This window comes from Clupea harengus, chromosome 6 (genome assembly GCF_900700415.2).
Source record: "Clupea harengus chromosome 6, Ch_v2.0.2, whole genome shotgun sequence".
Lineage (NCBI taxonomy): Eukaryota > Metazoa > Chordata > Actinopteri > Clupeiformes > Clupeidae > Clupea > Clupea harengus.
In genome coordinates, this window is record NC_045157.1 from 20161871 (window position 1) to 20227742 (window position 65872).

Sequence of the window (65872 nt, forward strand, 5' to 3'; positions counted from 1 at the left end):
TGTGTTATGTGTTGTGTGTTTTGTTATGTGTTGTGTGTTGTGTTATGTGTTGTGTGTTGTGTGTTTTGTTTTTGTGTTGAAAACTTGAAAAGAAAAAGAAATATTTGATAAAAAAATAAAAAAAGATATCTTAAACATATATCCAGTCTAGCTATTAAACTCCACTTATAGGCCCACCTTTTAAGGATTTAAAGGATATTAAATTTAGATTTGACTAAAGTTAATCAAAGTTAAAGATATCTTGAAATACAATTTTAAGTACGAATGTCATTGTATATATTCAATTACCATTCTGACTAGTAAGAATACAATTTTGATGAGGATAAATGCTGTGATGTATATCTAAAATGCTATTATTGATTCGGAGTGTAGTTCTATTAAACGTTAAAACGGCTTGCCATGGATATCCTATGTAACCATACCTCCATGTATGTATAGTGAGTACATTTTGTTCTTGCGCATCGTGTTCACCGTTGGCAGACACGCCCACCAGTCGGAGACATGCCGTGGGGGGACACGTGACTGACTTTGTTTTTATAAGAAACGCCCCCATTCATTATAAGTAGTGTCTTAACCAATGGTTTAACGCGAATTTGGTCATTAGAAGTACCAGGAGCCACTGTCTTTGTTTATGCTGCTATATTGGTGACTTCAAACTCATAACCACATCGATTTTCATGGCAGTTCTGTGATCAAGCTATGCGAGAACAGGCGCACAAAGTCTCTCCACAGTATAACGAAAACTCTGTAACTGCATTTTTAAGCAGTTGTGCATTCGTAGCGTTCCTGAAACTGAATCTGTACTGAATCATTGTAACCATGGTTCGGATGTTTGGACTGCTTCTGACGGCCACCGGGCCCATCAAAACAAATGCAGTGGGCAAAAATACTAGTGCAATTGCAGCGTTGAAGTATTGTGGGTCGACGGTGACGGTATGCTCTTTTACCTCTATGTCATAGTTAATCTGCATAAACAAAGAATATAAATGTAAATAGCAATGATGCAATTGTTGCAATGTTGTATTATTTATTTACTTATTGGTCTATTTAATTCATTCATTAACCATGCTTTGAATTAGCCTACTGTAAAAAACGAGTTGGTCCTCTGCAGTGTTGTTATTCAACTTTGACTTGCCCCCTTCCCCCACTTTTTCATGGACGGTTTAAGTAGCCGTGCTTTCTGTGATAACTTAATTTGACCCGACGGAAACTTGTGCAAGATTAAATATGCAATAATGTTTTGTTAACAGAATGTGGGTTTAAAGAGAAGTCTGTTGCTTGGAGGAAAACAAGTCACTGCTTTCGCCAGGTTGCTCTCCGTGAAGCCTCCAAGAGGTAGGCCAATGCCTGGTGTTAAAAGCCCACCTATCTAAACATGTGGTTTCAGACCTGAATTAAGAAATTGAAATAGCAGTTTCAGACACCAGACCTCGTTTTGCAGGTTTTGAGAAGTATTTCCCCAAGCAGAGTGAAGATTCTGGAGAGTCCCCTGGTGTCATGAAATCATGTGATGAACCCAAAAGTAAGTAGCCTGAAAGACTATTCACATGCATCTGTTTGCAAAAGTTGCATTGCCTTAAGCTGTAACAAATGCATTGACATGTCACGTCTGATTTTTAGATGTGAACTCCAATGATCCTCTTCCAAGTGAAACTAGAAGGAAAGTACATTGGGGAGGTAGTGGCAGAAAGGAAGGAGGAGGTGGACATGGAGGAGGAGACAAAGGCGGAGATGACAGCTGGTGGACCCGCATACAGAGGGTTGGTGTTGACAATCGACTGCCACGAATGCCCTGCTGCAACGCCTTTTGATTCATGTTGCAGCTTTGGCTTTGGCTTTGGCTTTGGCTTTCCCACATTTTCCATAGACCTATTGTGGTATCTAGCTGCAGTCAGAGCTTAAACCAACGACAATGTCACACCCATCTCTGTGAATGGGTTCTTGCCAGCTCAGTGTTGGTATCAACAGTTGCTGGCACTGGTTGGAATGAAATGCAGTCTCTTTGCTGTGCTGCTGCAGACATGTTAGCACTGCCCACTTGCTGTCAATGCTCACTGGTCCCCTCTCTGTTCCCTGGACAGGGCGACTTCCCGTGGGACAAGAAACATTTCCAGTACATGGCTTTTGCAGCCGCCGGAATGCTGTCAGCGTTTGTTTACTTGCACTTAAGGGAGACCGGAAGAGAGATCTCCTGGAGAGATTTTGTGAACCACTACCTCACACGAAGACTGGTGAGGACATGCAGTTTGTTTTGATTGCTTGAATCTCTAAAGATGCATTAGAGAAGAATACGTAAATAAATTAGCCAAAAATACCATTTTGGTTTAATGCAGTGTATTTTCCCATACACCAACAGTACATTGCTCTCATTATGCAATGTTGTTGCTTGAATCATCATAAGTTGTTGTGTCATACTTACTTTACAGGTTGACCGTCTTGAAGTGATTAACAAGCAGTACGTCAAAGTGATCCCAGCACCAGGAGTGCACACTTCTGATGTGGCAAGTGAATTCACTTATAAAACTAACTTCCTGCTTATCACATACCGATAACCATGGATCAGTTTGATTGTTAGCACAGGTAGGAATTGTTTTAGTAAATGTCCTCTTTTTGTGTGTGCGGACAGAGTTACCTGTGGTTCAACATAGGAAGTGTGGAGACATTCGAGCGTAACCTTGAGCTGGCACAGCAGGAGCTGGGCATGGAATCTCCTCACAAAGTGCCAGTGGTGTACAGCACGGAGAGCGATGGGTACGTTCATGTGCACACAGAGAAGGCCGCAATGCTTCTCCCGCTCTGACACTCAAAAGCATCTCCATAGCTCATTGTTTATTGTTTCAGCTGACTCTGACAGATGGCTTAGTTAGGAATAACAAATATGTAAGAAAGCTTGTTATTAAGGTGTATGTTTTGGTTTACTCCCCTCTTTCCTGTTTAGATCCTTCCTGATGAACATCCTCCCTACAGCACTTCTGATTGGATTCCTGCTCTTCACTCTGAGGCAAGGGCCAATGATGGGTGGCCGTGGGGGTGGTGGGGGCGGGGCCCGAAACAACCCCTACAGCATGAGTGAATCCAAAGCCAAGATGATGAAGGGCAACATTGACGTCAGGTTTAAGGACGTGGCTGGCTGTGAAGAGGCCAAGATTGAGATCATGGAGTTTGTGAACTTCCTGAAAAGCCCTAAACAATACCAAGACCTAGGAGCCAAAATCCCCAAGGTACCGACCTGTAGTTGCAAAGTTGACATTTCAATATTTAATCCTCGTGTGAATACTTAGGAATATGGCATCTCAGAGAAAGACTAGATTAATTGCTTGCGTTCATTAGTGTTTCTTTTTCTTGTGAGTTGGTGAAAAGTTACTAGCAGATCTAAGAGCTTGTGTCGCCTGATTTCACCGCACATAAACATGCATAGTGTTAATGTTGCTGTTTTCTCTGTCCTCCAGGGTGCTGTCTTATCAGGACCCCCAGGGACTGGGAAGACTCTACTGGCCAAAGCCATGGCTGGAGAGGCCAACGTCCCTTTCATCTCAGTCAGTGGCTCAGAGTTTCAGGAGGTGTATGTTGGAGTTGGGCCAGCTAGGGTGAGAACAGCCTTTCAGATAAGCCAGATAAGCGATTTATTTCAGTGGCTTACAACATGCGATCTGTTTCATTAACTTACCCTCTACATGCAAACACAAAGCTCGTTGTCTTGGGACACAGCGAGTGTTGGGAGGGTTGCTTTTAAAGTATAAAGTAGAATTAGAATTACATCAGCATTGTCTTACATTTTCTTAGCTGGATGAAATGGTTATGTCATACATTGAGGTTGTAAGGCCCACCAACAACAATAACAGTAAGGATAGCTTGCAGTGAGGATAGCTTGATAGATAGATAGATAGGACCATGTGCCGATGAAACGTTATTAACAGTATTTGTGTCAAAGAACCTATAACAGCAATGTTTTGTCGACTCATAAATCACTAACAAAATGAACAATTCCCAAGTAACTTATAAACTTTTAAAACATTTATCAATATTCTCAACACCAATCAGAAAGGGAGTTACATGCCTGCCATATAACTCTGTGTCAAGAACCTGGACCCATGAAAGGCCCAAAACTTGCTAGCTGGATATATTGGCCTACAGCATGATGAACTGATTTTACATTCCCAACACAAACTTGAGGTTTCCATTTAGGCTATTATAACCTGAGAATGAAAGAGAAAAGATACACCTGAACCTGAACAGCTTTTGCACAATGTAGGCTGACCTTTAACTTAACTAATCAGACTTTATTTAAAACATGGTTTGGCAGGAAATAAGGCAGTGAATGAAGAGGTTAATGACATCATTCTAATGTGATGGGTGTGCCTGCTTTCTACTGATAAACAAGGAAGGCGTTATGATATGTTTTCTGAGACAGGCCTATTCCTGTATTTTGAAATGTGGTGGAAAATAATATGCCGTTTTTGCAAGTTTCTTATTTTCAGTCCAATTGTTTTAAGTACTTTAGGACCTGTGGAGCGGTGTGAGTTTGCGAACTCTGGAAATATTTGAATTTGAGAGCAATTAGCCTACATATGACGATTTTTAAAAGTAACCCCTTCAAGAGATCAGTATAACTGTATTCCGTCCTATAAATACTGTGTATATGAGATTGATCTTAAGCCAAGAGTGTCATTTCGTTTTGCGTCCCTTCTCAGATGAGAGACATGTTCGACATGGCCAGAAAGAATGCTCCGTGCATCCTCTTCATCGACGAGATCGATGCCGTGGGCAGAAAGAGGGGCAAGGGGGAGTTTGGTGGGCAGAGCGAGCAGGAGAACACGCTGAACCAGCTGCTGGTGGAGATGGACGGTATGTGTGGATGGGGGGTTGCGGTTAAATGGAGTTTGGGCAGAGGGGGATTGTGGATTGTAAAGGCCCTTGGGTTTTTAACTGATGGAAGTTTTGCCTTGACCTGTTAGTGGGTGTACGTGTTTTAGTTGGGCATCTTTGCAGTATGAATTAGTTGATGCAGTAATCATCATAATTTTTAGTGGGTGTTATATATTAAATGTGTCATTGACATCTGTGCCAGTGTGAAGAGATTAGTTTTGCTGACTAGGTGTTGGGGATGGAGTGCAGTCAGACGCATTCTTCCCTGAAGCTGTTTTTCGAGCTTGTTGTGAAGAGTGCTTGTGGAATATCTTGATAATTAATCAGCCTGTGACCTGGCTGGATGTTCTCTGCTATTGAGTTGTTCCGGTGGAATTATTCATAAACAAATTAGACTAGGATCTTGCCAAATGCTCTGAATCATGTGAATGTTTCTCAAAAGCCTTTTTATGAGGTAATGACTGTAGCTGGTAGGGTTGTGTGGTTACACAACAGTCTCCATAGAATGCCCTTTTGATCCAGTCGCTCTGTTGTGGATTATAGTCATTATTACCTTTCATTTGCTTCAGCTTTGCTTATGTAATAGTTGCATGTAATTGTTGAATGGTCTCATTTGTTGAATAACAGGGAGTGAGATTTGTTTTGATTGGATGATCTTCATTCATCAGTCATTTTTGTTTGTTTATGACGTTAGCAATTTTGTAATTCACCTGATGTACTATTCTCATTTACATTTACATTTACATTTAGTCATTTAGCAGACGCTTTTGTCCAAAGCGACGTACAAGGGAGAGAATATTCAAGCTACGAGCAATAGAACCTGGTGTAACAATAAATAAATTCCACCAACGTGGAACTACAAATGAGAATAGTCTGGACTGCCGTGCTTGCACAGACGGCAGTGCCAAACGACGCTCACTAGAAGAGCGCAGCATCCTGGGTGTAACATTTGCCCTTACAAGAGCATTTAGGTAGGTGGGAGCAGAACCATCAAGCACTTTGTAGGCAAGCATAAGTGACTTGAACTTAATGCGAGCAGCTACAGGCAGCCAGTGGAGGTCAATGAGTAGCGGGGTGACGTGTGTATTGTATTGTTTTAAATCTCTTTCACATGAAATTATTATTCAGTGTGTAAAGGTCATTTCCAATTGAAGTTGAATCTGTACATTCTGTTAAAGTAAGATTGCTCCCGTGGGAATTTTATTTTTAATTAAATTTTTTTTACTGGATCTCCTAGGCTTCAAAAGCAGCACCAACGTGGTCGTCTTGGCAGGAACCAATCGAGTGGACGTCTTGGACCCTGCTCTGATGAGGCCTGGCCGATTCGACAGGCAGATCTACATCGGTGAGTATCCCCAACCCTGGTCTTTAGCCCGGAGATAACAACTCCTGAGTCTCCCAGCATTAGGATTACACAGAACCTCAGTGAACCTAGTCTCTGCAGTTGCCGCAAATCCACTACTTAGCCAGCTTACAATAAAGCGATGAAACAAGATTATCTGATCTGCTGCTGCATGGGGTTTGACATTTTGGGAGATTAGAGTCGGCCGTGTAGCACTGGTGACAAGGTGTGCAGGTGTTCCCCACTCATCCCCAGAACGAGTCAGAATCTGAGCCTAAGTCAGAATAGCCCAGGGGGAGCCATCTAATGCAAGAGGCAAAAGTTCATCACTTTGAGCCAAGATCCTTTCCTCCTCTGCCAACTTTAATATGTTATATATTTTAAATCTTAAATACTTTAAGACCACTGATGATTTGTGAAAAACTTCATGGGCCTTAATTTCCCTGACGGGCAGCAAGCAAAGCAGCAAGCAACGAGCCGAGTCCGCTGTGCATGAACTAAGGCTCATTTAATAATTTAGTAAAATAATTTTTCGAATGTAATACCATGAGCAAGATCCTAAGTGCAAACATGGGAGGGTCAGCGTAATGCTCCCACACACCACACAATATCTTTAGTTCATGCACGACAGACTTTGCTCAATGCATGAAATTAGGCCCCCATGTCTTTTTTCTCTTGCCAGATTTACACAAAAGGTTTGAGCCTTTTCCTATTGCTGAAAGCTATGTTTAGCTAGTATCCCCAACAGGCCAGATGCCGGGCTGACATGGAAAATGTAAAGAGCTGATTTAGCCAGTACCCTATCTATTTTTAGACCAATTATGTAACCTCCCTCCCTCCTAACATCATTCTTTTTTTCTCTCACCTCCGTCTCAAAGGTCCACCTGACATCAAAGGCAGGGCGTCTATCTTTAAGGTGCATCTGCGTCCACTGAGGCTGGACCTCAGTATAGATCCAGATGTCCTTGCCAGGAAGCTTGCTGCTTTAACCCCTGGCTTCACCGGTCAGTACTGGGGCCAGTCTTGTTAGCAGCTTAAACTACATGCATCAGGCACATGCACGTTGTGGCTCTTACTCAGGTTTTTTTTAGATGATGCATTTAACGATAGGGTTCAGTTGATACAGTTTTATTCAAGGGTGCTTACGGAATCATGACCCTGCTCATTTTTTTCTTAATTTCAAGGTGCTGACATAGCCAATGTGTGCAATGAAGCAGCACTCATTGCTGCCAGACATCTCAACAAGTCAATCAAGGCTAAGCACTTTCAACAGGCCATTGATAGAGTTGTTGGAGGTGAGTCATGTCTGGAAATGCTGTAATAAAGACGGTCATTACACGGCCCCGTTGAATGTTCTGTTCTGATTGATAAGTTGAGGTAGACCACTGTGTACCATACATTTGTTAGCTGTAGTGTTCATAGACAGAAGCTAAAATTGCAGTAAGCTAACCCATTATACCAAGGTATTTCTTCTTTTGGTGGGAAGTAGTCGTCTAAAAACTGGGGTAACATCACAAAATAACCTCCAAGGTGGTCAGATCATTGAGGAAAATAATCAGGTTGCTGTATTATGCGCTGATCATGCTGAACTTAGTTTAGCGATGTCAAAAGTGTGGTTTCCTCGCTCAAGCTTCTTGTCAGTGGCTGTGATGTTTGGCTGTAGAATGTAATGGAATATTAGCTGGAAACAGGCGGTATCAGATCCCTATCTTAAGTGTTTTTACCCATGCTCACCCTCAGGGCTGGAGAAGAAGACCCAGGTCCTTCAGCTCACTGAGAAGACAACAGTGGCCTACCATGAAGCGGGCCATGCTGTGGTGGGCTGGTTCCTGGAACATGCTGACCCCCTTCTCAAGGTTCATTCAGTTCCTGCCTCAAAATGTATAGGGAAATGAACAGGAGACTAAAGCATTACTGCTCCTTGTATGAATTGAACTCCACTAAACCCCTAACAGCTAGATGGCTGTTGATTCAAGATTGTTGTTCATGCAGTTATGTAATATGTCTTAAATGTAACATACTGCTGCCATGGAAATTACACTTCAACCTTTGGTCTTGATGTCAGTATACATCTTCTCTGTAGGCATGGTGATTAGGTCAATGACTATAACAATGCACTTGGCTGGCGGACCTAAATTCAGTCAGTCTTTCAGAGTTTTGGGTGGCAGCCTGTTAATGGATAACTTTGAGATAGTATGTATCTATGCTATATGTTGATGCTAAGAAAGGCCAGATTGTAGTTTGATGATGAATGAAGGGCAACGGCAAAGATTACTGCTTCACCTAAAGCAGCAGTCAATAGATTTGTGTTTCTTTTCCCCTTTCACCCACAGGTGTCTATCATTCCTCGAGGGAAAGGCCTGGGTTATGCGCAGTACCTGCCGAAGGAGCAGTACCTCTTCACCCGCGAGCAGCTTTTTGACAGGATGTGTATGATGCTGGGAGGTCGAGTGGCGGAGCAGACGTTCTTTGGCAGGATAACCACGGGGGCCCAGGATGACTTGAGGAAGGTCACACAGTCTGCCTATGCACAGGTGTGCCCTGCCTTCCCTCATGCGCTATCCCACATGCAACACAGCGCCCACAATACAAATGAATTGATCATATAATGGAAATGAATGTACCGTGCATATTTTGTTTCAGATTGTACAGTTTGGCATGAATGACTCCCTGGGTCAGATGTCCTATGACCTGCCCCAGCCAGGGGAGCTCATGTCTGAGAAGCCTTACAGTGAAGCCACGGCGCAGCTCATCGACCGAGAGGTGCGCCAACTTATCGACAAGGCCTTCGTAGCGACGCAGCAGCTCATCACCGCCAAACAGGATTTAGTGGAACTGGTAAGAACTGGAAAAAAGAGTGTATTGTGTCATAAGTATGCCATAAAGCAAGGCTTTTAAAAAAAGGCATTTTATGCTGTTTGTGTTTTGCATGTTGGAAAAGTAAGATACAATGTAAGGCATTAAGCTCCTCTAAGACTATGAAATGGTGACAAATGTACTTGATCCCTCTCCTGCCTCAGGTTGGTAAGCGACTTTTAGAGAATGAAGTCTTGGACAAAGGGGACATGTTGGAGCTGCTGGGGCCAAGGCCCTTCGAGGAGAAATCGTCCTACGAGGAGTTTGTGGAGGGCACAGGCACTTTTGAGGAGGACACAAGTCTTCCTGACGGCTTGAAAAACTGGAACCAGGAGAAGAATGAGTCTGAGGATCCCCCACAGCAGCTTAAAGGGGCCGTGTACTTGTAGTCTGATAGTAGGGCTTGGGGGCATAACCTGGAGCTTGGCCTTCTCCCAGCAGGATCAGTGGAGAGCTGTGGGGATACTGGACACACTGTACATACTGTACGGGTGCAGTGGGGTAAGAGGCTTTGGTTTCAAAGCTGACCTGCTTCCCTAGATGGACAGTTCAATTCCACTGACCTGGAATGTGCAGTCTTCTGAACGTTATGTTCAGCTGTTTTTTTTAAGGTGCTGGATTATGCGCGTTGCAAGGCGATACTGGACACATTTGATTTCAAGGTGGCAGCAGAGGACTTCACCGTAAGGAAAAAAAGGAGAAGGTTACGTGATGCCATGTAGGCCTAGATTTTTAAACAGCTGATAAAGTTTACAAATGTTTCTTTAAAGCCAAAATTGTATAGGCTAATGTTGAGGTTTTGCTCAACCGTTGCCGTCAGGTTGGCTGGGTCATTTGTGTTCAGAAAATAGTCGAACTGATTTGAGGTTGTTCTTTTGTCAACCTAGGTGTACATTATATTGGCGTTCGTAACATAGACTGTTATGGAAACGTGACCAGTAAGTTTCAAATTTGTCCGGTAAAATAAGTTATTTCCGTACACCGGATCGGAAACCCTGGTTTGTGTGTGTGTGTGTGTGTGTGTGTATGTGTGCGTGCGTGCGTGCGTGCCTCTGTATGTGTCTAATTTGTGGACGTGGATTTGTGGTGCTGAAACCAAGATGTACATTTCAATTAAAATATGGTGCCTTTTATTAAATATAACAGAAGTTTATTCATGTGGTTTCTGATTTCCAACATTTTGCATTCCAGCTGGAAAGAGTTTTTGTCCATGCTGTTACTCCAAGTGAAGTCAGTTTTTTTTGTCTGTGAATAAAAAAAGTAATTTGTACTTTTGATAGTGTTTGGCAAGATTTGTCATGTGTACCAGTAAAAATGAAGTGATCAACATTGTCATTGCTTTGTGTGTTTTTAACTGCAGAATAATCAGGATGGAGCAAACAAGTCTTCTTTTTCACTTCCACTGAGGCCATGTTTGCTGAATGTCTGTCGCTAAAGTGAGATTAGCCATGTTACACTAGGGTACTTCTTGAAGCAATTACATAATAATTATATTGCCCCTGTCAGAGGCTTTTAAGAGCTTTCTCAGTGTATTACCCAATGTCTTACTGTAACAATATGATGCTAAGTGGTTGGGTGATGCATGCTGTGAAGGATTAACTTTCAAGCCATTTGAGTCAAGCAGCCTAGCATCTCTACAAACAGGTGTGGCAAAACAAACAAACAAACAAAAAATGGCCGACATGCTGATTTAAAATATATCCCCTCTTAATGCAGTTTGGATGTTGACTTTTTCCATGACAATCCCTCAATGATGTCTTTCAAAATGTGAAACCAACGCTTGACAGTCTGTCCGACGTGCAAATGTAGCTCTATATTTAGATGTTTGATAAAACAAATGTGTTCTGTACAGCTCTGTATAGTCATAACAGCTGCCGGTATTAAATGCAGGGATGGATTAATGAACGGGCCTACCGGGCCCAGGCCCAGGGGCCCATGAGCTCAGGGGGCCCCTAGGCCAGAGCCTCTGCGTGAAGTCGCTGTTATGTATCTCTTATTTGTGGTTGAAAAAGGTGTATTTTATTCACTTGCTAATGGCTTTAATTGAGTGTACCTGTGTTGTGTTAGAAAAAGCTAGATTAATGCGACAGTGATCAAGCCTAACTTTTTGGGACTGCTCAGGATACCTTATGCTATATATCCCCTCAAAATGGCAAAACTGTCTCTGTCATGGTTTTCATCATTTTTAGGGGGAATCGTCAGTAGCAATCTATAACAAAATTATACTCTATGCTTATCTTACATACACTATAGAAACTATTAAAAAACGATTAAATTAAATTAATAATTTCTTATTTTCTTTGTTATTTTTGTCATATACAGATATGCAATGATGATTGCTGGGTAATATGTATCTTGTCTAATGTCAAGTCTCTATTTGATCATGTGATGAGACGATACTATATAGCTAGTTTAGGCGCAGAATCTGAAAGTCAAGACCTACAAGCAGGCACAGTAGGCTACACCTGCCGGACGACGCCTTTCAAACATAAAAGTGGTGATGCATGATTTGATTTTTCAGTGGACAGGATAGCCAGCCCATTCAGCCTCTCCTGCCCCATGCTGCCCCTCAGGTAGGTCTTAATCCGTTTCAAGTTGGAAAAGAATCACTCGGCTGTTGCCCTGTCACATGTAATGTCAGAAACAATAGCAGGGCAGTGCACACCTCACCGAAGGTGGATGTTACAGAGTAAACTTTGACCTGTTTACTTTCCCAATACAATAGCCAAAGTATCTAATTCGACCGTAAAATCCAACACATTGGGTTGTGTTTGTGTGTGCGTGTGCGTGCGTGCGTGTTTTGCGGGCGCACAATTTTTTTTTTTTAATCCGTCCATGATTAAATGTCTGTATGTTAGACGTTTTACAATCAAAGTGTTTATTGTTTTTTCATTTGAGAAACACACAACATACACCTCACATTTAACATCACATTCCCATTCTACACTATACACACACTACACAACAATCAGGGCAATAAACAGAGAGAAAAAAGAAATACACAATTGAAATAAATAAAATTAAAATAAAAAGGGGGGTGCTAGTTAAGATTGAATAATACTTGAAAATAGTTAATTATGGAGCACTAGTCAGTTCAAATGTAATAAAATGTAGGAAATGAGACCAGACCTGGTAGAATTTACCCCTACCATCATTCAATCTTGCAATAAGATCTTCAAAGGAGGCTGTGTCTGTCATTAGCTTCAGCCAGTCTGTAAAACTAGGCCTTATTTGGCTCTTCCAGTGTCTAAGGACAATTCTTACTGCAGTGATAAACCCAGCTAGTGCCAGGGCAGACTCTGCCTTAGACACTTCTGGTGGTAGAAGGGACCTATCTCCAAGCAGACACAGTTGTGGAGACTCTGGTAATGCTGTTGTTAACCACTCTCCAATAGTTTTAATGATTTGTCTCCAAAAAGGAAAAACTAGAGGGCAATCCCATAAAAGATGGAGGTAGGAACCTGTAGCTTTCAAACATTTCCAACATATATTGTCTTTCATTAATCCCATTCTATGAAGCTTAACTGGTGTATAATAGTATCTGTGGATAACCTTATAGTGTGTAAATTTACTAATTGAATCCCTCACAGGCCATCCTGCATTGAAAACCACCTTTTCCCATGCCTTACCCTCAATGTTTGAGTTCAAGTCCCTCTCCCAGATTTGCCTTAAGGAATCACAGTGACCATACATACTATCTGCCATGATCTTATAAAAAGCAGAGGCAGTACGAACAGGCTCCGGCTCCCTAAAATAACAGAGCAGCTTATTTGTGTCTTCATCAAGTGAGACCTTCAGACTTGTTACGCAGCTCCTCAGTTGTAAATACCTCCAGAAATCTGCTTTATCCCTTAAATTGAATTTTAGTTTGAGTTCCTCAAATGACTGGAACAGGCCATCAGCATACAAGTCGCTTAACCTATTAATGTTTTGGTTCAGCCAGGTGGTCCAAACAAAAGGTTTCTTCCCTACTTTAATTGAGGGATTATTCCAAATAGATGAATACATTTGCTTATACTGGGATATGTGCAGTTGCTTATGTACTTTTGCCCATGTCTCCCTGGAGTACTGCAGTATTGGGTTTGGGTGCCTATTTTTCTTAAGACCTTGTGACAGAGACTCAATTGGTTCAAATGGAGACACCAGCTCCCTCTCTATATCCAACCATCCCAGACTTGAATGCTCACCACACCAGTGTTTAGCCAATTTAGACACCTCAAAAGCTGTTCTGTATAATTCAACATTAGGTAAAGCCAACCCTCCCTTGTTTCTTGTAGTATACAACTTCTCAAGCTTCATACGGGGCTTCTTGCCATTCCACAGAAATTCTCTAATTATTTGGTTGTACTGTTTAAAGAAAGAGTCTGGAACAGTTAGTGGCACCATCATTGATATGTAATTCACCTGAGAAGCAACCATCATCTTAATGGTGTTTACTTTCCCCCATAAGCTAAGGTTGATCAGTTTCCACTTATCCAGGTTATCCTTTATGCGCTGAAGCAATGGGTTAAAATTAGCCTGTACCATGTCATTAATAGTTGGAGTAAGCCGAATCCCAAGATATTGCATACCGGAATCTATCCACTTGAACTGAAGTGCATTATTAATTGTTGGAAGACAAGTTCTAGATACTGGCATTACTTCAGACTTATGCCAATTAATCTTGTAGCCTGATATTTCCGAGAAGGTTTCCATAATTTCCAAGAGCCTGGGAGCTGAGGAGACAGGATCTACAGACAGCCAAAGGATGTCATCAGCATAAAGGAACAGCTTATGCTCCCTTCCTCCTGCTTTTATTGCATGTATGCTTGTATCTGATCTGATTGCCATTGCTAGTGGCTCAAGAAATAAAATAAATAATAGTGGAGAGAGGGGGTCTCCCTGTTTTGCACCCCTAGATATGTTGAAAAAAGATGACACCACTCCGTTAGTCAGCACTGATGCCTTTGGTTCTGCATAAATCAACTGAATCCATTTAATGAATCCCAGTCCAAACCCAAAGTTCTCTAGAACATGAATCAGAAACCGCCACTCCACCCTGTCGAAGGCCTTCTCTGCGTCTAAAGAGAAGGCAGCAACAGGTTTGTCAGCTTCTCTATTTTGCCACATAAGGTGGAGTAGACGTCTCAAATTGTCAGAGGATGACCTGCCCTTCACAAAACCCACCTGATCTGCATGTATAATACAAGGAACAATCTTTTCAAGTCGTATAGCCAGAACTTTAGTGAGAATTTTATAGTCTACATTAGCCAGACTAATGGGCCGGTAGCTAGCTGGATCTAGAGAATCCTTACCCTTCTTAAGGATGACAGAAATTACTGATTCATTAAGTGTGTTAGGCAGCTGACCAATTGATAATGACTCTGAGTATACTTTTGTCAAGATAGGTGCTAAGATATCAATGTACAGCTTGTAATACTCAACAGGGAACCCATCGTTCCCTGAAGCCCTACCTGACTGCATTGACTGGATGGCTTTCCTAACCTCCTCCTCTCTAATTGGAGCTTCCAAAAGCTGCACTTGTTCTGTTGAAAGATTCGGGAACTGGATCTTGGAAAACCATTTTTTCAATTTTTCTGAGTCAAAAACTGTATCTGATGTGTAAAGATTTTTATAAAAATCCATAAACACCCGGTTAATTTCTTTAGCTGAGGTAACTATATTTCCATTGCTTCCTTTAATTCCTGGAATGGCACTAGCAGTGTGTTGCTTTTTCAATTGTCTTGCCAGCAGTTTGCCAGCCCTCTCTCCGCTTTCGTAGAAGCTGGCCTTAAGCCTGAACATGGCATACTCAGCCTTCTTGCTGTATATAAAATTTAGGCTGTACTTCAGCTCACACACCTGTTTAAGCAAGTCTTCACTATAGTTTTCTGACAGTTCTCTCTCTTTTTGTTTTATCTTACCTTCCAGCCTACTGATCGTCTCCCTATCTTGTTTCTTCCTTTTTGATGCTTCGGCAATAATTATGCCTCTTATACATGCCTTTGAAGCCTCCCATACTGTGCCTATTTTTGAAGTAGAACCAATGTTAATCTGAAAGAAGTTTGTAAGTTCTTCTGAGAGTTTCTGTTTAAACACAGTGTTTTGTAAGAGAGACACATTGAGTCTCCACCTGTTACTCTTGACTTTTTCAACACAAATAGATACACACAGCTCCACTGTTGCATGGTCAGTTAGTGCTATGACACCTATTGTGCTATCTATTACTGACTCAATAAGATCTTTAGAAATTACAAAATAATCAATTCTACTGTGTGACTTATGATTATGTGAATAAAAGGTGTACTCCCTTTTATTAGGATTCATCAATCTCCAGATGTCAACCAAACCAATATCCTCCTGGAGTTGACCCAATGCTACTCGACCCTTAGATGGTGCATGGTAGTACTTAGATCTATCTAATACAGGGTCTGGGGTCTGATTAAAGTCCCCTCCAAGTATTGTACATCCATCTTCAAATGTCCCAAGAAGTCTATTGATTTTGTGAAAAAAATCAGGATCATCCTCATTAGGTGCGTAGATATTACATATGTTAATTTTCTTTCCATTAATTATGGTTTCAATACAGACAACCCTACCTTCTTCATCTTTATGCTCCTTTAGTAAAACCAACTTCAGTTTCTTATGCACTAGTATTGCGACACCTCTTTTCTTACTGTCAAATGAGCTATGAAATACATGGCCCACCCAGCCCTTTCTGAGCTTCATTGCCTCTGAATTTCTCATATGAGTCTCCTGTAAGAGCACCACATCCGCCTGCCTTGATTTAAGATAAAGCAGACACTTTTTCAATTTAGTAGGATTCTGTGTCCCATTTACATTCCAATTAATTACTCTTATATGACTGTTATTATTATCCTGTGCATTCATAGACATCATGCTCCATCATGGCATACTACCACCATCCACCAGTAAGGACAAAAAGGGGGGAAAGAAAAACAAAGAGAGAATGATAATACATATTCAAAAATAACATAAAATGCCCATACACTAACAAATACAAACACCTGCACAATCAAACATGAACGAACGCTTGAACCTAGGGTTAATAACACCAACACCCCATCTCTGCCCACAATCCCCCACAAAACCTGTCCCTCAAGCTTCATGGGGGAAACCCCTCCCTTGATCTGGTCCATGAGGCGCTTATCCAATGGTTACCATTCAATCCCCCTAATCCCAATACACTATTTAAGCCCTATATTAACATACGTGGTCCATATATGTAAAGCAAAACCAGATAGCTTGTTGAATAATTACAAATGATAACAGCACTACATTTTTAAAATATTTTGAAAGTGGATTGTTTTAGGTAGAAGAAAGTAAAACTGAAAAAAATAACCTGTTGGTTCCCAAACCAATATTTTCAACACAACGAACATCTAGCACTGATGCAGTAGCCCTAATAGGCTACTAAAGGACTTGTCCTATGTAGAATAGACTATGCTAGGTTTGCATTAATAAAAGAAGCCTACCCACAGTCACTTAGAGCCTTCCGTCTCCTTGTTCAGAAATTGTAGTGCTTTCTTGTGGTCTTCAAAAGTAATTTTCTTCCCCTTCCAAGTGAAGAAAAGTTTTGCTAGGTAGGCGAGCGTAAATCGAATGTCCATCTCGTGAAGTTTCTTCCGAACGTCCGTAAATGTCCTCCTCTTCTCAGCTACAGCTTTCGTTGCGTCAGGAAAGAATGAAATCTTGGACCTTTTCCATTCCAGCGCTGTCTTGTATTTCCCTTTAGCAGCAGCCATCACTCGATCCCTCTCCAATACAGAATGGAATCTCATAACGACCGGCCGCGGAGGGGAATCCTCATCTCTGGAAGCTGGCCCTGGTCGATAAACTCGCTGTAGCTCATTGTCAGCTAGCTTCACTCCAAGAACGTCACCTATCAGCTGACAAGCTAGCTCCCTCAAATTTTCGCCCTCACTTTCCTTTAATCCAACCAGCCGCAAATTCAGTTGTCTTTCCCTGTTTTCTGCATTTTGCATGGCTCTGTCCAACTCTTCACAATGCTTTGCTCTTTTCTGCAATTCAGTGGCCAGCCTGGTATTTTCAGTTTCCAAGTCCATAATTCGACCGTCTGTCTTCTCCAGTCTTTCAAATATGGTTGTAACGTCCACGCTAGTTTTAGCTTGCGTTCTCTTAACTTGGGAAACATCCTCTTGTAACTCTTTAAGTATCCCACTAACCTGAGCCATCTCATGCATTGTTTTCTCCAGTGTTGCCTGAAGTCCGGCTAGGGCATCTATTGTAGGGCTGGTAACACCGGCTGAGTTGGATCCTGCCTTCGGTGTAGTTCCACTAGCCATGCTAGCGTAGTGTACTCCTTGCTTAGCTGTTCTACTCTTCGATGTAAATGCCATGAGGGGAGGAAAAACTGAATAGTCACGCCTAATCACTCGTATTTGGTACTTTCTATACTTTACAAATCGTTTCAACATCAATTCTGGGCTTAAACTTTCGAATTGGCATGAAAATTAGGGGATTTTGCTGGAGGAAAGTTTTAGGCAGCCATCACCCTCGGCGGTCCCACGTGACTCCCCCATGTTAGACGTTTTAATTTAGAGATGTACAACACCAGTGCTCCCAAGGTCTCTATAGTGTCTTTCCTATCTCTAGAGTGCTAAGTGCCACTATATAGGTCCGTGGAATCCCCTCCTGCTGAGTCTCTGTTGCTCCCTGAAAGCTGAAACTTATAACCCCTGTCTGTCTGACTTAGGGGTACACAAGTAGCTCGCTCAACAGCAGGGATGGATTACCGAACGGGCCTCCCAGGCCCAGGGGCACATGAGCTCAGGGGTCCCCTAAGCCAGAGCCTCTGCGTGAAGTCGATGTTATGTATCTCTTATTTGTGGTTGAAAGAGGTGTATTTTGTTAATTTGCTGTTGGCTTTAATTGAGTGTACCTGCACTGTGTTAGAAAATGTGCATGTGAGCCAGGGGCATAACTACAGACAATGCAGCCAGCGCAGAGGGTTCAGAGGCAAAGGAAGCCCTGCCTTATTACTTTTCTCGGTCATATGACTGTTAGAGTGTCGCTAGTGTAAGGCGACTGTGATCAGCGATTCATTTATTTTCGATTTGTAGAGACCTTATGCTATATATGCCCTTGAAATGGCAAACATGTCTCTGTCATGGTCTCTTTGACATGTCCAGGCCCAGGGGCCCATGGTTTCATAATTCAATTCAATTCAATTCATAATTCATAATCCGTCCATGCTCAACAGCAGTGTCTCTGGGAAAGGCCAGTATGAATACATGGAATACAGGTTGCATGTGAAGCTTAAATGGACTCTAGTACAACCATCTACATTTGTTTGACATGAATTATCTTTAATAGTAACAAAAAGGTGGAGAAGCAGTTTAAAAGATTCATGCTGGAAATGTAGCTCATGAAGTGATCATATTAAAGGGCTGTACTTAACGGACAAGGGTGAATTAGTGTTGGTGTAAATGAGCAGTTGGTCTGCTTGGACTATAAACTCATCAATTTACATAATTTCTGTTATCCAACCTCAGCTTAATCCTTTCTTGTTTTGGAGATGTACTGCTCCAATCTTATAATCATACATTCATTTTATTTGGGGAGTAATTATCTTATAATACAGTAATGTAAAGCTCTACCAAATGGACATTCAGCTGCAAAGAAATAGTATTTTATTGGTTCTTTTACAACTCTCCAGCTATTCATTTATACACACAATTTCCAAGAAATGAAATGCATCTTGCTTTGGCCACACCATTCCATTATGTTACTTCAACTGGCAAATGCTAACAGAAGGGAATGCTGCACAATGCACAGTGGTGTGTTTATAATGTGCGCATACGATTTGAAGATGGTCCTGCTAGTTTAAAAGGCATCACATTACATTATAACCATACACTTTAAAAATATACTTCCTGTCAGTTGCCATGGCACGTTTCAACTTTTCTGGCAAAGCCCAATTAAAGGCCTCCCAGGTCATCATACAGTGGATGAATGATGGACAACACAGAATGCACTCTGTCTGCTGTACATGATGGCCAGTATCAATCACCGTTTTCCTGCCTTAGGAACTGCAGACCTCACCAGATTCTTTGAGCAACACCTCTCACGCAGAAAGCCAAGTAAATATGAGAATGTGAACACATAGTGATGTAAGTATGCCGTTTCATTGATGTATGCATGTGGATCTCTCCATGTGTTATAGTTCACCCACACTTGCTTCCTTTGTTAATGTTTTTTTTTTTTTTTTTTACGTTACAAGTGCACAGCAAGATAACCACAGTCTTGTGTCTCTAGCACCATTGTTTGATCTCTTTTTTCTCTTTCCCCTCCGGAAACGGGCATCTGCTCTGGAACTCCGAGGTTCTGGCTCTGCGCCCGCTCATCTTCCGGGCCTGTCAAGACCTGTCAGGGATGCTTGGGTCGCTCCATCTTCAGGTAGGGCTCAGTGCTGTCGGAGTCGCTGTGGTGCTTCCTCTCGCGCGTCTGCTCCCCCTTGCTGCAGCGCGTCCAGGAGGGGGAGCGCATGTAGCCTCCGCGGTGTAGAGGGGGGTGATGGTGACCTGGAACGGGACGGGAATTAGAAAGAGAGGAGAGAGAGAGGTAACAGTTCCCTTGTGTTCTTATGGGCATTCACAAGAACAACACAGGATGGTCATCCCAAATGGGAGGAAAAAATGATTCACATCTCCATATTTCTGGGGTTATATTCCTCAACATGTCTTCTTGTCACAACACACTCTGTTGCCTAATGTGCAGTTCTGAAAACGGAAATATGAGAGCTAATATGCCAACAATATGACAGGATTTAAGAGTGTTCCGAGGGTTTTAGAGCTGCCTGTGACAGAGTTGACTTCACTGGGTGTGGTGTGATCAGGCTGATTGGAAGAAGTGTGTGTGTATGTCTGTGTGTGTGTCCATGTGTGTGTGCATTGAACATAAAGTAAAGGGAAGACTGATTGCTCTGGGATAAGAGGGCCAGAGAGGTAACGACTGGAGGAAGTGGAGGTATGATCTGGTTAGATTTCTCTTTGCTATAATGATTACTACCCCTAGAGCCATCCATACACTGCTCTCTTCGACTGGATAAGCACTGTGCTGTGCATTCCTCCATCATCAATCCTACTGATGGCAATGAGTACATAATCGGATGATTAGAAAAAGACAAATGGCTGCCTTTTTCTCCAATGTCAGCCACATCTATTCCCTAGTGCTATCGGTAGGGTGAGAATAAATGTGTTTCATACACCGATTTTGTGTGTGTGTGTGTGTGTGTGGGGGGGGGGGGGGGGGGGTAGATGAGATAGATGTCTATGTGATATTCAGAGCTAGATGGCTATGTGATTTAAGACTAAATATTTGATCATCTTTGAATCTATGTTATCAACATTATTTCATAAAAAAAAAAAAATGTAGGCTACATTCATATGTAGGAACAAATCTCGTAGTTCTGTTCCATATTTTATTCTACCACCAGGTGGCGCCTACTGCCACCTTTACAGATATAAAAGCTGTGAAAGCAAAAAACATGATTATATGATTTAATACACCTCATATATCACACAATCAAAACACAAAGATCAGTTTTTTATTTGTTTCATTTAACAAGAGGACCTCTACCCACCAAGAGTATGTAAGGAAAGTACTGCAATGCTCTCATACATGCTCAACTCAATTAAGTGATCCCATTGTTAGACACAACTAACAACTGTACCCAACTAAATTGCATTAAAATGTGTTATTCTTTACATAATGCATAACCCTGCAACCCGTAGTACTGAACAAACTAGGAATGTATAAGCCTTAAAGTTAAGTAGTGGTTTAGTCCAGTTATCATGCCCTGTTTTCTGCTAAATGCCACCCCCGTAAATCTCAGAGTGTGTGTAGATTCCTCTCTTGAGCCATGCTCCTCCCTCATGCGCTCCAGTGCCATGATATTGATCTCCAGAGATTGATGGGGCCTCAGCTCCATTTTAATGAGAAGGACAACAACTTGCTCAGCTCACTGAGACACCATGTCCTCATCACTGGCTGCCTCCACACCACAAAGCCTTCTATGAGTTTAATCAGTCTAATTATTTATCTGTTTGTGTCCATAAGGACGTTTCAGCATGGTGTTTGTGTGTGTGTGTGTGTGTGTGTGTGTGTGTGTGTGTGTGAGTGGTTTGGCACGCTCTCTCCAGAACACCAGTTGGTCGGGTCGTGAGCTGAGCAGCAGCGAGCGGTCTGGCAGACAGAGCTGGCCGACGTGGCGTGGCGCGGCACATTGCGGGCGTCGCGCTCTGTCTGATTGACAGACTCATGAATATGGATGCGGGAGCAGCTGTGTCTCAGCAGGATTCCGACGGCCAGAGATCACACCATCAGAGGCTGGGTGCCTCCTCCAATCGCTCGGTGCTGACCCGCCCTAAATGGGAAGACTGACTTTGCTTAGAGTCAGTCTTTCACTAAAAATGATACTCACAGCATTTGGAAGCACCCCGATAGACTATCAGCATTCCCCCTGTCCACTTGGCAAACCCCATTGCAAAGGTCAAAAGAAAGTTTAGGTATTGCAGTGTTTTTGTCAATCGTTCAGTGCATTAAGTTGGAGTTGATGATCTCTACAGCAAGGAAAGAACTAAAGATTCCCAAGAAATTGTAGAATCGTGGAATATGGGCCATGTGCCAAGCATCTTTTCACTAGCCCAACTCTCAACATCTTGTCACAACAAATAGTTACTGGAATCCATTAGTTGCTACAGAATGCCAAACTTGCTAAATACTCTAGAAAAACGCCTGAGGATGGGGCAAAAGGGTGGGGATGGGACATAAGACCAAGGGACAAAACTAAATATTTCATTACATTGTTTAATGACCCTCATATATCACACAAGCAAGGCATAAACAACTTTTATTGAGTTTTTTTCTTCTTTTTGACTGGTTTTGGTTTTAATATAAATTTTTGATAAACATATGAAAACACCAACAGCTGCTATGTTTAAAAAGAGTTAGGCTTAAATAATTTAGTATCCACCATTTACACCGAATGCTCGTACTGAATTGACAACACAGAACAGAACAACACCGAAAGTCTCTCTCTCTCTCTCTCTCTCTCTCTCGTTACCCCAGCCCTGACCCTTGCTTGTCTACATGATAAGGGAATGTCAATCTCTGATGTTACATCACCTAGACTTGATGATATTATGTTCTTCCTTTGTATGATGGGATGATTTGAAAAACTGGCCTGGACACTGGAGATTTGGAGAATGCAGAACGCAACAGCTGGGACTCCTACATCTCATCTGAGATTTTGGTATTAAGAATTCGGATGACTTAAGGTCAAGAAACAGCTGAGTAAAACACACACACACACACACACACACACTCTCTCTTTTAATCTAATACATATTAGAGTATTTACGTACACTTTCTTTTCCTTGCTTTCACAAACACAGCCGTACTGAATACAAAACGAGGGTTTGAGCAGACAGCCTCAGGAGTGGTTGAGGTAAGGTGTGCTGACAACTGCATAACAGCTTGAAGCTGTCAGTTTCTGTCAGCTGGTCTGTGCTGCAGGGTCCACACTGAGAGACACACCTGGCTCTCTATCGCCGTTCTCTATTACGTCCCGATCATTAAAACACACCTTTTAAAACCATTCCTTGCGTTTACACGACTGAAGTCAGGAGAGAGAGAGAGAAAGAGAGAGAGACAGAGATAGAGGACAATTGCATTTTGAATTAAACATAAACATAAATCCGTTTAGAATGTAGTGTAATGTTCCTGACAGTGCGAGCATCAGAGAGTACAGAACAATGTAGAACAGTAAAGCCCATGGGGAAGCCCCCGCTCAGGCTGGCTGCTTTTGGCTGCTGCCTCCCTGACTCCCTGATTGCCTGTGACTCTGAATAACCCCCCACTCACGCTTCCTGCCATTAGCACAGTGCAGAGTGATTCACGAGGGCTTATATTAAAGGAGAGAAACATGGTGGATGAGGAGAGGGATTTTGTTTTGGCTGTGGTGAAAACTGCTGCTCTTCCCAGCCCAGCTGACCACAGAGGATATTAAAGAGGTCTGCATTAGTGGCAGTAAGCGCCAGGTCTTGAAGATGGATAATGGGTGTCATAACTCTTGGCTTTAGGACAGGTCTGGCAGAATGAGGACCAGCTGATACAGGCCATAGTAGTCTGAGGCTTAAATGCAAATGACGGGGAAAGCTTTGCGAGTAAATTGCTGTTTGGTTTGGGGTATAGGCTTACACAGTTCGACGTGGCGGAACATATAGCCAATTATACATCAGTCAGAAGCTAGCTTTTGTCAGTGCCAGCTGTGCTGTTGTTGATGTTTGAATGGCATGTTTTTTTGGTTGTTTTCTCCTCAGTTTGCTAGTTTTATACAAAAACTCTGTAGTGCCTCTTTCAGCAAGTTAAGTGAATAGGTGTGGCATACAAGGGTGGTGAAAGACTCTATGTGTATAATCAGAGACTGTTAGTTTCCAGAATGCAGAATATGTAAGCAAGAATGTGAATGTTTGATTGTGCAGTGGTGTCGGAATTTAGAATGTAGTTCATGTTCCCCTTTTGTGTCTCGTGTTAGTGTGCATTGCTGTTCTTGTTCTTGTTCGTGTGTTATGGTTGTGGAATTTAGCAGATGCTTTTGCCCAAAGAAATTTACAAAACATTAGAAAAACATTAACACTTAAAATAAAAATAAAAAATAAAATGCATTTTTAAGTTTTAATGTTAAGTGTACCCAGGCTGTCACTGGAACAGCCAGCACTAGGTAGGTCATTCCACCACCGAGGTACCACGAACGAAAAGAGTCTTGCTACTGACAGAAGGAAAAGACAACAGCCGGTAGTGGTCGAGAGCGTGAATAGTGCTTTTATTACTGCAGTTAAATAAGATGGTGCTGATCCAGTGGCTGTCCTACAGGCGAGAGTGAGGGATTTCAATGTAATTCTAGCAGCTACAGGGAGCCAGTGAAGGGAGACCAACAGAGGAGTTACATGTGTCCTCTTAGGCGGATCAAACACCAAACACGACGCCACAGCCAGACTGAATAATATGCAACGGTCTCATTAGACATGCAGGCAGGCGCGTTAAAATTGAATCGCAATAGTTTAGTTTAGAAATAACCAGGGCCTGCACAAGAAATTGAAGCATATTGTGTGAGATAAGTTCAGTGAGTCATCAAGTACAACACCCAAGTCCCGTGCAGGCTGTGAATACCAGGAGCTCACTTTTTGAGCGTCTTTGTGCTCCTCTTAAGTTTTTCACTCACTGTGCTTTATAGTGTCTTTTTAGTCTTTATGTTCTGCCCTCCCTCCACTGCAACTGTTATCTTCACACAGAGCTGGGAGTGAGGCATGGTTATCGTGTTCCCTCACTGACAGTTTTACGGTCTATTTATTCAGTGTCAGTGCTATTAAATCAGCCCGCATCAGCTTGGCTGCTGCGCGGTTTGGCTCCTTTTAAAACTAATGTGAGTTTTACTGTCTGATCGTCTACACAGCAGCAGCTGCAGGCTGGCTTATATATGGGCGGTACGGTGCAGGTGTGCTGTCAGGGTGATAATGTTCACTAGAGCTCAGGGACCCATTCATTTAGGGCATTTAAAGCCTTCTGTGAGGCAGCAGCAACAGAAGCAGCTACAGCAGCACTGACACAACTTTAAGTCAAACCACACAAACCCTCTGACAGTGACTTAGTTATAGGGGTGGGAGACGGGGCAAAGGGTTGGAAGGGCAATTAAAGAGGTGGTGACCTGACAGTACAATAGTAACCCTGGAGGATGGGGTAACTTTAGAAGATGGCAATGGCTGTGTGTGGTGTGTGTGTGTGTGTGTGTGTGTGTGCGTGTGCGTGTGCGTGTGCGTGTGCGTGTGCGTGTGCGTGTGCGTGTGTGCTCAGCAGGAGGGAGGAGTTCAGTAAGTTGGGGATCACAGGGCGGAGGGACAGGGCTGCACGCCAGCGCTGGGTGACAGGCGTCTCCTGACCATGATCAACACCATAAGAAACACACACAGCCAGACATGCACACAAACACCAACCAGGGTTTGGAATGCACGCTCTCTCACGGGCACGCATTGCTGAAAGTCTGGTGCCTGTGACCTTTGACCCTGGTCAAGGTTCATGTTTCAGGAGTCACAGCCAGGGATCAGGAACAAGACCAGACTGAGAGAGCGGAGGAGTCGCCCCTCAAACGGAGAAAAACAGGGCTAGTCTAAGATTCCCTAACATGGTTATACTCACTATGTATACACTATGTGAGCAGTGTTGAATAGACTATATCCTGAGTATCAAGTATCAGGGTTGGGGATTAAATAGTTACATGTAACGGAATTACGTAATTAAATTACAAAATAAATGTAATTGTAATCTGTTACAGTTACTGAGAAATATGTGAATTAATTACACTTAATAATAAAAATGTTTTGCAAAGGGGTTACATCATTAGCAAATATATTCTTTATCAAACATAATAAGTTACATCACTTTGATGAAGTAATTTAAATAGTTACACAATTTATTACATTTTTTATTAGGGTAACTAGTAATCTGTAACCTATAACATTTCAAAAGTCATCTTCCCACCCCTGCCAAGGACAGATAGATGGGTCCTATATGCAGTTGACCTTTGCCGTTATAAATAAAATATAGGGTGCTCTTTGGCTCTGTTGATATATTGAGTTTAGGTGTCAGCCACTTATGTTGAATTGACATGTCCTTGATGGTAGGTTAATCTCAAGCACCTCTGCCTGATGTAGATTAGGTGTTTACTGTTTGCTCAGTAGATTCTCTGTTTAAACAGGGAGAGCAGGGAGGAAAACAAGGTAACAGCAATTTGCCACTGATTCTCCACGTTGGCCTCCCCAGTTTACGACTAGTCTGGTCCGCAAAACCATAGAACTTATTCTTTGATGACGAACGTATTAATTTAGTGGCATTCTATCCCCTGAAAGAGAGCACTGTCTGTGAATTAGCGCAAACATACTTCCAGAGGAGCAAGAGCTGGACTATAAATGGCCGCCTAATGATATTACAAAGATCTGTGCCACTGATTGAGACAGTGCGGTGGAACTGACCTTGAGTGATCTCGCTGTTTAGCATTCTGAGACATGGATTGGTTTCTTAGCGTTCTTTATTTCCAGGATTCAACAACTCTAGGTCCCCCTTAAAAACGTATGCCCTTTTTCATCATTATGGAAACAAAAGGCATGACAGCCTCCATCAGCCATGTCTAGGTTCCTGCACCATTAAGTTCAATCAAGGAAAAAGGCTAACTGACATAATGCAAGCATATCCTTATGTTATATGGCTAATCCCACAACTGTGAAGCAAGCTCTCAAATTATCATTTTATGAAATGATCAGACTCTCATTATTCCATTATATCTTACTTGACACATTCCATTAGGTGTTATGTTAGTTTTACGTCATTTAAAGTCAAGTCAGGAATATTCAAATTCATTTTTTTTTTCATTTTTTCTATTTTTAATATCTGTTTTTAACTTGACAACAACACCCAGCAGCGGTTAGTTGGTTTACATCTAAACAGTGCTGTGTGTGTTGTGACTGTATATTTACCCACCTCAGGACAGCATCTGCACAGACACGGCGGGTGTGCTATATTCATTAGCAACCCTGTGTTTGCGTGGTGGCACTTACTTGCTAGACACTCGTTGTGGTTCTCCTCATCAGAGTCGGCGAACACCTCAGCGAGCTCCTGGTCAGACATGTCTGTGAGCTCGGTTAGGTCCAGGAGGTCAAAGTGCACCTCCAGCGAGGACACACTGCTAAGTGGCTCTGTGGAGCAGAGAGAAGAGGTCAGGGGTGGCCAACATTACACTTAAATGGTCATCAGGGATAAAGATCTGGCACTAATGCTGTAATAGATTGACTAACTTACCTATACTATTACAGCAGTATGCAGTATGGTACTAGAACATGAGAAGCGGTTTTAGTGTTTCGTCCTGATTTGGTCATGATGGAAGCTGGAGATGGAAACTTGATACTGGATCATGACTTTAAAAGGTAACAGTATTTTCCTTTGTGGTAGAGTGGGGCAGTTCCTCCTGTGGGAAAGCTGAGCCACCATCCTTTTTAGAAAATGTATTATTGTAATCGCCTGATTATGTCAAGCAATACACAACATTTTGAAGGGTATGTAAATGAAGTTGGGACTACTTTTTCCTGCTGTAAAGTATAATCGCTGGGCAAAAATAACTTGGCTTACCCACCTCTCCTTTACCTTTTTTAACATACTGAGAGAAACATTTTTACACAGTCAATTCAACATCAAACATTGCAGTGTCATAATTTTATTTATATTTGCTCAAATTCTATTTCCAGGATTCATTTCAAGCCTTGGGTCCCTGCTGTGTTCGAAGAATAAAGAAAGGCAAGAAGAGCTGGGAGGTGGAGTGTTTTTGCGTGTGTGTGTGTGTGTGTGTGCCGTGTGTGTGTGCCGCGTGTGTGTGTGTGTGTGCGCGTGTGTGCCGTGTGTGTGTGTGGTGTGTGTGTGTGTGTGTGTGTGTGCCGTGTGTGTGTGTGTGTGTGTGTGTGTGTGTGTGTGTGCCGTGTGTGTGTGTGTTTGTGTGTGTGTGTGTGTGTGTGCCGTGTGTGTGTGTGTGTGTGTGTGTGTGTGTGTCTGGGAGCGCAGTGGGAGAGATGTCAGGTCTGACTTGTAGAGCCCCCCAGCGAGTTTCACAGGCAGACAATGGAGGCTGAGCTGAGCTGCATACCACACTCGGCCAAACCTCTCCCATGGCCGCAGGCAGTGGGTCTTTAACCCAGAAATGGGGTTAGCAGGGCATCTGCAACCGCCTGCGAGTGAGTGAGTGAGTGAGCTAGTGATGCCTTCAAACCGTAACTTTTCAGTGTAGCTGTGCTAACTGTACTCCTACATTTTTATATGCATGCAGGGTACACCAGACTGCAAGGTGATTCATTAGTATTGCTGTATGGCCCACTTGCTGAGCTACAGAATGTTCTAGACATATTATACCCCAAGACTGCGGAGTAGTCAAAAGCAAAACAGAGTAAACACACCTTCTGGTAATGCCACTGAGTAATGATGATTTTTGAGGAAAAACCCACTAGGGTGATAGGTATTACTCACGGTGTTATCTATGAGCTAAATGGTTTGGAGTGCGAGACTGAAATCACTGGAGGTTCTTCTTCTGTTTTTAAACCACAACTCCGTTATCAAACTCTCTCCACAACCCACGTCCCCCCCGTTGCTAATATGAGAGTGCTTTGAAGACACCCAGTCTGCTCCTTCTGCTTCTGCATTAGTAAAGAAGGGAGACAGGCAGGCAGACAGACGGGTGGTGGGCTGTTGCCTTTTGAAGTCCCCCTAATGAGCTGTCTCCACCCGGGGGGAATTAGAGAGGAGGGGGAAGTTGAACGCTTTTGCTCACCTTTCCTTTCGCTAATGTGCCCCACCATTAACATGGTGACAACCCCTCCCTTTATCTTCCAGTTAAGCTCTGCCTACCCTCTTGCAACGCAGACTCACAGGCACGGACTCATGCACGCACATACACAGACACACACACACACGGACACACACACACACACACACACACACACACACACACACACACACACACACAGAAATCCACCTCAGGCGCAGTGGTCATTCCAGGCTCTGATGAAGGTCAGGGAGCCTGATTAGCAAGCAATGCATTGCTCTTTTAGCTGCTTTGGTGATTAGCTATTAATTATGATGATAAGGATGTGAAAGCTTTTTGGCTCTGTGTTGGAGGCTGGCTGGTGTTCCTTACAGCCTCTTGCAGCCTCCAGTGGCCTCTTGCATGGTCCAGTTCATTCATCAGCCCCACTATCAATTGTATTTTCTCATGCACAAAGGCACGAACTGGTAGCTTACTCTGTCGTTGGATGCAGTGATGCAGAGGTAAAACAAGTCTCTACTACAGCAGTCACCACCACTTCTGACACTCCTTGGCATCCTAACTCTACCCGCATAGAATGTTGCATGCCAGTACTTCAAACATAGTACTGAACTAAAAGGCCATTGCAAATAACAATGTACCTTGCATGTATTAGTGATGGAAGTACAATTTTCATCATATGAACAGAGAAAGTTACTCAGTTCCTGACATGGCCCTTAACTTTAATGAGTGACAAGTGTAGCCAGCTGCAGCGAAAATATGCATTTTAACTTTGATGCAGTTCTACTTTGAAATGGTTCTGGCTCAAACCCTAAAGAAGCAGGTTTTCTGCCTTCACTCTTTACCTGACTGATGAGCCAGATCCTATGAAAACTGAGGGTGTACTGTTTTTTATTTCTGAAGTCAATCTCATGGAGCACTCCTATACTACACGTGCACGTCCTTGTGATGACTGAGTGGGCCGCTCCTTCTATTGTTTCCGATTCGAGCCCCAGTAGCCTCCACTCTCCAGCAGCTGAAGAGTGAGGAAGATCAGTATGCCCTGAGCAAGGGAGCTCCCCTGGGAGACAGGAGAATGGCCGCCTACAGCACTGTCTCCGTCTCTGAGGCTCTAGCTGACCGTGAGGGTGGGTGGGAAGGAGAGACAGAGGAAGAAAGAAGGGGGGTGGGGGTGGGGGCGGGGGCGGGGGCGATACCAGGTGTGAGAGCCAGATATTTAAAAAGTGGGCAGAGACTAAATCTACCAATGTGCTTCAAATATGCCTCCTTTTGGAGTCTGTCTACACACCCCTCCCTCCTTTGTTTATCGTTTGACCCTTCTTCCACCCCTCCTTTTCCCACCACAGTGCTCTTTGAATTATTGATTCAATTGAGTAACCCATTTTCCCTTGCAGCTATATCTGTGAGTTATGGAGGGGGACCGCGACTGCCTTTAAAAAAACGAGGAAAGGTAGTGGACCGGACAAAACGTACCTTTATCTGTCACTCTAAAACCCTGTTTTCACAGCGCCAAATGTTGCCCTTTTGTTCTGATAAGGAGGCTTCGTCAAGTTAATGACTGCTTCCATAGCGCAGCCACTAGCACCTGTTTCTCAAGCAGTCCCCCCTTATGCCAATGACAGTCACTGTTGGCTATGACTCTGCCAGAATTACAACGTCACTAACCGTGGTTGTTCTGAGCACTGAGACGCTCTCAGGCTGAGAAGAGCCCGCTGAGCTGGCAGAGAAAGCCATGGCTGGCCGTGAAGGGGGGGGGGGGGGGGGGGGGTTTGGAGTGTGGTGAGTGTGGTGAGTGTGGTGAGCCTAGCTGGAGGCGAGGTAAGGATAATGAGAAGGACAAAGAAATGGAGAAGGAGGATGCAGCTTGTTGAATTAACATGGCTGCCACACAATTATTTTGGAAGCAATGGCTTCAGTTCTGAGTTGCTATGGGTTGTTTCACTGACAAGTACTGTCAAGAAACAGGCATTAGCCTGGCTTCATATTACTTAGTTTAGAAGGACAGTAATAAGCCAATAATGAGCCAAATGGAGTTGCGGAATAGAAAGACTACTGACTCCATCGGTAAATAATAGAGCAGCCATTCAAAGGTCAAAACTATGACTTTGTGTGTGTGTGTGTGTGTGTGTGTGCAGGGCCGGAGTGGGGCCACTTTTCAGCCCGGGAATTTCAGCCCACTTTTTTCACGGTAGTGGAAATTGGATAAATGAAGCAACAGTTCAGCTCTTACTATCCTGTAGTTTTTTTTTATTAATACCATGGTTCAACAAATAATGTAAAGGTTAAATAATAATCCACTTAGGCTGAGAAGTTAACAAAAAATATTCCACAAGGATAGGTTGATAAATTAACAAAAGCAGAAATAAATAAATAAAGCATTTGAAACGTATCCCACTCTTCAACAAAGAGGCATATTGAACTAATGTTTACAGTTCAACTCACAGTACAGTATACAGTTACATTGCAAATAGCACCAACAGCATCTACAGCATCAGTAACCGCCTAAGCAGTGCACTGGTTTCAGCCACTTTATCTATAACTGTGTCGTTGCTTATAGACATGAGGATTTCCTTCTCTGTGCACATTAACATGAAAGCCTCCAAGTTGTCCTGACTCAATGAGCTTCGTAACCTATTCTTCACAAATGTTAAGGTTGAGAAGCTTCTCTCACATGCAACCTGTGTGATGGACAAAGTCAACAGAAACTTATATGCTAACCCCAATGACATGATAAGCATCCGTGAGGAGGTTGTACTGTGAGAGTATTAAATCGACACAAATGGCACTGTTTTTGCAGGAGGAACAGGTCCTGCTTTCAAGCTCCATCTCTGGTAATATTTTGCTTGCGAATAGGTTGACAACGCTACAACGATATTAACCAACGCGGGGACGGCCCAGTGTTCCGAAAGCCCGATATTCCGAAATCTCAATATTCCGAAAAATAGTCCCCCTGGCATAATTTAGAAATATTTTAAGTGGCACAAAACACACACGGCATTTAGTTTGCGCAGCGGAGCGGTGACGCTCACCGGGCTATCACGCATATAACTTTTCCTAGGAAATATTTGTTAACTTAGCCTACTCTGCTTTTGAATATGGGATACCACTCGTGCGAAGGAAATCACCAGCAGATTGTCGCAGGACATTACGCAGATTTAGTCAAGCACTGACAAAGCATGCATGCGTTGGCTATCATAAAAGTATTTTTGTATCATCGCGATGCAAATGCCATGTGTGTATAATAATATTCTGAATTAAAGTTCATGCTTGTGTAATAAATGCATTCATATGTTTATGATTGTGTGACTCATTCGGATGTGCATGTGGGCTACAGTGGTTCACGTTGCTGTGCTGACTGCTGAATTTCGGAACAGCGGGCTGTCAGAATAATGGGCTTTCGGAACATTGCCATTGAACCAACCAACGCAACGTTAGCCAAATAGTTACGTTGCTAATCAGTAGGCCTATGTCTCTCTTTACCAGTTGCCACTTGTGTATGTCCTCTTGAAAATAAATCGGTAAGCTTGGCACATTTGGCAGCATCCTCCTCCAATGCCTTTCTTTTTTTCAACCTGGATTTTTCAGCCCCTCTTCCTCCCATCCATCCTCCCTGACACGTATCGTTGCGGTAGGGCCGGCCCAGCTATCGGCAGTCTATCTGAGAAAACTTTTTGGAAAAGACGGGCTATGGACCCAACCAACTCTATTTGGGAGGGGATAACTCCATCGCATGGTACAACCCATGCCTAGGCTGCGGTGTCAGAATGCGGAACGTGTGTAGCCTACTTTAAGAAAAAATGGACTAACGTGACAAATGTCAAAAAATTAAATTCTCGACCGGCCCAGAAGTGAAGCGGCCTACCGGGAACTCTCCCGATTCTCCCGATTACCCACCCCGGGCCTGTGTGTGTGTGTGTGTGTGTGTGTGTGTACGTGTGTGTCTGCCTATGGAGAGAGCTAAATCCAGGATGAAGGGCTTCGTTATGGGTCATACCGTAGTATAATGTACCACTGTGCTTTTGCAAACTAAGGGAACAAATTTAATAAAGCTAGTTAAGTATAACTGCCTGCATGTTAGATTACATTTTCTGGGCCACAAGAGCCAGAGGGTACCCCAGGCTCATGGGACCCACTGTGGTTCAAGAGACGAATATCAAATGGAACAGGAAAAAAATGTGCACTGTCATCTCGCATTCTTTAAAAGAGAACAGTTATGTGCTTATGAACCTGAAAGAAATGAATTGGTATGCTAACATCTCTCTCTGCTTTCCTCTCACAGTAGCATCACTTGGCGGCCTATTCCGGAGCAGGGTCTTAGCATGGAGCTTCGTGCTTTGGCGATGAACACAGGATCTGCCTCTTGTCTTCTGAATGTGTGTTCTGAAGCCCTGGTGGATAATGGCTGCCTTGTGTGTTGTGTTTTTGGTCTCAGCAGCATCACAGGGACAAGAGAGGACTTCTGCTGCTGGACACAATCACGCTTTTGAGCCCCCTGAGCTGGGTGGCCGAGAGAGAGAGAGAGAGAGAGAGAGAGAGAGAGAGAGAGAGAGAGAGAGAGAGAGAGAGAGAGAGAGAGAGAGAGAGAGAGAGAGAGAGAGAGAGAGAGAGAGAGAGAGAGAGAGAGAGAGAGAGACTGACTGTCTGTCTGTCCTGCAGGGCATTTGGATGCACCCTGTTTTGCTCCAAGAATGACTCACCCCTCAGGAGAGGGACCAAACTCTCTCTAATATGGTGTGAGAGCATCCCTGCCATGACAAAATATGTGCCAGATACACCATGTCACGGGGAAGACAAATGTTTTTATCAGTTGAAATGGGAACTGAAGATAGACTGGACTGCCAGAGGCCGACTAGGATACATCATGATACCTTGACATGGACAAGTTTATGTCTGGAGTTGAGTGAGTGTCTCCTTTGGGACCAGTAAATAATAAGGACAACATATTATTATTTCCTCCCCTTTACTTGTGTTTATATACTGTAGTTCTAGGTGTGTGTGTGTGTGTGTTTTCTCGTCTGCATTTGCCATGCCAGTATATCACCCGACCCGATAAAACAACGACGTGTCTACGTCCATTCATTAATCTTACACAAAACACAAATAACATGGCTAAGTTAGGAAAAGTACTGCATCCTGTGGGCTGTGGGACAATTCTATTCCAACAACCATGACTCAGCCATAATAGATCACCCACCCCACCCCATCTTCCCCATCAGCCCAGATTTCTGGGTCTACTCACGTCTTCTCTCGGTGATATGCAGAAGGCTTGAGTTGTGCCCGAGGAGGCATCCCTCCTCCTCCCCCGCGGGATGCTGGGATGGCTCTTTGGACAGGTCCCCTGAGCTGGAAGGCTTCAGCAGTTTCTGGATGTCTTTGTTGGGCTCTGTCAAGCAAAGACATGTCAACGATCCATTCCACTGTGATTTGATTTTCACTTTCACTGTCACAAATATGACAGGCTCCATCTCTAGGCCAAAATGAGCAACGCTAGGCCTTACGGCAACTGTCTGCTACAGTCGGAATGAGGAAAAGTTGCAAGACGTTCTGAGGTAATGTGGAGTCCATCTTAAATTTTAAATCTGAACTCATTCATAATGTGTTTCCTCCCTCACACTGTTATCAATCTTCCACACATTTACCATGCAAGTATCTGTGTGGGTATAAAGCAATTCTACAGTTGTCTGTCTGCCATGTGCCATGCCAGATAGCAAGCAAAGCTCAAAAGTTAACTTCTTACTGAACAGTGCCAACAGACAGATGAACCAAACACTCACCTCAATGCCACTGCCTGCATGACATACTGAACAATGTTCATTTTATGATTATGAATTATTGATGTATTCGGGGCGGTGGTGTATTTTAATAGGTGGGCCACGTGGCACCTTCATAAAATTATACTTTTTTATATTTTATAATTTTAATTCCTTTTGTAAAAGAGACTTATGTCGACAGGTTAGATTCATACAAATAAATATGCAAACACACAAAGATCTGAATGATTCTTTTTTTTTCTTCAGCTAATGCACATGCATGCACACACAGACACACCCACTTTAACAAATGCCTGGCCCAAAAGTGGTGATGTTACAGGCTGCTCAAATGACCAGTCAAAAGCAGAAAGAAGCTGTTAGGATTTCAGACATCTGGTGGAGGTATTGTTTTTGCACTTGATAGCTGTTGAGGTGCTACTATAAGAGAATGTCATGCCCAAGGCATTCCTAAGTCAGGTGTTGGCTATGGCTATCTGTGTTCATGTTGAGTTAATGTTCTTGAGCAACAGGGTACTAAGAATAGAATTGTATGTTCACTTAATTTTGCTACCACGTTACAAAGCTGTCTCAAGACATTCAGTTTTGTAAAATGATGATGTATGTAGCACAAGTAGGTAGCTGCTTATTGCTCAGTAGACTACTTAAAACAAATCGCTCATTGCCTTCTCAGAGGTTATATTTAACTATTTCATAATCTTTGTAAATGATGAAAAGGACAGATGGACACAATTTCAATGAGCTTTAAATGCTCAAAATGAAGAATAATATATTAATATTCCTGAATCACAGCACCACGTATCCCTCAAAATCCCCAGAACACATCTCAAATTAGATCGTAAAAAGAAGTTTGTATGAGTTTGGAGAGGATCATTTTAGGAGGGCATTTGATTGAGGTGACCTGGAAGAGGCTGGATGTGACTGGATGCTGTTTATCCGGTCAGAATTGGCATCCAGTTAAGAGAAATGGAGAACGGCTGGTTCAGCTATTGTATAGACCCATACTTTAGAGATGAACAAAGCTGCATGTGACACTGTTCATGCCTGGTTTATGGCTGTGATCAATAACACGAAGGACCTCTGAAAACCCAAACCAAAGTGTTCCCTGCCTCTCCTCTCGTGCCCTCATCAAGATCTCACACTATTCACTATGTAAACATGAACACGCACATCAGAATGTGTCTTTTCTCTCTCAAAAACAGACACATTTGTAGAGACAGACACAGACACAGTTGGTCTTCCCAAAGTCTTTTCACATGAAGGTACTTTGTCTCTGCCAGTGGTGTTGCAGCAATGAGCTGAAAATCACAACAACATACCAGTGCCCAGTTTACTGCCACCCCACCCAAACACCCTTCATTGACTCCCGGCTCAGCTGAGTATACTTGCTCGTTCTATCAGTTCTTCCATCATCACTGTTCTTCTCTGCGTGGCAATAGCCAAACCTGGGAGACAGATATAGCAGGTTTTAACATTACTAGAAATATTGTATGAAATTCTGTCGGACGTTCCAAAATAATACTGATTCTGTCCTGATTTTACAGGGAATCTTAGTTAAAAGTACAAAGAATGTAGTGTGGGCACAAAAGAGTCTTCATGCGCAGAGGGTGCACAGATCACTGGGTAAGTATTGATTTGTTTATGGAGCTGTAATCAAAGCAAACGAAGGGCGAAGCAAGTCCTCCTTGTTCCTCTAATTTAAGTCATGGATGACTGTACACTGGAGAGAGTTTATCCACCATGGTACTTCACCCGTTTGTTGCCGTCTTTAAGCAAACGGCTTTGTTCAACTTGTTAGTATACATCTTGATTATTTGAATTAAGAATTTTTCTTTTCATTAATGAACAAAAATATAAATAAATAAGATACAGAGACTGAGGTTCTTTGATCATAGAAGATGATGGCGTGTATCAGTGTGATCATGTGATGGCATGTATCAGTGACGAGGGGCAGCACAACTGCTTATAGTTAAAGTAAAGGATGGAGCCTCAAGCTAAGCGGTTAATTTCCGCAAGAGCACTCTCAGTCGATGCCTCCCCACTGAGGTAAGGCCTCTCCTTTGCAGTCAGCTGAGACCCTCCTACTCTCCTACACCTGTCTGTCTATTCTTAAATGACCATCATGGTCAGCCTCGGACCACAAGCTCAGGCTCCATTTGGCCCTGATGAGCCTCCTTGTTAGAAGTTGGCATGTTAGTGTGTACGGCCCGCCTCCTGAACAGTGGCATTCTGAAATGATGCCGGCGGGTTGTGACTGGCACACACAGAGTTTAAACATCCCTAAAGTCTGTATATGGTGTGACCCCTGAACAGTGGCATTCTGAAGTGATGTCAGCGGTAGAGGGTTGTGACTGGCACGCACTTTATCTTTCAAAGACTCACATTTCAAGCCACTACTACCATAGTTCTCAGCCTTCATGCATGCCTCTCTCTGAATCAGCAATTTCGGGCTCCAGCCATCTCTGTAATTGTGTTTACAACAGTGCCTTGCTCAAACTTAACACCTCTGCTCAATAAAATCAATCTTAGCCTCACGGGCCCGGACCAACAGCAATTTGTAGTTAGTCTCACCCTGTGACAGCACTTTTGTTGGCTTAATGACCTGCTTTAGATGGAGTCGGTGAAGGTTCTTTTGCCTGGAAATCATCATTTTGAAAGACAGCACTTCATTATTCAAAGCGTGGAGCAAAGGAGTGATTTCACCTTTTCTCTTTCAACATAGAAACCCTATTAGCTCACCCTTACTAACACGTGCTACTCTTTATCTCCCTTCCCAGGCTTACCACTGTTTATAGAAGTTCCACAGAAAGGTACTGTACAGACCATACCACAGTCAAACCATAATCAAAAGCACATTTCTTTTGCACAGCATATCAAAATTGGTCACATTTGTTTAAAATAATTTCACCATTTCTCGAAAACCACAAAAATAAAAGCAGCTGGCAGTTTGCTGTGAAGAAAGTGCCGGTACTTACCTGGGCTTCCCGCCCCTCCCTGTGCCTCCATCCAGCCGAGCCGAGCGCGCCGAACTGCTCACTAGAGCAGCTGCATGAGAGTGGGGAAAAGCACACAGACGGAGAGAAAGAGAGAGAGAGAGGGAGCGGGAGAGGGAGAGGACGGGAGAGACAAGGGTGTGAGAGTGTGTATGTGATCAACGCCCCCTCCTTTTTACAGTGAGCGTCCTCACAACTGCTCCTGTTTCTTTTGTTTTTATGAGGGGGTTATTTCTCTCTCCCTTGCTGGTAATCTGTTCTCTGCCTCACTGCTTGATGATTGTGATCCCCTCTAGTCCTTCATGCAATCAGCCTGGGGATGCACTGCACACCGTTTCCTCACTGTCTGACTGAAAAAGTGAGTGAGCATGGGATAAGTCAGTGAGAGAGAGAGAGAGTGAAAGAGAGAGAGAGGGAAAGAGAGGAGGGACTGAGAGCGACATCACACTACATATGCCAGGTCTACTTTGCTCGGTAAGCAGTGCATTGTAAATGAGCTTGGCCAATGCAGAATACAGAGAGATCTAGAGAGAGAGAGACACAGAGATAGACAGAGAGAGCACGCGGAGCCCACTGGCAGAGTGCCCAGATGGAGTGAGGGGGGATGGTGAGAGTGGTGATACTGGGGCATTGGGTGGGGAGAAGGCACGGAGGAGGGAGTGGACTGAAGTGACAGGATTTATTATTGTATGTGTCCTGCCTTTTAATAAAGACATAGACGTCTGCACAGCACTAGGTCCACTGGTCCATTTAGTGCTCATGGTGTCAGAAGAGAGACACACTGTCTGCTCTCTCTGCAAGTCAACTGCCTGCCTGTTTTCAATGCATTCCACAATGACGTAATAATAATCTGTGCTATGATAAGGTCTAGCTAAAGCCAACTAAGCTCTAACTGAAAGACTAACTGTGAAATTTACAGTGGAGTGAATAAAGTAGCTGCCCATTAAAAGCCCTAAGAGAGGTTCAAATACCATTCTCAGTTGCTTACTCAGGAGAAGAGCAGAGCAAAAGCAAAGTAGTGAAACACAATTTGGCAGATACTGCCCTCTGGTGGAATAACCCATCTATAAGGGCACACTTTTTGAAACATATACTTCAAATACAGTTTGTCAATTTCAGTCACGGTGCAAATCCTTCGGTTTCACATTTTTTTATGCTCTCTCTCTCCGATTGTTATAAAATGATCAATACTCACCAACCAATAGAGTGTCAGGCATGACATTGACTAATGAAATTGTCACTGCCTCCTGCGCCCCACACATAATCTAGCCTTAAATGTGAACCAACTAATAAACATTCGAGTAGAGTTTGAGGGGCGTAATCTCTTATCTTTCCCCTAAAATGGCATTGGAACTGGCCATTTGTTGTGGGAGCCATGTTATAAATCTTTAGAGACCTAGGTTGGACAGGTAGGAAGGTCATGTAGGATTCATGATATGGATGTTGCACTAAGGGGTGAAGCTTACTTTTCCTGATGATGGGTGCAAATGACTCAGTGGAACCGTGGGTGTTCTATTTACCCACACACCTTCCTGTCCCTGATAGTGTACTAAACAAAATCTGTTCGTACACTGGAGTAGGTTGGCCTAATTAGGTTGTGATTAGCATGGGGTCTGCCAGCCTCCAACCTGCTTTTCAACTGGCTAGCATGGGGTCTGCCAGCCACCAACCTCCTTTTCAACTGGCTAGCATGGGGTCTGCCAGCCACCAACTGCTTTTCAACTGGCTAGCATGGGGTCTGCTAGCCAACAGCCTTGGTCCACATCCCAAGCATCCAACTGGCAGGTGTCACTGCTCCTGAGCCTGTTCCAGTTTCTTCCTGTGTTCACTGCACCTGCTGGCAACCAGCCTGTTCCCGAGTTTGTTCCTGAGTTGGCTGAAGTTCAGCCTGCTTCAGGGTCAACCAATGTCCAGTCTTCAGTTTGCCCTCCTTGAAGGTCCCGCCTCCTCAGCCAGCCAACCACCTGGCCTCCTGAGGGGTTCCACCATAGCCGCCCGCCACCATCTTTCCTTCTTCGCCACCGACCATCTGAGGGGTTTTGCCTTTGCCGCTGGCCTCACAGTCGTCCTAGAGGGTCATTCTGTCCTCCCGACTGCCCTCTAGAACTCTAGGACCCTGGCTTTCTGGCAAGACTATCTTCAGGATGCTGAATGTAAGTTTGGTATTTGGTACAGCGTTTCAACAGAAGACATCATTCTCTTGTCCTTAAGCTGTGGTGGCTCCACTGGCTTACAAACTCATCAGCAGATCTGTTTATTCGTGGAAGGTAAACATAGTGAAGAGCCTTAATGTGAAGTGGGTCCATGAAAAGGAAAAGGTCTTTAAAGTATGCTGACACCACCCTGTTTAGTTCTCCCCACAATCTTTCAATTCTTTGGTTATGAACACAACATCTGAAGGAGTTGCAAATCCGAAATAGAAGATCATTCCTCTCTCCACCAGCCTCCACCAATCTTTGGTATGAGAAAAAATACCAACATGTCCAACCATAAAACTTCCTCTGTTTGCACCTCAATTCTCAATCATAAAATGTGCAATATCAATGTTCTCACTACCAGCAGCACTCGTGACTCCTCCATGAAACACAAATCTATAATTATAGTATGTGGGTGTGACTATTGATGAATATATGGACTTATGTATTTACACGTCACAAATATTCTTCCATAATATTACTGATGGGTCCAACTGTCATTTTATATAATTTGTTGGTACCGAGTTCTTTGTAGTACCAGACTGTCTGTTGTTTAACCAAGAGCTGAGGCCTGTGTTCTTATGCTTTCCTCCTTCGTCAGAGGCGTTATCTTGCGGTGCCTGCAGAGAATTTGCAGAAACTAGAGCAGAGCGCTGAAGCATCATGCATGCTGCAGGCTTAGGTTTTTTTCGTTGTCAACAAAATGTAGAAATAAGACAGGCCCCCAAACCTAGTGCCAAAGTACTTTAGATGAAATGTTGAAAATATGTTTCATAGAATGGCTGAGTATCTTAATGTTTCAGTTGTTACATATATTACATACACGTTTCCATTATTGTCAATCAGTCACATCCTAAAACCTCTATGACCCTGCACCAATGACTCGTGTCAAAAAGTGTACAGATTAGAATATTTAAAATGGAACTGTAAAAAAAAATTCACATTTTTTTCAGTGGTTGTTTCCATTTTGAAGCGTGGGAGAAAACATTCTGATATAGGCTTCTCTGTGGTCTCTAAGTGAGGCCATACCACCCTCTGTTCAACACAACAGGATGTAAGGTTGAGCAAGCTCACACACAGACACACACACATAATGCTGGTATGACTGTACAGAGCCTGTTATCAGGTGTAGGAGTTCATGAGGTAGAACTTTCCCCTTCACGGATGAACTGTGAGTGTAAGAACACAATATTTTAGACTTCACGGTAATCACTGGGCAACAAAATAGCATGTATTCTACTTCATTACATTGTAGTATGTGAAAGGATTTAATGGACATAACAATGGCACAAATACAACATAACAATGACACAAATATAAGTGTGATCACTGTATTCAAAAAGAAAAGTACAATGTAATTTCGGCCATTTTTTACAGAAAATCTTTCCATGAATAAACTGTTTTGTTTCACGCAATATAAACAAATGATCTTACAGGGGAGAACAGTAAAATAACATGAAACAACATGATACAACATGAACATGATAACAACAAAATAAAATGCCAAAGTGTACAAATACAATGTTGTGTGCCAAATCAATACAGTAATATCTCAAAAGTTCAAGATGACTTTTTAATGAATTTTTTTTGATATTCCTCGAATTAGCCTGATTATATCATATATCTGAACAAGTAGAACGGCAGTAACAGTTAACATTATCACAAGAGCAAGGACGTTTATGCAACGAGCAGTGGATCCATAACTTCTGGCTCCCAGATAGTCCCCAACCATTTTCCTGTCCCGTGACTATAAGACAACATCATTATTGCACAACTCACATATTGTTAAAATCACACACACATTCCCTCTTAGTTTACCTCAGTCATTGATAAACTTTGATAATTTAAAATGCTTTACAGACATCAAGTGCTAGAAAATAATGTAATTAAGAGTACAAAATTTTAGAGAATAGTTTACATTAAGATTTTAACATGTGGAATATTAGTAACACCAATATTCTGCAGAATCTCAAAATCTCACTCCTAAACTTCCAGTAGTTTCACAGGACATCAATATCAAATGACAGTATCACAACAGAATCTCAAATCTGTCATAAACTCACCTTTATGGAGTAGCAGAAGGCAACGAACCCCAAGCAGAATGGGTTACAGAAGATGAGATGGAACATTGACCATATGATATAGTCCTTTGGCATGGGGGGTTCCACATAAACAATTTGGCTCTGCGGCATGTGAGTCACGACTTGCATTGGCACATGGTCTTGGTTTGGTGGCATATAATCCATTGGATAGTTTGGTGGCATACAGTCCGTTGGATAGTTTGGTGGCATACAGTCCGTTGGATAGTTTGGTGGCATATAGTCCCTTGGATAGTTTGGTGGTAGATGATGTGCCATGCTAGCTTTTTTTGAGAGCTGGGAGGGAGGAAATTAATGGTTATCAGACAGAAAGTTAAATGTGGTTTATCAAAAGCAACAGCACAGTAGTATCACAGGCAGCTCTTACAGGAAACCACGTGGGGTCTTATAATGCTTCCCCCTCTGTATCGGAAAGAAGAAGAAGAAAAAAAAGAAGTGACTAAACACCCAGCTTGTGTTATTTTTTTGCTGCTGTCGCCTGTATCTGTGCACACCACTTGTCATACACAATCCTGTTCATCTTACCAATGCCATATGTATACAGTGTTTTATAATAAATAAATGAAAATGAAGTCTGCTCTACTATAAGTAAATTATTCCTGCTTTTTATGTTATGGCTTCTTCCAATTCAAGTAATTGAAGTTATACATGTGTTTATCATGTATCTTCCAGACGTGTGGAATTTCCTATAGCTTCCCAGCTCCAATATCTCTCCCACACAAAGTTAACGTGGCTATCACTGTACTGTTCCTGCTATGTGTTCTACACGACCAGTGCGTTAACGCAATTAAACAGTCAGCCAAACTCGATTTTCAGAATGGGGTGTGTTGTAGATAAGCGGACATTCCGTATATGACAGGCGCAATACCATGAAAAATGAGAGTGTGTTGAAACTTCGTCATCAGTGAGAAAATGCAGGGCACTGTCAGAAAATGTATTTAATAGGATATAATCCTGGACAGACACAGGAGTCAGAGCCCCCCCCCCCCCCCCCCCACAGGCAGAAAAGCAACTCTTTCTAAGCGTCCCATTCAAAGACCAGGATGCTATTTGAGTTACCTTTAAAACACCATTGAAAGACCAGGATTTATTTTAGGACCATTTGACACCATTACAACACAACCGCATCTATCCCTACAAAAAGTAATCTGATCGAATGCAGCTGTATATTACCCTCCAACTAGTGGACAACGGAGCAACACATGGGATTGCAGAAATCTGTAGGGAAAAGTTAACGTGAGAATGAAATTGTGTGAGAACAGTCAAATTTCTATGATTTATGACGTGTGAGTTCCTTTCATAGTGTGATCACAGTGATTCACTTATCTGTCAGATTCATGCTCAGCAACATCATTTATCATTGTTCTGCATGTATGTATAAAATAGATATATACTGACTTGATTAGTTAGATGGTCTGGTAGAGTCCAGTGTCTGTGTTGTGGGTTCAAGGGTCCCATATTCACATCTAGTATGGGACTGTGCTTCTCACAGTGCAAGTTGCACCTACAATTACTTATATTACCTTCCTTTTTTTGCATGGGCACACACATCTACCAGGACTTTGGTACTTCCATGAGGAAAGGTCACAGTCTAGAATAAACTCATTGAAATTGAACACTAACGAGGCCACCACTACCAGCAGTATGCAGCACTCTGTATTCTTGTGGCTAGTAGTAACTTAAATTATGACTGGCTGTCGATTTCCTGGAATATCATTGGCTATTGATTACCTGCACTCTGGTTGTTTTGTATTTCCTACATTCTGATAGTCTAGAAATGTCCTGTGTTCTGATTGACTGTTGGTTTGCTGGATTCTGGTTGGCTGACTGCTATTTCACTGGCATTCTGGGCAAAACGCTTCATTGTGCCACTCTGTCTTTGGTCACTTTGTCTATGGTCTCTGCAGTGATGAACCTAATGCTATGCTTCTGTTCAAAAAGATTCCACTTCAAAGGCACACACATGTCCACTGCTGATACTGTTAAGTCTTATTGCACCGTGCTGACAAAAATATGGTAATTTTCATCCCTTTTGTTCAGAATGTTGCCGCTACCAGAGGTATCCAGCTGTGCACCCCAGTTGTGCAAGCCACACACGATACTTGGGGACACAGAGAGGTCACCCAATCCTGTGCTCCCAGAGCTCCGTTGGCTCCCAGCTCCAGGCGGTTTTTAGTTACCCCAAGCCGGTTTCAAGGCCCCCATTACCTCTATATAAACCAGACCCACCTTTGTCCAGTTGTTGGTCAAAAGAAGCTGGAGGAGAGCATCACCATAAGGAGCAGTTGTTGGACGATTCGCGATTGAAAAGGCCATTCACAGATCAGAAACCGTCTCGATCATTCTTGCCGTGCGTCCTTTAGAGTGTGAATGTTTTGTTGTTATTTGTGTAAATAAATACATTTTCATTGGGACTCTCTCTGTTCTTACTGGACAACATTTGGCGATTGGCACCTATTAGTTAGAACAACCCTACCATCATAGAGAACACTTTGGGATTCAATCACATATCCCCCTCCTTTTACATAGCACTGCAAACAGTCTGTCACTAGCACGCAATGTCGAGAGCTACCTACAGTCTCCACTCCAGCATGCCACTGTCATGAGTTCAGACAGAGTTTTGCCCTGTCTTGTGTTTCTGTTTGTTGTGCACAGGTGTAGCCATGGCCTTTTAGGAACTGCTTCCATGACCTGGCTCTCTCTGACCTCGCCGACTTCTCCGCTTTTCATTTGGACTTTTGCCTATGGAACATGCAACATGCATGCAGTCCACTGTCCACTGATTCCCTCCTTGCTACTTCCAATCATTTTTGATATCGGGACTGCCCCGATTAATTAATAAATCTATAATTTTTTATTCCAATTTGCTCGCCTCTGCCTCCCTTATTGTTTCGGCAACCCTAGGCCTTAACAATATGGGGGCACGTCAAACTATAGCCTTTTTCGTTTTTTGCTGCGATTGGTTTGTTTGTCGCTGTGGGGGGTAGCCTTGCAGTTTTCTGTAAAGTTGGCACGAGCCCAGTAACCTCCGAAGACGGACTCAGACCCATTTGTGAAACTGACAAATAACCATGTTAACTTTTTAAACACTGTGAATTATCTCAGATTGTGTTTTGTGAGATATATGTTCACTGTTTAGAAACAAATGGTTCAATAAATGGATGAGTGCAATGAAAATGTCTATATTCACTAAAAGGAGGTAAGGAAGCAAAAAGTAAAGGTAGTCTGTGCAATGTTTAATGTACAAAGAAATAGTTAAGAAATCATTAAATTATCAGATGAATGCAGGAGTATTTTGAAACCACAAGATTAGTTGAAATTAGCAGGAAGAAACAGTGTGAACATTTGGTGCCGTCTGGTGATCACCATGAGAACTAATAAACAACTACAAGAAAAACAACAGCAACTTGGACTACAATTTAACTTTGAACTACTTAAGTGTGAACATTACTCTACTTTGATACAAGACAAGTTGTACATAAGCAGTTTAAGATATGTTCATTACAGATATCTATGTGAAATTATGAATTCATACCACTTTGCTTCTCACAAATATAATAGATTTCTGCACTACAATCACAGCCATTCCAGCTGTTCAGCGGTGATGTTTGTAATCTCTACACAGTCCTCATCACCAAATGCCGTCCGGTCATTTGGCTCTCCCAACAGCTAGTACCTGAAATTAGACAAAGCAAGGGACGGGAATTCTATTTTATATAATGTGCATGTCCTGCTGTCCAGTCTGAAAAGGTCTTGGTCAGGTATTGGGTTGGCCCTCCACTTAATGACCCTTGTTGGGAAAATAACACATATATGATGAAATAAATAAAAACATAATGTACAAAGATGACAAAACGTAAAACTCAAACCAATGTAAAAAGAAGTTCAGAACATATATCTTGACAATCATACCAGGATCTGAGGTCAAAAGGATGGCATAACTGACTACAGGGCCGTGGGTGTCGTTAAAGAGGCTGGGGCTCAGCTGAAGAGTGAACTTGTCGAACTCTATGTCAGTCGCCATCACACTGCCTTCAGTGCTGGTCTTAGGAGGGACTACAAGAAGCACACAAATCGAGCAATCAGCATGCAGCAATGTGTATAGAACCATACATGTGCATTCATGAGCATAAAGTCCTTGCAGTGCCATTTTATCTCACATCAGGACAGATAAGCTTGAGAGGTCAGTTATTGCTAACCAGTCTCTGTCACACTACTCACGTGAATGATATAGAATCTTTATAGCTAGGTGCTACTGCTAACTAGAGGTGGGGACTTGCTACATGCCTTCTCAACAAATATCACCGCGGCGGTTGTTTTGAGATACTTTGTGATGCCTTCTCAACTTGTAATACAGCAATTAAATATCACCGCGGTTGTTTAGAGATACTTCGTGATGTTTCTTATTAGCAGGGCAGTAAATGCATATGAAAAGTAATGGAAGTAGTGCTAAACAATGTTCACGATACCATTTTTTTTCGATTAGATAGATACATTTTTCATGAAATACCGACGTGGTACTTAAAGGTTGTTGTGAACAGAAAGCTAAATTGTTACTACTTTTGTAAGATCCAGAGCAGAGATGGTTAAAGCTAGCTGTCTTTGAACATTGTTTAGCACTAATTCGATTACTTTTCATATGCATTTGTACTGCTCGGCTAATAAGAAACAGGGCTCTCAAGTTTTGAAGTGAGGCAAGAGTGACATATCCCCCCCTCCCGGCCACGCCCCCATTCCGCCCGCCCCTCCCCTGCCGTATGCCCACAGACCAGCCCTGCCCCCCCCCCCTCCCCCCATATTATTATTAGTGTTTTGTTGTTGTTAATAATTGATCAGACTTGCAGAAAAGATTTGACACATGGCACTGACAATTCAACCAATTACTAAGTATTTATTCAATTTGGGAGAGAGAGAGAGAATTATGACTTGTGTTGTTTATTGTAGGTGTTTGTTGCCTTTTTGGACTCTTATCATTTTCGGTGTTGGTTCCCATTATATATGCCATAGTCATAGAATTGGATGTATTAATTAGGAAAAATTGTATTCATGAACATTGTAGTCAACCTTATGCATTTAAATGTACCTTGACCTCTTGCACACTCATCTCTGCAGTCACTGGCAAGTCAAAGTTTTTGACTGCGCTGGTTGACTTCAGTGCCTGCTGTTTGGCCTGATGCCTCTTACTGCCTATGTGCCTTGTCACATCCCGCACACCTGGATGGGCACAGGAGTTCTCTTGGCGGCAGATAGAGCACCAGTAATATGAGCTGGTGCTTCCTACAGTAATAAATGGCCATTTAGAGGTCCATTCACTATTAAAAGAGGTCTTGTAGGTGGCTGCTCCTGGGACTATTCTCCCTTTTGTTCTAGCCATCTCCTCCACTGTTTCTTCCACCATCTCTTCCACTGTCTCCTCCTCTTCCACCTGCACCATCTCCTCCTCCTCCTCCACCTGTACTGTCTCTTCCTCCTCCACCTGTACTGTCTCTTCCTCTTCCACCTGTACTGTCTCTTCTTCCACCTGTACTGTCTCTTCCTCTTCCACCATCTCCTCCTCTAATGTGTTTACGTTCTCTGGGCCTAATCTGGCCTTTTTAGGGGGCTTTCCTCTTTGGGCGAAGGACAGGATGCTTATTTGTTTTTTACCTGACATCTTTGAAAGACAGATGCAATGATTAATGCATCCATGGCCAGGATATTTATAACATGCTAGTATGCCTAATGAGCTCGCGATTCACAACTTCACGTGAAGAAGCCTCGGAATCTGAATAGAATGTTCAAGCAAACACATTTACAAAAAATAATGCCCATAACATCATTGAATATTAAGGGCTGCCTAATATTCGTTCGAATTATAGGCTATATATATTTTTAATAGGCCTACTCGAATTTATTATAGCCTATTAAAGAAAGTTCGGAGTCAAAGCTATAGTGAAAAGGCAAACTGTGTTGGCTACAAACACTCATTAAAAACTGATGCTAATTATCTGGGAAATATTCTCTTACTGCAGTCAAGTTGTCATTGCTTGTGTCAAACCATTGTGAATTTGTTGTAACATTAAAACAGGAGACGACTTGCTCTTTGTAGAAGACTGATGCTCGGAGCTCCAGTGGTTTCCTCAGGTTAACGAAACTTTCGGAAGATCAGTCGCGCGCAATTCCAGGATGCTTTATTTTCATTGGTTGCTGGATTAAATCTTACCCAGATACAACAGATACAAAAGACACTTTTTTTTCTGATTGGCTTTTTTTTTTTTTTTGATTGGCTGATAATTGGCACCTCACGGCAGAACTCCAGGGGATTCGGGGAGACGTGCTTGATTCCTCCACGGTGAGGGCAGCGCGGCCAGGTCATGTTTGCGCGCTGCGGCACATTAAATAGCTTAGAGTTTTTTTTCAGCGTGAGAAATACGATGTGTGGCGGGAGTGCGTGATTAAAGACCGAAATGAGTGACTGTCACGCTCAATGCGTGACACTTGAGAGCCCTGAAGAAACATCACAAAGTATCTCAAAACAACCGCCGCGGTGATATTTAATTGCTGCATTACAAGTTGAGAAGACACGTAGCAAGTCCCCACCTCTAGTTAGCAGTAGCACCTAGCTATGAAGATTCTATATCATTCACGTGAAAGAGCAAAACAGCTGATCGTAACGTCATCCATTGCGTCATCCGGAACTTCTGGCAGGCCGGAACTTTCTGTCCATGACAGCTCCATTGGTAGGAAGCTACTTATAAAGTTGATGGACAGACACACACACACACACACACACACACACACCTGTAATGCCAGTCTTGCAGGATATGCTTTTAACAGAGCTGCTCCTTCCACAGCCCTTGGTCAAGACAGCAACAGTATACGGAGTGTTGTAGTCCAGACCAGAGAAGTTAAAGGAGCAACTGGGGTTACATGTGGGAATGAACTGCTTGGAGTTTCCCAGCTCGATTTCAAACCCCATATTTGAGCCAGGAGGGTTATCCCATGTTAGGCTCAGCATGGCATCAGTCAGGTTACAATCAAACTGAGACACCTCCGATGCCGCTGCACAGCACAAATACAGCATGGTTAGCATATGCTGACAGCAGTTGAAATATTCTCAGATGGCTTTTGCTGCAGACAAACTTTGAGATAAAATTGAACAGGCACCATGTGCAGATTTGACTTTACTTGGTTGAGAGAAGTGCTTAAGAACATGCAGGAGAAGCAGAACTCCTTCAAGCTAAGCTATGTCCTGTGACTGAAAATCTGTCTAGGGTCAAAGGCAGCACATAGTCATGACAAACCACCAAAACAAATGAATAGTGAGCCCATCCTAAATTTAAAGAAAGACAAGCCATGAAAGACAAGGCTCCGTGCTGTATGAGATGCTGACGGCGTCTCCCGCGATGCCATTGACCTGGCTATAAACAGTAGAGAAGCAGGAGATGCCTGGGCTCAGCCCTGTGATGTAGATGGCTTCTGCCTCCACTGTCAGGTTAGGCTGGGCCTTGCTGCAGTTGGTAGTTATGTAGTAAGAACCCTCTTCAGGGAAGTCTATGGGTCTGGTCCAGTTCAGGAATACAGCAGAGTCATTTTGTGTGATGGCTACTAACCCAGTGATGGGGTAGAGTTCTGGGGGGAAAAGAGGCCCAGGGCAGCTCATCAGTAATTCAGCGATGTCACACATTCCGCAAGGAAAGAAAAAATACCAGCAACGGCCTAATAGTAATGAAAAAATGAAAATTGCGTGCACACATACACACACACACACACACACACACACACACACACACACAAACAACAACATAAACCTTCAAGTGTAAGTTCACCCCCAGCTCTGAGCCTAACTCCACCCACTGCATAATTTTGAAAAATGCTAAAAAGTGGGCAAGTGGCTGAGGGGGCTCGTTAACATTCTTAAGATCAGAGGGGCTGATTAGAAGGTGTTACCATGCTTTAAAAAAAATAAATGATGTTTTTTCATGTAATTTCATGTAGATAAGTCCCAAACTGTGTCTCTTCATCAGCATCGGTTCAGGATGATTTTAAACAGTAAATGTCGTGTTGAGCCATTTTCAACCCATAAAAATGCAGATTTATATAAAAATGGTATTTTTGTCAATACTGACACCAGCAATGATGTGATTCATTAAAGTTCAGTCATATAATTTAGTTCACAGCTCAAAAACACATTTAAGCGTCCAGTACCTCTTTCAAAAACATCTGCCTAAAATTCATGACATGGAAAGCCTAAACAGGTTTCTGATTCACCCACTTAATCCAACGTTTGAAGGTTCTGATATACCATCGGACATACAGATAGTGATGGAGCTCAGGGACCAGAACTTACTTGTGAGCGCGGTGATGGATTTGGCTGGAGCGTGAGTGCCACCTGCAGTTTGAGTGGTGGCAGTGACATTGTACCTCCCTCCAGACTGCAGTCCCCCTACTGATGCTCTGGTGTCAGAGACGTCGAGCTGCTTAATCTGCGTCCCGTTGGGATAAGAAACATCCACCCGGTAAGAGTAGCCTGCCTTAGCGTCGCTCTGAGTCCACTTCACCGTCACGGTCTTCAAGCTGAGGCTCAGCTGGGTCAGCTCACTCACAGAGTTGGGTTCTGGAAAGACACCAGGCCTTGAAATAACACTTCTGTGTCCAGTTTAACTATGTACAATTAACTGCGAGAGAAGGCCACTACTGTCAGCATCAAAGATTAGGGCACAATTTGGGACGTATAGTAAATAGGAGTGGCAGACAGAACTGAAAGGTCTCCTTTGCCCCCTGTGAGCATAGCAAAAACTGCAGAAAAGAGAGAGAGAGAGAGTGAGAGAAAGAGAGAGCGAGAGCATGCTGAATCTGTACTGAGACTCACTGGTTGTGACCGCTGTGCTCTCGTAGCCCAGTGCACCCACAGTCTTCACTGTAAAGCTGTACTGAGTGCCTGAGAGCAGGTTATTCACGGCGATATTGTCATCGTTAGTCATAGATTGTGATAGACTTAGATCGTTTCCATAGGACACTGTAAAGCAGTATTCTCCCACATCCATATTTAGAGGCCTCTCCCACTTGAGACGTATGGAGCTATTGGTGTATTGCTCAACTTTCAGCTCCGTAGGAGGGTTGGGATCTGAGGATGGATGAAAAAGAAATATTTTTGCAATAAGAGGGAGAAATGACACCTAACAAACGTAAAGTGTGTTTGATTTGGAATGCTAAACATGTTGGGTTTATTACAACTTACACGTGGCATTCTTGACCATATCCGACACCTCCTGGAATGGTCCACTTATGGTTGTCACGATGATTGTGTAGTTTTTGCCCGGCCGCAGGTTTTCGAAAACAACTGATTGTTCTGATTGCTCCTGATTGTTCTTCTGGCTCACATTTTGGATCAGAGTTTCATTTTGTTTTATGATGATAGTGTACATTTTTACATTCCCACTGGGTTTGACCCAGCTGACTGCCATGGTTGAGTTGGTTCCAATCGCAGTCAGGCCTGTTGCTTTCCCGATTTCTACAAAAGAGGTCAGGAAAACACTGCATGTTATGATGTTATAATGTTGGCTAATTATCCACCTACTTGGTTATTGGCGGATTTTAAATCAGACACCAGAACTCCGAGGTTGAGTAAGGTTTTTTTTAGCATCTTTCATTAACTTTTTCTGTCATAGTGCATCCAACTTTGAGGAACTTCTGCAATGTGACATGGGCCTGCCCTGGATATGGGTCAGGGGGGTATTCGTCGTAGCTCGCTAAGCGGTTTAGCGAGCTAATTTCCAGGCTAAGATAAAAAACACCCCTCTTTTTGGTTCGTGGAAGCAACTTTTGATAAATCACCATAGTTACATATCGATTAGCACTAACCTGCTCCAGGGCAGGCTAACTTAAGTGTAGCTGGATAAGCTTGCCACACCCCCGGAAAAAGGAGGGATCCCATTGACCAAGGACTGATATTAGATAGTTAATAAGATTAGCGGAGGGAGAGAGTTCTTTGCAATCGCCAAGATCAATTATTCTTGTATGAGCGCTACCGATTCAGCCGACAAGGAATCATTCATTTACAAGACCTTCTCAAGTCATTTATTGCAAACACCACAGTCGAACATTGACTGTCTTGCGCTTTTTTGCGAGTGGTACATTTTTGTAGTGTCGGTGATGTGGAAAACAAAGCACTCATAATTATATGAGCGTCATTAGTACACCATAGCATATCATTATTGTAGAAAAGGATTAAGGTGGACTCATGATAAGAATAGAGAGAAATACAGACAATTTATTTTCACTGCTTCAATTTATTGCATTTGTTATTAATACATTTATTCATTTAACAGACGCTTTTATTCAAAGCGACTTACAAGAAAATGTAAAACTATATCGAGGAAGGAGGTGAGGGGATTTGAACTAGCAACCTTGCAGTTCCGAATCGGTAGAGGGATCCTCTGTACCAGTTGACACTTGCCGTTAGGTATTCATACATAGATATCACCGTATAAACATCCCAACACACCTTGCTCTCCAACGGTAGCGGTGTTGAATTTTGCCATGATTATGGTCTTGTATTCTTCATAAGCGTTCATGTTCATCTCCTGCTCGCCAGCGGAGAAAAAAAGAGCAATTTTCTTTGAGTTTATAACCATTATACCGTTAGAAAATCATTGTTTTGGTGATCGACCTTTCCTGCCTTTTGAAGTAGGACGTGCACGCGCAAATGCCATGATAACTTTAGCCTGGTTGAAATTAACCACATGATTTGGATGCGGATCAGCCGTTAACGAACCGATATTTGCTGTTCTCAATCAGCTCGCTAATCTTAACGGGCTAAAAGGCCAATTGATTAACTTAGCTTCAACCCTACGACGAACGGGCCCCTGGACATCACTCGGTAACCACAGTGCATTATACTGATGAAAAGTGGGCGCTGCATTCACATGCTCTGACTGTGATGAAAAAAGAGGAGAGACATCTCTAGAAGTTCTAGGAATTGACAAACTGCACTGAGAGTGTTTTCTGGTTTCACTCTAACAGGGACATTTGGTACTGAACATAGACTGGTTATGCTGCTCCCTGATGAAAGCAAAATGTTTCTGCTGTTACCTCAGAAATGGCCTGTTTTAATATGATTGTGATCTGATTAATATGATTAAGATATGATTGTGGCTCAGGATTTTGCGGCCAGTTTTTTTCTTTTTCAAAACGAACAGGATAACATTAATGCCCTGGCAGTGGCAATGAGCTTTAATTTTGTATTTGCTTTGATAACATTGTTTAAGTTGAGATTTACACTGAATATTTTATTTAACTGCTACTGTATTAAACTGCTGGTGTTAAAAGTGTTTGCACAACAAATGTTATGGCACTTTCGTTCATATGGCAGAACATTTCAAGTAAAAGTGCGCTATACACTACTTTTGAATTCATTATTGGATTTTGCGCATACAAATGCGATTAATCGTGATTAATCAGGGAAATCATGCGATTAATCACGATTAAAACTGTTAATCGTTGCCCAGCCAACTTTTTTTGAATTTCATCTACCTCAGATCATCTCCTGAAAAATGAAACACTGCATTCAGAATTATATAATCCTTTTTTCAAAATAAAATGACTTGGGTCGAATGACAGACACAACTTTTCATATAGTTAGACTTTTTTTCAAACACTAACTACATACAAGTGGGAAATCTAAAACTCTTCTGTCTTTCTAAGGCTTATGCCTTTTGCCCTTTCAGTGTTACGGCGTGCTTCATAAGGTATTCTGACAAAACTGGTAACAATAGACTTAATACATAAACACCCTATACAGTACTGTAACACATTTTAGCATTTTTTCTTCAGTTTTCCAAAACAGTATGGACCAGAGTGTTGCACCTAGACAGTGCACCATATACATTTTGAGTGCTAGATAGAAGGGCAGTGCCGTAGAAAAGGCACACATGTTCAGTGTCTGATTGTTGTGTCTTAGAAAAGTGAACCATGTGTGTAATATTGTGCAGAAATTGTGTGTTATGAAATTGAAATCAATAATTTGTTCTTCAAGTTAATCAGTTTCCTCATATTTATCTTTGTTTGCACAGTGGGGGGTATATTTTAGCAGTGAACAGGATATTACAGTTTTGACAGTCTAAGAATATGTCAAAAAGATGTAGTCATTCAGTAACCGTACAATGTAACTGTGGCCATTTTTAATTTACGAACAGAAATGAATTTTCCCATGAATAAACATTTTTCAAGTTTTTTTTGTTTTGTTTTACACAATATAAACAAAGGATCTTACAGGAGAGAGCAGTACAATAACATGAACATGATGACAACAAATTAAAATGTCAAAGTGTACAAATACAGTATTGTATGCCAGATCAATACAGCAGTAATATCCCAAAAGGTCAAGATGTCATTGACTTTTTAATTAATTTTTTAAAATATTCTTTGAATAAGCATGATTATACTATATATTTGACTAAACAGAACGACAAGAGCAGTAAGACTTATCACAAGAGCAAGGACGTTTATGCGACGAGCAATGAATCCATAACTTCCGGCTCCCAGATAGTCCCCAGCCATTTTCCTGTCCCGTGACTATAAGACAACATCATTACTGTACAACTCATATATTGTTAAAATCAGTTTACCTCAGCCATTGATAGACAAAGATCATTTAAAATGCTCTATAGACACATCAAGTGCCGGAAAATTATTTAATTAAGAGAAAGACCAAAGTTTACAATTAGAGAAAAATGTACATTAAGATTTTAACACTTGGAATATTGTTAATATGCAAAGAAATATTCTGCAGAATCTCACTCTTAGACTTCCGGTAGTTTCACAGGACATCAAAATCAAATGACAGTATCAAAGCAAAACAAATGTCTATTGCTTGACAGGTGATCTACATTACAGTAAAAGGCACATGATAATGAATTAACCAGGTGTGACGGCCACTAGGCCTTTTCTATTATGTTTCTGTATGTATCACAACAAAACAGAACCCAACAGAATCTCAAATCTGTCATTCTAGTCTATATCTGTATACAGAGATACAATGCCATCCGAGCTGGAATAAACAATTTATTCTTAATTTTACATTCTGAGGAGTCCAGCATTTAGGTTGAGCAACAGTGTTTTAAAATCTGAGCTTTGCAGAAGTGAAAACACAACACACAATTATCTGCTTTAGACACAAATTTCAATTGTTAACCACACTTTCTTCAAAACACTAAACACCATCCTCTCTACTTTGCACACTTCTTCAATGCCAAAACCTCCTTGTGTTCAGACAGAACACACTGCTATTCAATTGGCAAAACTTCCATTTCCAAGGCTGTTGTGCAATTTGAAATCAAAGCTTTAGCAATATGATGGCCACAGGTTAGCTCCTGGTTTGGAGAACAATTGATGGCAACATTGAAGTGAGAGGTGATCAGAAAGGCAGAGGAGTGAGAGTAAGAGGAGGAGGAGGAAGAGGATGAAGAGAAAGAGCAAGAAGGAGAGCCATTATCTCTGATGAGATTCGGGCCACTGTGGTCAACCCTGTGGTCAACCATGGTTTGACCATGCAGGAGGCTGGCCAGAGGGTTCAACCAAATATAAGCCGCTTCTCAGTTGCATCCATTCTCTGGACATTCAGAAGAGGGAATAGGTGAGAAACACTACTATGACAGGAAAACACTAGTTTGAATGCCTTATCAGGAGCATATTCTTGTATTTTCCATTGTACTGTATCTGTAAAATTACGTAAACAAATACAAAGTGCAATCATTGATGACCAAGACTAATTCCTAAACATCAATACAGTGAGCCTAGCCACAGTGGACTGTGTTATAAGGCGGAACACCTTGAGAATAAAGCAGGTGTACAGGTCGCCTTTTGTCAGAAACTCCGACAGTCAAACAGTTATGCTATGACTATGTGCAAGTAAGTCATATACATTTCCACAACTGATTGCGTCCTATCAGCACTGACACATTACTGTACTGTATTGCAATCCAATCCAATGTTACAGTTTTTCTCGATTGCTTACACACATGAAGCATGCCTCGATTTCTCAAAACTCTAAACACAAATCCCTAAACCACTCACACAAAATGCAACAACATTCACAACACTGTGTAGGTCTATTTCTGATACAACATTGTCAATATTGTCTTGAGCTAGAACAGGATGCAGTAGTTTTTTGTCCTTTTTTATTTTACATTTTTCTTTCTTTTTTTTGTTGACTGTACTGGCCTATATCCTATTGTTTGTTCTGTGCAAATCATTTACACATTCAGTTGTGTTTGCTGTGATGTATAGGCTACAGCACTTTTGGAAAAAATAAATAAATATTTGAGTTGTTACTGTATATTTGTGTGTTGTTTTATATTTGAGTAAAAACATTATACAGTTATATTTTACTACAGGAGTAAGCGTACAGTAACACTGAACATGAAAAGGCATAATGCTCCTGATAAGGCCTTCATACTGGTGTTTTCCCATTTCATAGTAGTGTTTTCCATTGAGCACATCAGTGTTCAATCGATGCTTAGAATGTCTACTCATATAATGAGCTGTGTTTGTCATTTGAAAACAAAATACCCTTTTGAGGTGACATAACACTGTTTTTAAAGCAAAGTTGCATTTTGCAGGAGATATAAAGGGTTTTGCATTTTGTGTGAGTGGTTTTGGGATTTGTGTTTAGAGTTTTGAGAAAACGAGGCATGCTTTCAAAAAATGTGTGTTAGCAATCGAGAAAAACTGTATAAACTACAGCACTTTTAGAAAAAATAAAGAAATATTTGTGTTGTTACTATATATTTGTGTTGTTGTATATGTGAGTAAAAACATTAAAAACTTTATACAGTTATATTTTACAACAGGAGTCAGCGTGCAGTAACACTGAACATGAAAAGGCATAATGCTCCTGATAAGGCCTTCATACTGGTGTTTTCCCATTCATAGTAGTGTTTTCCATTGAGCACATCAGTGTTCAATGATTGCTTAGAAATGTCTACTCATATGATGGTCTGTGTGTGTCATTTGAACACAAAATACCATTTTGAGGAGTGTGTGTGGTTTTGGGATTTGTGTTTAGAGTTTTGAGAAAATGAGGTATGATTTCGAAAAATGTGTGTAAGCAATTGAGAAAAACTGTAAAAGCAACAGTCGTGTTGCTATTGTAATAAACCTAATTTGTAGTCAGGTTCTTTCGGTTGGGAGAATGCACACAGAACGAGGCTGTACACGGACTTTAAAAATAGTTAACAGTCTTTATTATTATTATACAAGTTACTCAGTCAATTCATACGGCTACCAGAAATGCCGGATCAGGTCAGGTTACTAAAAGTCAGTAAGCCTCAGTGCTACTCGACTGAACGACTACCCCAAGGCCCTAAACTAGGCGGGTTACACAGCAATACAACACACCACAATAAATATAAAGTTCCAACACACACCACCGCTGTAGGGCACTGCACACACTCCCACGGCACTGCAATAGGCACACCCAAGACGCCAGCCGGGCTACACACAAAGCCACCGTCTCTAAACCCTCCCACCTCAGATCATAAACTGGCTACGCCGTCAGGTTAAAACACACACTCATACACGCGCACACGCGCGCGCGCACACACACACACACACACACACACACACACACACACACACACACACACACAAAAGAATAGAGATTAAAACTTAACTCTCCCGAGTTACAAGACCCTCCCCCGGGGTCTGAGCTTGGGCACTGATCGGTAAGGGGAGAGACAGAAACCACCGATCCAGCACTCGTGAGGTCTCAGCCAGTAACGCCAGCGGAAAACCCCTAACTGAGAAGCAGCCAACGCACTCCTAATTCTTCCCCAGCTTTAGCTACAGGTATCCCACTCTTCACCGCCGGCAGCCCTAAGCAGCATGCGAACGGCAACCACCCCTACACCTTGAATGCAGCTCGACGTGAGCAATCTAGCACCGCTTCCCAGACGCCTCACCTTTCGCTGTGGTCTTCCTTTATCCATGTTGTCTCAGCACTGATTATGTTCCACGTTCACTCTCCTCCACTCTCATCAATGACCAGGTGTAGCCCATTAATTAACACCGCCAGCTCACCCCTTAGATCCCTCCCCCAATACAAGAGTCATGTCAAAACATTCCTAACACATCACACATAACGTCATTACATTACACTCCCCCCGTCCATAAAGCAGACTCGCCCTCGAGTCTCAATCAAAACATCTCATAGTCCCGAGACCATCCTGGCAGCCTCCTTGGTCGCCCTTGGCGTGTCGCTTCGAGTAAAGGTGCGTCCTGGCGTGTCTCCTCCTCCATCGCCATCTGGTTAGCCGTGGGTATCTGCATGGCCCCCGTTTGTGAAGGTTCTTGACCACCTTGGGGCTGTGTAGTTTGAGCGGGTCGGTCCCCTTGCCGTTGTAATCCAACCGAGATGGCACAGCTTTCTGCGTCACGGCTTGATCCTCCTGTAGGTCTGGCTGGGGGCACCCTGGCTCTGGCTCCTGGCACTACCGCCTCGCCCTCTCGACCGATTATAGAGGATGGAGATCGCAGACGGGTCTCATTAGGTGGTATGGCAGCTGTCAGTGGTCTCGCTGCACCCCCTTGATTGGTAGCCTCTGTCACAGAAGAAAGACATGGTTTGAGTCTGTTGAAGTGCACCACTGTTTCTGTCCCCCCCTCCACTGGCCTTAGTCTATACAGAACTTCTGTTATCCTTTCTATGATCTTATAAGGACCCTTAAACCTTCGTTGTAATTTTGGACAAAGCCCCCTTTTCCTAGCTGTTCCACGGACCCACACCAATTCCCCTTCTGAATAATACTGGAAATGTGCTCTAAAATCATAATCTTCCTTCTGCTTCCTGGAGGCTCTTAACTGATGCCCTTTTACCGCATCTACCACTGTAGACAGTGTCTCCAACAATCTAGCCACATATTCTGAAGCCGAAGAGCCTTTTTCCCCATTACCCAGGTCAAGCATAACGTCCACCGGCAGGACTATCTCTTTCCCAAAAAGAACTTTGTATGGTGTGAACCCTGTACTCGAGTGAACACTACTCCTATAAGCCATCATCACATAAGGCAACAGGATATCCCAGTTAGATTGGTTATCATCTACAAAGAGCGACAACATTGACCCCAGTGTTCTGTTAAACCTTTCAATCATTCCATCCGATTGAGGGTGATAAGGTGTAGTCCTGGTCTTATGAATGTTCAACAACTGGCAAACTTCTTTAAACAACCTAGATTCAAAATTACGGCCCTGATCAGTATGAATTGTGCGGGGGGCTCCAAAGCGGCACACCCACTGTTCAACCAACAACTTTGCCACCGTTTCAGCTTCCTGATTAGGAAGAGGAAACGCCTCCGTCCATTTTGAGAAGTAGTCCCCAATAACTACAATTTATTTGTTTTCTCTGGGGGTTCCAGGGAGAGGTCCTAAGATGTCCAATGCTACACGCTCATAGGGCCTAGAAGTTACCACAGATTGAAGTGGTGCACGCCACTGTTTTCCCGCAGCTTTTCGGGACCCACAATCTTTACACTCCCTACACCATTGTTTCACATCCCCAAACCAGCCCATCCAATAGAAACGATCTTTTACTTTTGCTTGTAATTTCTGTATTCCCAGGTGACCACCTGTAGCATCGTTATGCAACTGTCTTAAGACTTTTGGCACCATAGAACTGGGAATAACAATCTGGACCTGGTTTGCAGCATCTGAATTTGATGGGGGAAACCTCACCAATCGGGAGCCCTGCATTTGTATCTGAGCCCACACAGCTACATACTTCTGCAGATCAGCCGGTGGTTGCAAACAATTCGTTCCCTCGGATTTTACAGCAATGATCTTCTGTAGCTCGGCATCCTCTCTCTGAGCCTGAGCCAATTCATCCCCTTCCCACCCCGTGTTTGCATTAGGAGTTATGTTATGTACCGCTGCTATCACTGGCCCCCCTTGTGTCTGTACGACTGGCTGAGAGACCACTGGCGTTGACAGATAAGCAGGCAGCCTAGAGAGGGCATCTGCATTTGTATGCCCTCGTCCAGGACGGTGTACAATTTTATACTGGAAGCTAGCAAGCTGCTCTACCCACCTGGCTAATTGTCCCTCCAACCCTTGGAAATTATGCAGCCACCTCAAGGAGTTATGATCTGTCCGTAGGACAAACTCCTTACCCAGCAGATAGTGTTTAAAATGCTTTATGAAAGTAACCATACTCAATAGTTCCTTATTTGTTGTTGCATATTTTCTCTCCTGTTTGGTTAGAGCCCTACTGGCGTATGCGATCACCTGTTCAAACCCTCCCTCTTCTTGTGACAACACAGCCCCAATACCTGCATCGCTAGCATCCGTATCGAGAACAAATGTTTTGGAGGGATCTGGGTATGCGAGAACTGGGGCTGACATCAAACTCAGTTTCAGTTGTTCAAAGGCTGTTTGACACACCTCTGTCCATTTAAAGCGCCTGCCTTTCTCTGTGAGCTGGTGCAGAGGGCGAGCCATCCCAGCAAACCCCTTTACAAACCTCCTATAATAAGAGGCTAAGCCCACAAAGCTCCTCACCTCTGTCTGATTCTTGGGCACCGGCCACTGACGCACCGCCTCTACTTTTTCTGGATCTGCCTTCACACCCTTGCATGAAATGATATGCCCCAAATACTGTACCTGACTGGCAAACAACTTGCACTTTGTGGGCTTAACTTTAAGGTTAGCCTGACGTAGTTTTGTTAAAACTTCGTCCAGGCGGCCTAAATGCTCTTGAAATGTACGGCCAAAAATAATAATATCGTCCAGGTACACCAGACAGGTGGTCCACTGAAGATCTGCCAGCACCAGATCCATCAGTCGCTGAAATGTACTAGGACTATTACAAAGGCCAAAACTGAGTACATTAAATTCAAACAAGCCTTGCCGTGTGGTAAACGCGGTCTTCTGTTTATCTTTCGGATCCATCTCCACTTGCCAGTAACCACTGGCTAAATCAAGTGTTGAGAACCAGCAAGCTTTATTCAAACTGTCAAGGGCATCATCAATACGTGGCAATGGATAGGCATCCTTCCGGGTCAAATCATTTAATTCGCGATAGTCAACACAAAACCGGAGGCCGCCATCGCGCTTGCGTACCAAAACCACTGGTGCTGCCCAAGGACTATGAGAGGGATGAATAATGTCGTTTGCCAGCATTTGTTTTAAATGTTCAGTCACCTCTTGCTGTAGATGGATGGGAACACGGCGGGGTGGCAACTTCACAGGCTTTGCATCCCCTGTATCAATCTGGTGTAGCGTCAGGTGAGTTCTCCCCAAGTCACCCTCCCCCTCACTAAACACAGGCATATTTCTCTGTAACAAGTCACGGATATCTGTTAAGTCAGATGGAGCAAAACTTTTCTGATGCAACCCAAAATGTGCTATAAGCTTGTCAACAGTCCATGGCTCATTTGAGCAATCCTCATCCTCTCCCATACCTAAATGCTCACCCTTACAGCCCACCTCAATGTCAGTATGTAAAGTGGCCACCCTCATCCCCCCCTTCAATGTAATGGAATCCTTAGTTACATTAATCACTCTTATAGGTAGCCTCCCCATTTCCACTCTACAGACCACCCGAGCTATCATGACATCACATTGGTTTGAAAATGTGTCTAATGGTTCCAACATACCCTCAAAGCTGGGTTCGAAGGAATTTTCCACCTTGCCAGCAATGATTATCTCACCACGTGGGGGAATAACAGTGTCCTCGGGGATGATTACTGTCCGGGGCTTATCCAGGTCTGCCGGAATGATCAGGGGAAACATTTTACCCATTATTCGGCACTCATTTTTACCAAAATCCACTACCACCCCATATTTACTCAAAAAGTCAAAACCCAAGAGAATATCCTGGGAAGGCACATCAGCCACCAAAAACTCAGCAATTAACGCCAATGAATCAAACTGGCAGACTGTTTGCCATTTCCCCAAAATCTTCATCCTCCCCCCATTAGCTGCAGCAACATCACCATGATGTCCAGACAGTTCCGACCCCCCATTAGTGATTTTGAGCCAAAGTTGTTTTGGGATGACGGATAATGTAGCCCCACTATCTACCAATAGAAGGGAGTCTGACGCACCTATTCTTGCTGTGATGTATCCTGAGCCACCATTGTCGCTTGCAGAGGCCGCATATGTACTGATGCGCCTGGGGGCAGGCAGTGGGCCTACGATACCTGCCCCCTGTAGTTTCCCTGCAAATATGGGCAGTTTCGTTTTATGTGTCTAGAACACCCACACTCCCAACAGCCATCCCCCGCCCCCCTGGCTTGAGTTTAGGGACCTTGTGGTTCAACATTGTTCCGGGAAGCTCGTCCTGACTCCCTAGAAAACATAGTTGAAGTGGCATTTTTACTAGACTGTTGGATATTAGTCACTGTTGTACGAAGATGTTTTACTTCCTGCCTCAATTCTTCCACCATCCCTAGCAGTACTTCCATTTGTTGATCACTTTTCGGTTTGTGCTCCACCACTCCCCTAACTTTAGCATCGGGCATCAGATGGGTTTGCTCCAAATTCCTGAGAAGCTCCATCTCAGAGGCAAGATCAATAGCCTCTTCTAACGTTTTAGGTTTTGCACTGCGCAGGCTAATCCGGAATTCACCACTAGAAAAATGGGTAAAAAACTGATCTCTAGCCAACATATCCCGTATATAGTTATCAGCTGTGGGGTAAGCTTTAGTGGCAAGACGCCGTAAAGCATTGCCAAATTCCCTAGCTGTCTCGTTATGCATACGGCGCCGGGCGGTGAAGCTAGCCCTACTCCAGTCATCACTGTCACAGGGCTCAAAACATCTAGCCATAGCTGCTTTCAACAATGCATAGTTTTCTTTGGCATCACTCGGCAACCCACTATACATGTCTCTGGCACGCCCAGAAAGTAGTAGAGACATGAATTTTAGCTTCAAGGGCTCATTCCAATTATTAACCTCTGCCGCTAGATCGAACTGCTCTGACCAGTCAGACCACTCACGGCCTACACCAGTGAATGTCTCCGGCATGAACACCGGCCTAGCAGTAGCTATAGCCTCCCTTGCTCTCCCTGCGTCGTTAACAGCATCGAGCCTATCTGGCGCATTCTCTTCCCCGTCTGACATTGTTACAACAGTATCTAGGTCAATTAAATTATGAAAATTAGAGAATATCCCACCGCTGCCACCAGTGTAATAAACCTAATTTGTAGTCAGGTTCTTTCGGTTGGGAGAATGCACACAGAACGAGGCTGTACACGGACTTTAAAAATAGTTAACAGTCTTTATTATTATTATACAAGTTACTCAGTCAATTCATACGGCTACCAGAAATGCCGGATCAGGTCAGGTTACTAAAAGTCAGTAAGCCTCAGTGCTACTCGACTGAACGACTACCCCAAGGCCCTAAACTAGGCGGGTTACACAGCAATACAACACACCACAATAAATATAAAGTTCCAACACTATACTCACCTTAATGGAGTAGCAGAAGGCAAAGAACCTGTCATATTTGTACCTACTTATGACTGTATTGTTGAATAATGTGTGTATTGCTGGTACTGGAACATAGACATCTCAACAGATAGAAGTAGCAGTTAGATGAGAAGGCTGCCACATGGCAGAAGGGCCTTTTCTGATAAACCACGTGGCAGAGATACCTTTTCTGATAAACACGTGGTAGAGATACCTTTTCTGATAAATCACGTGGCAGAGATACCTTTTCGGATAAACCACATGGCAGAGATGCCTTTTCTGATAAACCACATGGCAGACAGGCCATGACGCTTCTGAAAGGCCATCGAGAACCTTTGGTACATCTATTTTTAACAGCGTGCATATTGTCTCGCTTTTTCAGGTATGGAGTCTGAAGACTGCCTATCTCGTGGCCTCTTGTGGCCTTTCAGAAGCGTCTTAGAGAAACCTGTGGTCCTTGAGGTCACAGGCCTTCAGAAAGGCGCTTCTGAGAGGCCATGACAGGGTCCAAGGTTCTGCTGTAGTATATCTCCCAGGCTTCTGAAAGGCCTGTGTGAACTCTCTGTGCACAATTAATCAAGTAGTTCTCAACCTCTAAAAGGTCAATAGATTGAAGTTGATACCAAGCATGGATCGAGGAGGCCGCCACCAACAACCTCAGCAAGGACTAGGATGAGGACAAGGAAGAGGCCGTGGTACAGGTAGAGAGGCCCCTGTCAGGGGACGTGACATTCGTCTAAAATGCTCTAATGAAATTAGGGCAACAGTCATTGATCACATAGTCAATCATGACCTCTCCATGAGAGAGGCTGGCCAAAGGGTTCAGCCAAACCTGAGCCGTCATACTGTGGCATCAATTGTTTGCACGTTCGGCAATGACAATGACACTTTGCTGGCCTTTACAGTCAATTTACTGTACTGTGTTTCACTGTATTTGCACTCTTGGCAACAACCATTTCTATACTTTTGTAAAGTGTGTTGCCACAATACAATGTAGTACTGTAGTTTCACTAAAGTAATTTACAACATATACGGTAGTATTCAGATTACTGTATATTTACAGTATTTATAGCCTATTGCACTATTTTTACAGAATCAACACACTGGCCCACACTGGTGGCAGGGGGAGAATGTTCACTGCAGAACAGATTTGACCTTTTTACTGTATATTGAAACCTGTCATTTTGACTTCTTACAGTATATACATGTAATGTGGAAAAATGACTACCATAAATATTTTTGTGTCATTTTTGTCATTTTGTACACAGTAGAACAAATGTAAATCAATGGTGTTGACAGGTCCTGGTTTAGAATATATTTTATAGTATTTAGCAATACAAAAACAGAACTACAATATTTTACTGTATACAAATTTTCAGATTTCAAAAACTCCAATGCAGAAGATCACAATTTCCATACATTGTCAATAAAATGAGCTGTGACACCCAGGTAATTGTCATTGCTGACTGACTTTCAGTGGTCACCAGTAAGGGCGACACTGGCAGCTTGCTCGAGGAGCTGAACTTTTCGTGCTCTCTCGCCGTCATACAAGGAATGTATGCGAGACACAATGGGGCCCCTCGACGGTAAATCGTAAGCAATTCGAATCACCTCAGTCAGCTCACCGTCCTCAAATATGTTGATGGGCCGACAGTCACCGGCAACCCAAACTGCTAAAGCGTTGGTAACCTTTTCACGGACTGGTCTAGTTATTTTCCTAGAGAAGTCGTGAAGTGTGGGTTGGCGACCATCTAACCTGGGACTGCTTTCTGTCGTGTGCTTTGCATTAAGGTGATAACTTTAGATGAGCTGCTTCTATATAGCTATATACTGTTACTATATATATGCACAGAGCTGCTTCTGTGATAGCTAAATTCAGCTTGACAAATGCTATACAACTTTAGTTTTTTCGATTGTTTCCTCCATTTTGCCTCTTAAACAGAAACTTTCCGCCAGACAATCCCTCAGCTCGCTCCATCCTCAACTACCGTCTCAGGCACGCAGCGGTTTCGTGTCAGGGGTCAATGCACACCGGAAGTAAACAAAGTTGCGTTAACTGCGTTAAAATATTTTATCGCATTAATCTCGACCACAATAATCTCATAGATTAACACGTTAACTTTGACAGCCTTACTTATAGTACTTTCCTTTTTTTTGCATAGGCGCACACATCAATCATTATTGACTATATGTTGATCAGACAATGTTTAGTTGTTATTCAACACAACTGACTTGACATGACTTCGGTACTTGCATAACAAAAGGTCACAGTCTGTAATAAACTCATTGAAATTGAGGACTGAAAGCATGTAAAATAGTAATTGAACACCCAGCCACCACTACCAGCAGTATGCAGCACTCTATATTCTTGTGGCTAGCAGTAATTTAAATCCTGGAATCCCGGAATCTCATTGGCTGTTGATTTCCTGCACTCTGTTTTTTTTTTCCCCCCTGCATCCTGATAGTCTGGTAATGTCCTGTTTTCTGATTGACTGTTGGTTTGCTTTTGGTTGGCTGATTGCTTTCTGCCTGGCATTCTGGGCAAAACGCTTAATTGTGCCACTCTGTCTCTATTATCTCATATTACAAATGAAAACCTCTGTGATTCTGGTTAGATTAAGTCTGGAAAGTCTCCATACTTTATCATTGCTGTTACTTATGCTTTATAGTTTTGCGGAAGCCTAAGTGGCTAGAGCCACTTACAGCTGCTAACATATATACTGTATACTCATGTTGACTTATATCCAAAGACAAGTTTGCTGGATATGATCCATGCTCTCGATTAGCAGTCATTAATTTGTTCTTCATCAGTTAACATGGACCCCTCATATTTATCTTTGTTTGTACAATGGTTGTACAACTGTACATAGTTGGGGAGAACAATATTACTAAACTTTTTAGTGCAAAATGAATCTTTGTGAAGGTTTGT

The 65872-nt window shown here is 42.8% G+C and overlaps 2 protein-coding genes and 1 long non-coding RNA gene across 3 annotated transcripts; 1 reads left to right on the forward strand and 2 right to left on the reverse strand.

The window, feature by feature from the left end:
- The first annotated feature begins 579 nt into the window (after window positions 1–579).
- LOC105906452 (AFG3-like protein 1) lies at window positions 580–10391 on the forward strand. Its single transcript, XM_012834605.3, has 17 exons — window positions 580–933; window positions 1251–1335; window positions 1442–1522; window positions 1621–1760; window positions 2082–2231; window positions 2427–2501; window positions 2627–2751; window positions 2939–3221; window positions 3450–3587; window positions 4692–4845; window positions 6104–6211; window positions 7087–7212; window positions 7393–7503; window positions 7949–8064; window positions 8542–8742; window positions 8852–9046; window positions 9229–10391. The coding sequence occupies exons 1-17, from the start codon at window positions 820–822 to the stop codon at window positions 9451–9453; spliced, it is 2427 nt and encodes an 808-aa protein (XP_012690059.1). The 5' UTR covers window positions 580–819; the 3' UTR covers window positions 9454–10391.
- An 8400-nt stretch (window positions 10392–18791) lies between these two features.
- LOC105906496 (dysbindin domain-containing protein 1) lies at window positions 18792–37604 on the reverse strand. Its single transcript, XM_012834649.3, has 4 exons — window positions 37189–37604; window positions 33685–33828; window positions 26698–26835; window positions 18792–19608 (listed from the first exon to the last, which is right to left on the reverse strand). Exons 1-4 carry the CDS (start codon window positions 37217–37219, stop codon window positions 19454–19456), a joined length of 468 nt encoding a protein of 155 aa, XP_012690103.1. The 5' UTR covers window positions 37220–37604; the 3' UTR covers window positions 18792–19453.
- Window positions 37605–45260: 7656 nt separating this feature from the next.
- On the reverse strand, window positions 45261–48321 carry LOC116220718. The gene is made up of 3 exons (XR_004163811.1): window positions 48281–48321; window positions 45413–45556; window positions 45261–45290 (listed from the first exon to the last, which is right to left on the reverse strand). It is a non-coding gene; the product is annotated as an uncharacterized LOC116220718 (long non-coding RNA).
- Between the last annotated feature and the right edge of the window lie 17551 nt (window positions 48322–65872).

Coding starts and splice junctions, on each gene's coding strand:
- LOC105906452 (XM_012834605.3), top strand. CDS start 820: ATGGTTCGGATGTTTGGACTGCTTCTGACGGCCACCGGGCCCATCAAA. Junction 1,523..1,620: donor ATCATGTGATGAACCCAAAA/GTAAGTAGCCTG, acceptor TCTGATTTTTAG/ATGTGAACTCCAATGATCCT. Junction 7,213..7,392: donor TTTAACCCCTGGCTTCACCG/GTCAGTACTGGG, acceptor CTTAATTTCAAG/GTGCTGACATAGCCAATGTG.
- LOC105906496 (XM_012834649.3), bottom strand. CDS start 37,219: ATGGAGGCACAGGGAGGGGCGGGAAGCCCAG. Junction 26,836..33,684: donor GCATATCACCGAGAGAAGAC/GTGAGTAGACCC, acceptor TCTGCTCCACAG/AGCCACTTAGCAGTGTGTCC. Junction 19,609..26,697: donor CCACAACGAGTGTCTAGCAA/GTAAGTGCCACC, acceptor GTCCCGTTCCAG/GTCACCATCACCCCCCTCTA.